General features: G+C 40.4%; 1 long non-coding RNA gene across 2 annotated transcripts; it reads right to left on the bottom strand.

Moving 5' to 3' along the window:
• Positions 1-22,017: 22,017 nt before the first annotated feature.
• On the bottom strand, positions 22,018-26,652 carry LOC149971367 (uncharacterized). Of its 2 annotated transcripts, none has more exons than XR_016492413.1 (4): positions 26,460-26,652; positions 26,127-26,229; positions 23,231-23,396; positions 22,018-23,087 (listed from the first exon to the last, which is right to left on the bottom strand). It is a non-coding gene; the product is annotated as an uncharacterized LOC149971367 (long non-coding RNA). The 2 variants fall into 2 exon arrangements; XR_016492412.1 differs by having other exon boundaries at positions 22,356-23,087; positions 26,127-26,259; positions 26,460-26,605.
• Positions 26,653-72,089: the final 45,437 nt, after the last annotated feature.

Genomic DNA, 72,089 nt, shown 5'->3' on the forward strand with positions numbered 1-72,089 from the left:
CAAAGGGCTTTTAAATCGTGAAAATTATATTTTTGAGGGGAAACATCGAACTCCAATCTTTAATTTCACACTGGAGCTCCCTTCCCCTGAGGTGACTGTCTCCCATCTCTCTATCTCTCTCTCTGCCTCTATCTCATTTTATATCTCTCTCTCTATTCTTTGGCCTCCATTCTTCAAATGACCAGTGATGCAAAGTACTTATGTAAAAATACTTTAAAGTACTACTTTAGTAGTTTTTGGGGTATGTGTACTTTACTATTTATATTTTTTGAAAAGTTATACATTTACACCACTACATTCCTAAAGAAAATATGTACTTTTGACTGCGATACATTTTCCCTGATTCCAAAAAGTACTTGTTACATTTAGATTTGTATTTTTTATTGAACCTTTATTCAACTTGGCGAGTCAGTTAAGAACAAATTCTTATTTACAATGAAGGCCTACCCCAGCAAAATCCGGACGACGCTGGGCCAATTGTGCGCCGCCCTATGGGACCAATCACGTCCGGATGTGATGCAGCCTGGATGCTCAGGCAGGACAGCCATATAGTCCAATTCATGCACCTATTAATATAGTGTGTTGTCAACCGTACTGCCTCTGATCTTGCGGATTCACTAAACACAAACACTGCATTTTTAAATAATGTCTGAGTTTTGGAGTGTGCCCCTGACTGTCCGTAAATTGTGCCCTCAGGTATGTTTCATATAAGGAATTTGATGAATAGCATTTACTCTTACTTTTACTCAAATATGACAATTTTGTATTTTTTCCACCACTGTATTGAAGTACATTTAAAACCAGGTACTTTTAGACTTTAGACTACTAAAGTATTATTTTACTGGGTGACTTTCACTTTTAATCTAGTCATTTTCTATTAAAGTATCTTTACTTTTACTCAAGTATGACAATTGAGGGCTTCCGGTGACGCAACTTAGGAAATGGCTAACTAGTTCTTCGTGCTGCACATCGGTTGGGTATTTCCCCCCCTAAATTCAAGTATTTACTCTGAGCATTATAATAACTTACGCAAAATAGAAAATAGGAAAATAGGAAAAGGTTGCGGAGCTACAACAACAGCCCGTAACAAGACAGCAGATGATATAATCATTGATGAACCCGAAATGGCTAATGCTAGCGCAAATAAGATAGCAGCAGCAAAAGAACCGTCATTTCGTGAGGTGATGAAGGAGGAATTGTGCGAGGCGCTCACAGGCTTACGAGAGGAACTTCGAGAAGATGTAAGAAAATAACTAAATTAGTTCAAGATGGACATTAACCAGAAACTGTAAGAAAACAAATTAGAACTTCACAGCATATCTACAAGAATGGGGGACGCAGAACAGCGCATTGGGGAAACGGACACATGGAACTCAGCAGTCAAGGAAATACTTGAACAGTCACTGAAAAGTGACAGAACTCAAAGGTTTCTCACATCGAAACAACATTAGACTTTATAACGTAGTAGAGGGCGCAGAAAAATACTCCATGCCCAACTTCGTGGAGGGTCTATTCAAGGGCATACTTGAAGACGACACTGACCTGGGAATCGAGAGAGCACACCGAGCTCTGGCCTCAAAACCCCCCAGCGGCGCCCCACCAAGATCCATAGTAGTACGGTTCCTAAAATTCTCAGTCAAAGAGAAAGTCTTACATGCAACCTGGAAAAAGCCTGTTAACTTCCAAGGCCAAAGAGTGTTTTTTGATCATGACTACGAGGGAGAGATACTGAAAAGAAGGAAAGAACACACCCCCATTAAGAAAGCACTTAAATAGAAGGGTATTCGCTTCCAAACACCATACCCGGCAAAAATGTGGGTATTTCTGGAAAATGGCCTGGTTACATACGAGCATGCAGACGAGGCGGCTGAGGACCTGAAGTCAAGCGGCTTCCCAGTGGAGTATACCGCCAGGAGAAAGGTGACATCACCAGTGGAAAGACTCGAGCAAGCTCTCCCATGGATCATTGTTGACGAGCAGGGTCATGGAGAAAGAGGGAAACCATCTCGGCGAGAGGACGTTCACATCCGAGAGAGACTCAGGCATTTCCAACAAAGGGGGGAGGGGACAGGCTTATCCCCTCAAACCCCAGAGGCAAGAGACTGTCCAAATACCAAAGTATTTTCCCACTTTGGTTTACTTTATTATCGTTCTCAAGAAAATGAGTTGTGTTTACTTGATAGCTACCTACACAAATAGCTAGCTAGAACAAAGTGTTAATAAGATAAATTCATTAAAAGGATTAAAAGCAATACAAATAAGTTCTCCAGTAGGCATCTAGGAACACTTTTTTTTCTTCTTACAAAATGGGTAGAAGGGGAGTTGCAATCTTAATTTTTAGTTTGTCAGAAATAAAAGACAAGGAGGGTAGATTTATACTTGCTAAATGTAAACTGGATAACAAGGAAGTTACATTATTTAATGTGTACGCACCCCAGGGAGTGACATGGTCTTCTACGGGAAGGTGTTTGATTTAATTGCCACAGAAACCACTGGCACTCTTATCTGTGGAGGGGACTTTAACACAATTCTAAACTCAAAATTGGAGAGCACAAACCAAAATAGAAAAATGAGCCTAGTTGCCAAAAAGATCAATAAGATACTGCAGGACTGCTCGATGTATGGCGTGACACCCACAAGACCGATAAGGAATATACTTTTTACTCAGCCCGCCACACTGAATACTCCAGGTTAGACTACTTTTTTTATGTACAGTGCAGATAGACACAGGCTTAAGGATTGTAGGATTGGGCAGAGCGACTTATCAGATCATAATGGAGTTTACCTAACTCTACACCTTGATAGCAAACCAAGAAAAACTATATGGAAACTTAATACAAGCATGCTCAATGATCCAGCATTCAAGGATTCAAAAAAGACAGAATTGAACATCAATCTGGAGAATAATGATAATGGGGAAGTATCTCCTGCTATATTTGTGGGATGCAGCTAAGGCGGTTATTAGAGGGAATATCATAGCCACATCATCTCAAGAAAAAGAGTAAAGCACAGAAACTGCTGAAATTACAGGAAACCCCAAGAAACTTAGAACGATCTCATAGTCAATACAAAGACCCTCTTATGTTACGAGAGATTCAAAAGGTAAAACAGGAAATTGACCAGATTTATAGAGAAGAAGTAGAGAAAAAGCTTAGGTTCCTGAAACAACGAGATTATGAAGCAGGCTCAAAGGCAACCAAATTACTAGCATGGAGACTCAGGAAACAACAACACAGAATACCATTTTCAAAATAAAAGACCCCAAAACAAAAAAGATCACATGCAAATTAGATGAAATACAGAATGCATTTGAATCATATTACACAAATCTGTACAAGCAACCAGAGAAGGCATATGCACAGACAATAAAGCACTTTTTGAACTCACTTGATCTGCCCTCAATTTGGACAGAGCAAAATGATAGACTAACTTTAGAAATATCCAACGAAGAAATGAATAAAGCAATATCTCAACAAAAAGTCAACAAGTCTCCAGGCACTGATGGCTTCCCTTCAGAATGGTTCAAGACCTTCAGAGAACAATTAGCACCTCTACTTAAGGCCTGTTTTAACTGGACTCTGTGGGAGGGGTGTCTCCCACCGTCATGGAGAGAGGCCATCATATCAGTAATCCCAAAAGAGGGTAAAGATAAGAAATAATGCTTGTTCATATAGACCTATCGCAATTCTTAACACAGATAATAAACTATATGCATCAATAATATCCAAAAGAATTGAGAACATAATCCCAGAATTGATTGACGGAGATCAAACTGGTTTCATACAAAATAGGCAGACACAGGACAATATAAGGAGAACACTACATGTCATGGACCACATTACTCAGAATAAGACAAGTGCAATATTAATCAGCCTAGATGAAGAAAAAGCATTTGATTCAGTGGGATGGGATTACCTATTCCAAGTTATGGGAAGATTTGGTTTCAACAAAAGTGATACAGTGCATCAAAACACTGTATTCATGTCCGACCGCTAGAATAAAGATAAATGGACATTTGACACGAACGATAAAATTAGAGCGAGGGGCAAGACAAGGCTGTAATCTTTCACCCACGCTCTTCTCCTTGTACCTCCAACCATTAGCACAGGCAATAAGACAGGACCCAACCTTAGAGGGAATAACAATAAGAGGCAGTGAACAGAAGATATTGATGTATACTGATGACATTCTGTTATTCCTTAAAGACCCAGGCTCAAGTGTATCTAGATTGATGGATGTTTTACAAACATTTGGAACATATTCAGGGTATGTGCTTAACGTACACAAGACCCAAGCCCTAGTATATAATTATGCCCCACAGGAAGAGCTGAAGAGCAGGTATAACTTCACCTGGACCTCTTCATCCATTAAATATCTGGGAGTAAATTTACCAAAAGATACACCTAAACTTTATTGCATGAATTAAGATCACATTAACAAGAAAATATATGATGACCTAGACAGGTCGAATTCACTTCCCTTATATCTTAGTAGTAGAATTGAAACAATCAAACTTAACATCCTGCCAAGGTTACTGTATTTGTTCCAATCACTGCCCATAGAAATCCCGCCTAAACAGTTTAGGGAATGGGATAAACGGATATCAAGGTTTATCTGGAACAGTTAGAGACCAAGAACTAGATATACAACATTACAGTTACCAAAAAACTGTGTGGGTATGGCCTTACCAAACCTAAAATATTATTATGTGTCAGCCCAATTGAGACCTCTGGTGTGTTGGTGCAATTCAGAATACGAATCCAAATGGAAAGACATCGAGACTACTTTGACAGAGATACCCATACAGTCAGTTTTGGGAAATAAGGACATGGTAAAATAAATATACAATAGACAAAATCAGTGGATTAATTTATCTCTGAAGACATGGTTTAGGGTAGTTAAGCAAAATAATTTAGACAGAGAGATCAAACTGCTGAGTTGGCCCGCATATGACCCCAGCTTCATCCCTGCAACTCAAGACAGCAGGTTTAAACAATGGACGCAGAAAGACATCACATCATTCAGTACAATTATAAGGAATGGGAACCTAGATAACTTCCAGGACCGAAGTAAAAAACATGGCTTGGATAAACAAGATTTTTACAGATACCTACAAGTTCGACACTATTTCTTAAGGGAGCTAAAAGTGACTGACCCTCGAGCACCTCCAAAATTAATCCAAGTATTCACTAATGCATACAACTTGGGGAGTAACAAAAAAACTATTTAAAATCTCTACTTGGGTATTCAATCCTCAAAGAAACATTCTACAAACTATATTAAAAAGAAATGGGAGGAGGAACTTAACATTGAAATAACTGATGAAACATGGTTGAACATATTAGAGACTCAACTAAGCTCCACCAACTCAAGGTTATGGAGAGAATTCTGTTGGAAGAATGTTATACATTTCTTCATAACACCTAAACTGAAATCCCACAGTGACACAATGGATAGACATTGTAGAAGAAATACACCACATGACCTTTGCTTTAAGAACTCAACAGGAGAGAGGTCAAGAATATTGGGAAAATTGGTTTCGTACTTGGAAAAGGTTTAACTCAAAGATGTCAATGTAACTAATGTGATGATATGATGATGAAGGTATGAAGTGCACTGTAACTGCCAGATCTTTTTTTGTTGTTCTTTTATTTGACTTTAGTGGAACTTTCTTTGTGTTTCTACAATAAAAGCAAAGTATAAAAAAGAAAATAAAAAGTATGACAATTGAATACTTTTTCCACCGATGCAAATGACAAAAATGCTGTTTCAGATTCAGCAGAGAAAATAGCTCATTTGTATACAGTGTCACAATGAAAGCATTCTTTAACATTCAGTATTGCTCCTCGGCTATTTTTCTGGTACATTACACCTCCCGATGTTCGCTTTAAGCCATTAGAGATGACATTTCTGTGCAAATGTCTCACTCAGTTCAGCATTTTCACACTTTTATGTGAGCAAAAGGGAAATTATACTATTAAAGCATCTGATAGTCTAGCTAGTAAGTATATAAACAGCAAAACCATGGGAAATTAAATCATTCAGACCAGGTTATTTATGGTTGTGTACAAAATTCCTTCTGTGATATGTTAATGTTGGATCTGCCATTTTCTCTGTATTCTCTGCTCTCTACCTATCTTCTCTATCACCCTCATGTCACTCTCATCTGTCTATACATGTATATGTACAGCGTATCTCCCTCGGCCCTCGCTCTCCCTCCCTCACTCACTCTTTTTTCTTTCTCCGTGCCATGCTCTAGTCTAGAAGGTTAACCATAATCCTGACAAACAGTGATTGCTTAGTCTGCTTTATAGATTATACAGTGCCTTCAGAAAGTATTCATGCCCCTTGACTTCTTCCACATTTTTGACCCGTTTCAGGAAACTAGGTGTATGTCGAGGGTCACTACTTCACAGGAGAGCCGTTTGAACGTAAACATATTTTATTTTTCAAAATGCGTTTTATGGCGGTAATGCCTTCTCAAACGTGAGCTTCATGTTCCTTAATAACAAACTTGCATGGCATCTGTAAATACAAATACAATTGTTAAATTACGAGCCTAGGTGGTTTAGCCAGGGAAAAAGGTGGCAACCTTTCCACTAGCCATGATTGGCTGATATAATACGTGGGCTGGACATGATGAGAGAGTTTGGGTTGGTCTGCCATATCGCATGCTTCTGTCTATGTGAGCTGGTCAGTATGTCTAGGTAATCCTGTCTAACGCGGCTTTTAAAATGTTTTGTTGTGTATTACAACTGCATAAGTGTTGCTCTCCACTTTCTGGAGGACTCAGTTTTGAAATAATTGAACCTGTTGAGTGTAGGGGGCAGTATTTTGATGTTTGGATGAAAAACATACCCAAATGAAACTGCCTATTTCTCAGGCCCAGAATCTAGAATATGCATGTAATTGTCAGATTAGGATAGAAAACACTCTAACGTTTCCAAAACTGTCAAAATATTGTCTGTGAGTATAACAGAACTGATATTGCAGGAGAAAACCTGAGGAAAATCCATTGCCTGCCTTTGTTCCATTTAAAGGGATATCAACCAGTCAACCACTATCAACCACTATGTCTAAACAGTCTTTAGACACAGTTTCAGGCTTTTCTTTTGAAAAATGAGCGAGAAAGATCACATCGCGTCATTGTATGGCTGGGTGCCAGCAACGTTTTGCATGCGCAACAGCTTGGAACAGACATTTTCTCTCTCTCATCAATTGAAGAAGCTACAGTCCCGGTTGAAATATTATTGATTATATATTGTAAAAACAACCTAAGGTTTGATTATAAAAAAATGTTTGACATGTTTCTACGAACTTTACGGATACTATTGGGAATTTTTGTCTGCCTGGTCATGACCACTCGAGCCTGTGGATTTCTGAACATAACGCTCCAACCAAATGGAGGTATTTTGGATCTAAAAATAATCTTTATGGAACAAAAGGAACATTATTGTGTAAATGGTGCAAACATATTGTGCAAACATCCGAAGATCATCAAAGGTAAGCGATTCATTTTATTGCTTTTCTGACTTTCGTGACCAATATACTTGGCTGCTAGCTGTTTGTAATGTTTCGTGTACTGAGAGAGATGTCCTTACATAAACGCTTGGTATGCTTTTGCCGAAATGCTTTTTTGAAATCTGACACGCCAGGTGGATTAACAACAAGCTAAGCTGTGTTTTGCTATATTGCACTTGTGATTTCATGAAAATTAAATATTTTTTTGTAATTTAATTTGAATTTGGCGCTCTGCAATTCAGCGGACGTTGACGAAAATAATCCCGGTAACGGGATGGGTGCATCAAGAAGTTAAATTTGAGTATGATAGCCAAGGAGATGGAGAAAACACCTGTCTCCGGATTACATCTTCAAAATAAGGGCAACCATGGCATCCGACAGGAGACACGTTCAACCATGAATGATGTATACGGGTAAGATAGTTTACCTAGCTACATTTTCAGATATTATACATTTCTAATTTTTACAGGAAGAGCCATTTGCTTGGCTAGCTACAGCCTAATATTAGAATATGGTTGGTTAGTTACCTGCAGATTCATGCAGGGGAGTAACATCATGAGTTGTGATTATGCTTAATTGTTTACCTAGCTAGCTACATGTCTAAACAAAATACTCCACTATGCAAGTAACCATTTTGGGTGCGTCTGGCTGTCTACTCCGATTTCAGAGCACTCTCGTCTGAGTGTGCCAGAGAGAGCAGAGTAACGGATGAATTTACGAACGCTCAACACCCATTGAATATGGCCAGTGTCAGTAAATGAGGCAAAAAAGCGTAATTAAATTGTTGCCAGCAGCACAGTTACAGTTACCAACGCTCTGGATAACATGAAAATAGCCTATCCAGCTCTGCTAGTGCGAGTAAAATGGTCAGTGTGGTCTTCTCTAAATCCAAATCAAATCAAATTTTATTGGTCACATACACATGGTTAGCAGATGTTATTGCGAGTGTAGCGAAATGCTTGTGCACCTAGTTCCGACAGTGCAGCAATATCTAACATGTAATCTAACAATCCCACAACAACTACCTAATACACACAAATCTAAGTAAAGGAATGGAATAAGACTATATACATTTAAAAATATGGATGACCAATGACAGAGCGGTATAGGCAAGATGCAATAGATGGTATTAAATACAGCAAATACAGTTGAAGTCGGAAGTTTACATACACATTAGCCAAATACATTTAAACTCAGTTTTCACAATTCCTGACATTTAATCCTAGTAAAAATTCCCTGTTTTAGGTCAGTTAGGATCACCACTTTGCTTTTAGAATGTGAAGTGTCAAAGTAATAGTAGAGAGAGTGATTTATTTCAGCTTTTTTTTCTTTCATCACATTCCCAGTGGGTCAGAAATGTACATACACTGAATTAGTATTTGGTAGCATTGCCTTTAAAGTGTTTAACTTAGGTCAAACATTTTGGGTAGCCTTCCACAAGCTTCCCATATTAAGATGGGTGAATCTTGGCCCATTCCTCCTGACAGAGCTGGTGTAATTGAGTCAGGTTTTTTGGCCTCCTTGCTCGCACACACTTTTTCAGTCCTGCCCACAAATGTTCTATATGATTGAGGTCATGGCTTTGTGATGGCCACTCCAATACCTTGACTTTGTTGTCCTTAAGCCATTTTGCCAGAACTTTGGGAGTATGCTTGGGGTCATTGTCCATTTGGAAGACCCATTTGCAACCAAACTGATGTCTTGAGATGTTGCTTCAATATATCCACATAATTTTCTACCTCATGATGCCATCTATTTTGTGAAGTGCACCAGTCCCTCCTGCAGCAAAGCACCCACACAACATGAGGCTGCCAACCCCATGCTTCACGGTTGGGATGTTGTTCTTCTGCTTGCAAGCCTCCCCCTTTTTCCTTCAAACATAATGATAGTCATTATGGCCGAACAGTTCTATTTTTGTTTCATCAGACCAGAGGACATTTCTCCAAAAAGTACGATCTTTGTCCTCATGTGCAGTTGTAAAACCATACTGGCTTTTTTATGGCGGTTTTGGAGCAGTGGCTTCTTCCTTGCTAAGCTGCATTTAAGGTTATGTCGATATAGGACCTGTTTTACTGTGGATATAAATACTTTTGTACCTGTTTCCTCCAGCATCTTCACAAGGTCCTTTGACCAATATGCCTATGACAAGCGTACCCATAACTTAATGCAGGCACCACCATGCTTGAAAATGTGAAGAGTGGTAATCAGTGATGTGTTGTGTTGGATTTGCTCCAAACATAATGCTAGGTAAAGTTTAAACATTTTTTTGCAGTTTTAGTTTTAGGACTCCTGTATCTTTGTAGTGAATGGGTGTTAATACACCATCCAACATGTAATTAATAGCTCATTGGGATATTCAATGTCTGCTTTATTTTTTTTTACCCATAGACCAATAGGTGCCCATCATTGTGAGGCATTGGACAACCTCAATGGTCTTTGTGGTTGAATCTGTGTTTGAAATTCACTAGGACCATACAGATAATTGTATGTGTGGGTACAGATATGAGTTAGTCATTCAAAAATCATGTTAAACACTATTATTACACACAGAGTAAATCCTTTCAACTTATTATGCGACTTATTAAGCAAATGTTTAGTCCTGAACTTATTTAGACTTGCCATAACAAAGTGGTTGAACACTTATTGTCAAGGCTCAGGAGAAGACCCAGGTGCAGACAGTTTCGAAGTAACAAAAGTTTATTAATCAAACAGGGGAGCAGGCAAACAACAGGTCAAGCACACGCAGAGGTCAGAAGTCCAGAGCAGAGCCCTAAAGGTACAGAATGGCAGGCAGGCTCAGGGTCAGGGCAGGTAGAGGTCAGCAATCCAGGGTAGTATGGCAAGGTACAGAACGACAAGCAGGCTCAGGGTCAGGGCAGGCAGAATGGTCAAAACCAGGAAAGCTAAGAAACAGGAACTAGAGACAGACAGCCTGGTAGGCTTGATGAAACAAAATGAACTGGCAACAGACAGAGAACACAGGTATAAGTACACTGGGCATGAAAGGGAAGATGCGCGACACCTGGAGGGGGGTGTAGACAAGCACAAAGACAGGTGAAACAGATCAGGGTGTGACTCTTTTTTACTGAAGACATTTCAGCTTTCATTTTTTAAATTAAATTGTAAAAATCACTATAAACATAATTCCACTTTGACATTATCTTGTCTGGCGCAGGCGTTCCGCTAGCAATCCACCTCGACAACATCCGGTGAAATTGCAGAGCGCCAAATTCACAATACAGAAATAGTCATAATAAACATTCATGTAAATACAAATGTTATACATCAGCTTAAAGATGAACTTCTTGTTAATCCAGCTGCTTCGTCAGATTTGTTTGATAAACAAAACAAACATTTATTGTGTTGCTGGGACTCTTGTGACTGCAACCAGATGAAGATCTTCAAAGGTAAGTGAATAATTTTATCGCTATTTCTGACTTTCGTGACTCCTCTACTTGGTTGGAAAATGTTTGTATGCTTTTGTAAGCGGGGCGCTGTCCTCAGATAATCGCATGGTATGCTTTCGCCGTAAAGCCTTTTTGAAATCCTTTTTGAAACCCCTCTTTATATCCCAAAAACTCAGTTTTGTTGGCGTGTTTTGTTCAGTAATCCACTGGCTCAAAGGCGGTCAAAACATGCAGATGAATACATCCTAATAGTACCGGTAATGTTTCTCAAAACATGTCAAACAATGTTTAGAATTAATCCTCAGGTTGTCAATTGTCGAAATAATCGATAATATTTCATTTAGAAAGGAAAAACAACAAAGGGCGGTCACTCGCGCAAAACCAGTACTGCCTGATTCTACAGTCCACTGATAGAAAGGTCTCATTCTTCTTAATTTTTCAGAAAACAAGCCTGAAACAATGTCTAAAGACTGTTGACATCTAGTGGAAGCCATAGGACCTGCAGGACCTCTGGTCCTAACCCATTAGATACTCAATAGGCATTCAATTGAAAACTACCCACATCGAAAAAATCATATCAGTTCTGTTATACTCACAGGCATTACTTGAACAGTTTTAGAAACTTTAGAGTGTTTTCTATCCAAATCTACAAATTATACGTAGATCCAAGCTTTTGGGCCTGAGTAACAGGCAGTTTACTTTGGGCACGCTTCTCATCCAGACGTCGAAATACTGCCCCCAAGCCATAAGAAGATTTATGGGGTATTGTGTGTAGGCCAGTGACACAAAATGTATTTTTAATACATTTAAAATTCAGGCTGTAACACAACAAAATGTGGAAAAGGTCAAGGGGTGTGAATACTTTCTGAAGGCGCTGAAAGGGGGAAATCCAACAGCCAGCCATAGGTTTTGTAAAAACCTATAAGCAATCACATCTAGTGAAGAGCCCCTGTGTTAAAGGGTATGATCTTGGGCAATCTATCACTGCTAATGGTATGGATCAGCCTGATTGTTTCACCAGGCCATTGGAAGAGATGCAACGTGCTCTCTGAAAATGGTCATTACGATGCACATAGAGAAAAAGGGGAGTAGGTGAGAGGGTTTAAAGGCTGCCATTATTGCTGAGGTGGAGGAAGTGTCTGTAAAGACAACGGGATACCTTAGGCTGATTGTGGCTTGCTGGGACTAAGCAAACATACATGCTGTATGGATGTACAGCAGCACCTCCTTTGCAGAGACCTGCATAGCCCATCACTCCCAATGATAATGTCTGAGAGGGGCTTTGCCTTTAGCCCTGCAATTACTGTGGGATAAAAGAACAAGGCGGAGTGACACATTGTTTTTTTCTAGGGCTCTTTTTACATGTAGCGAAAGCACACCTTTAACATCAAACAAACACACCCACCTGGCTATTTACCTGCTCATTATAACCTTTGTGGTTGAATAGATAGGCAACACAATTATTATTGAGATACACAAATATTTGTAGAAAACCCAGAAAATCTAAAAGGTTTGTTGTTTGTATGCATTTAGGCACACTTCAAGCTAACAACCAATCATTTCCCCTTTACTGTAGCTTGCTTATAATTTGATGCACTAGCATTGGTTCCACTGGTGCATCTCGATGAAATATGTATGTGAATAAATGGTGCTTTGATCACATTCCTCCACTCCCTGTTGGCAAGCCCTCGAGTGCAATCATCCTTTTCAGCGGTGTGTGTACAAACAGACACAAAGCCTGGCATAATGGACTTTAAGCCCAGAGATAAGAGACTGAAATCACACTTTAGTGCCTTTTGCTCCATCCCCAACCAATAAGTCTCTATGCTTTTAAAAATGTATCTATAACTCCAATGACAGCAAGGTCGTGACCTCCTCTTCCCTTCCTATGCACTATACATACAGGATAAAGTGGACATGAATAAAGCATAAAGACAATGTTGGGCGGGGGCGGGGGGTGATGATGGTGGGAGCACCAGTGGAAAGGGCAGTAGATAAGAGACCTACTGAAACAATGGTGCTCTGTGATTAGGACCTCAAAACAGCAAAGCTGAACTTTATAAATGTTTTATCATCACTGAATGGCTTGCAGTGTCCTCTTGAGCATGGCAGGAGGGGCTCATATTGGGAAGGCCTTTGTTGTGTCCTCCTTTATCGCCAAAATACCCTAATTCAGTGTAGGCCTACAGCCATGACAGTTTGAGGCAGAGAAACACAATTCAATATTCAACATCTTCTAGAGCATCTTCTATCATTCATGCTCTTTGAGCACACAGCTACATAATGACAGGAACGTTTGTCTCGTGGGCTGCTGTATCTGTGAGAATTAGTAGCTATTGTCTCCTTTAATGATAACCATAGGGTCAGGATAAAGCATGTGATTATAGCAGGATTGGTGAATTGATTTCAATAAACAAACATGAGCCTGCGAGAGTGCAGGTGTTGATTGGATTGTGTTAGCATCCATATTTCATCATTACCACCATGCCATGCTTCACTATAGTAATACCAAGAGCAATAATCCCATCTCAACATACTTTCGATGCTGCCCACAGGAAAAATTACTACAGTTTACTATAGAATACTACAGTACCTACTATGGAATTAAACTGAGGTATACTGTAGAATACTATTACACACTGTAGTATCCCTCAATCATGTGTAATGCTTACTATATCATGTTGTAATATACTGTAGAATAATAGTAAATACTGCAGTATTGTTTGCAAAACAAACACTGTAGTAAATACTTCAGTAATGTCAACAAAAACACTACAGTTTTTTAACTATAGAAATACTACAGTATTTCATTTACATACACACTGCCCATCCCCCTCGCACATAGCTCAATTTTGTGACACCCATGAGTGAGTATAGACCATGTACTGTGTTCCTTACAGGTTGTAGAAACAGTAGCAGAAACTCTGAACCTGTCCTTTCAGACCCCAGTCTTACCTGTCTACAGGTCAAGGAGAAAGACCCCACTTTTATGTCAAAGATAATAAAACAAAAACGCTACAATAAACACTACAGTAATGTCCACAAAAACACAGTAATTATTACAGTAATTATTACAGTATATACTACAGTTTTTTTACTACATTATTTATACTATAATAAACTATAAATACAATAGTAAAGTCTACAAAAACACAAGTGAATACTTTAGTATTCATACTATAGTATACTAGTATTTTTTGTGTGTGTGTGATATAAGGTAGGTGACTGTGCCATATTGCCTCTCACGATTCTCGACTATATTGCTTTCCCACCAACCTGTAGCACTTATTTCCTCTTCCAGTGAAATAACACAGTCTGAAGGTAATGTCTCTGTTACAGGATGTTGCTGATGGAAAAACACTTCACTGTCACTATGATACTGCAGAAATAAATAACATTGTAGGTAAGTAGGTATTCCGAGTTTTGCACCAAATGTGAACAATCAACAAAGACATTCCCTGCCATCTGTCATTATCGACTGGTGTATGGTACTTCAAGTTAGTCTGTAAAAAAATGCACAACTTTTCTTTCTGACATACAGTAAATTATTATACATCATCATGACTTTGTTTGACAGAAGAATGACAGTCTCCATAGCAAAGATAGTTCCACACTTACAGTGGCTAGCGAAAGTTTTCACCCCCCTTGGCATTTTTCCTATTTTGTTGCCTTACAACCTGGAATTAAAATACATTTTTGGGGCGTTTGTATTATTTGATTTACAAAACATGCCTACCACTTTGAAGATGCAAAATATATTTTATTGTGAAACAAACAACAAATAAACAAAAAAACGGAAAACTTGAGCATGCATAACTATTCAACCCCCCCAAAGTTAAAACTTTGTCGAGCCACCGATTGCAGCAATTACAGTTGCAAGTCTCTTGGGGTATGTCGCTATAAGCTTGGCACATTTAGCCACTGGGATTTTTGCCCAATCTTATAGGCAAAATTTTTCAGCTCCTTCAAGTTGGATGGGTTATGCGGTGTACAGCAATCTTTAAGTCATACCACAGATTCTCAATTGGATTGAGATCTGGGATTTGACTAGGCCATTCCAAGACATGCAAATGTTTCCACTTAAACCATGTTAGTGTTGCTGTAGCAGTATGCTTGGGGTCATTGCCCTGCTGGAAGGTGAACCTCCGTCCCAGTCTCAAATCTCTGGAAGACTGAAATAGGTTTCCCTCAAGAATTTCTCTGTATTCAGTGCCAGCCATCATTCCTTCAATTCTTACCAGTTTCCCTGTCCCTGCCGATGAAAAACATCCCCACAGCATGATGCTGCCACCACCGTGCTTCACTGTGGGGATGGTATTCTCGGGGTGATGGGAGGTGTTGGGTTTGTGCCAGACATAGTGTTTGCCTTGATGGTCAAAAAGCTCAATTTTAGTCTCAACTGACCAGAGTCCCTTCTTCCATATGTTTGGGGAGTCTCCCACATGCCTTTTGGCGAACACCAAATGTGTTTGCTTATTTGTTTCGTTGAGCAATGGCTTTTTTCTGTCCACTCTTCCATAAAGCCCAGCTCTGTGGAGTATATGGCTTAAAGTGGTCCTATGGACAGACACTCCAATCTCCCTGTGGAGCTTTGCAGCTCATTCAGGGTTATCTTTGGTCTCTTTGTTGCCTCTCTGATTAATTCCCTCCTTGCCTGGTCCGTGAGTTTTGGTGGGTGGTCCTTTCTTGGCAGGTTTGTTGTGGTGCCATATTCTATACATATTTTTATAATGTTAAAAGTTTCAGATATTTTTTATAACCCAGCCCTGATCTGTACTTCTCCCCACTTTGTCCCTGACCTGTTTGGAGAGCTCCTTGGTCTTCATGGTGCCGCTTGCTTGGTGGTGCCCCTTACTTAGTGGTGTTGCAGACCCTAGGGCCTTTCAGAACAGGTATATACAGTGCCTTGCGAAAGTATTCGGCCCCCTTGAACTTTGCGACCTTTTGCCACATTTCAGGCTTCAAACATAAAGATATAAAACTGTATTTTTTTGTGAAGAATCAACAACAAGTGGGACACAATCATGAAGTGGAACGACATTTATTGGATATTTCAAACTTTTTTAACAAATCAAAAACTGAAAAATTGAGCGTGCAAAATTATTCAGCCCCTTTACTTTCAGTGCAGCAAACTCTCTCCAGAAGTTCAGTGAGGATCTCTGAATGATCCAATGTTGACCTAAATGACTAATGATGATAAATACAATCCACCTGTGTGTAATCAAGTCTCCGTATAAATGCACCTGCACTGTGATAGTCTCAGAGGTCCGTTAAAAGCGCAGAGATCATCATGAAGAACAAGGAACACACCAGGCAGGTCCGAGATACTGTTGTGAAGAAGTTTAAAGCCGGATTTGGATACAAAAAGATTTCCCAAGCTTTAAACATCCCAAGGAGCACTGTGCAAGCGATAATATTGAAATGGAAGGAGTATCAGACCACTGCAAATCTACCAAGACCTGGCCGTCCCTCTAAACTTTCAGCTCATACAAGGAGAAGACTGATCAGAGATGCAGCCAAGAGGCCCATGATCACTCTGGATGAACTGCAGAGATCTACAGCTGAGGTGGGAGACTCTGTCCATAGGACAACAATCAGTCGTATATTGCACAAATCTGGCCTTTATGGAAGAGTGGCAAGAAGAAAGCCATTTCATAAAGATATCCATAAAAAGTGTTATTTAAAGTTTGCCACAAGCCACCTGGGAGACACACCAAACATGTGGAAGAAGGTGCTCTGGTCAGATGAAACCAAAATTGAACTTTTTGGCAACAATGCAAAACGTTATGTTTGGTGTAAAAGCAACACAGCTCATCACCCTGAACACACCATACCCACTGTCAAACATGGTGGTGGCAGCATCATGGTTTGGGCCTGCTTTTCTTCAGCAGGGACAGGGAAGATGGTTAAAATTGATGGGAAGATGGATGGAGCCAAATACAGGACCATTCTGGAAGAAAACCTGATGGAGTCTGCAAAAGACCTGAGACTGGGACGGAGATTTGTCTTCCAACAAGACAATGATCCAAAACATAAAGCAAAATCTACAATGGAATGGTTCAAAAATAAACATATCCAGGTGTTAGAATGGCCAAGTCAAAGTCCAGACCTGAATCCAATCGAGAATCTGTGGAAAGAACTGAAAACTGCTGTTCACAAATGCTCTCCATCCAACCTCACTGAGCTCGAGCTGTTTTGCAAGGAGGAATGGGAAAAAATTTCAGTCTCTCGATGTGCAAAACTGATAGAGACATACCCCAAGTGACTTACAGCTGTAATCGCAGCAAAAGGTGGCGCTACAAAGTATTAACTTAAGGGGGCTGAATAATTTTGCACGCCCAATTTTTCAGTTTTTGATTTGTTAAAAAAAGTTTGAAATATCCAATAAATGTCGTTCCACTTCATGATTGTGTCCCACTTGTTGTTGATTCTTCACAAAAAAATACAGTTTTATATCTTTATGTTTGAAGCCTGAAATGTGGCAAAAGGTCGCAAAGTTCAAGGGGGCCGAATACTTTCGCAAGGTACTGTATATACTGAGATCATGTGGCAGGTATATTGCACACAGGTGGACTTTATTTAACTAATTATGTGACTTCTGAAGGTAATTGGTTGCACCAAATCTTATGCAGGGTCTTCATTGCAAAAGGGGTGAATACATACTTTATGCATGCACCACTTTTCAAATGTTTATTATTAAGTCGTTTTTTTCATTTCACCTCACCAATTTGGACTATTTTATGTATGTCTGTTACATACAATCCAAATAAAAATCTATTTAAAAACAGGTTGTATTGCAAGAAATTAGGAAAAACTCCAAGGGGGATGAATACTTTTGCAAGGCACTGTAAACGTGTAATGGACCTAGAGACATAAAGTATAATATGCCAGCTAGGTCAGGCAACACACACAATAGATTGTTTTCCTTGTTGTGTGACAACATTGTAGTCATAGAAATACTAATAAAGCAATGGGACTCCCTAAATCTCCCTAAATCTTTCCCGGATTATTACCAATCCCACAAGGTATGACTCCAAACATCCAGAAAAGGCTACTCTTCTTTATGTTATCCTCACAAATAATCTTGATAGGTATCAGTCTGGTGTTTTCTGTAATGACCTTAGTGATCACTGCTTTACAGCCTGTGTTCGTAATGGCTGCTCAGTGAAACACCCTGTCCTGATTTGTCATAGACGCTTTCTAAAAAAACTTTAATGAGCAAGCCTTCCTTCATGAACTGGCCTCTGTAAAATGGTATATAATTAGCTTGATCCCTGTGATCCCTTGATCTGTCGAAGATGCTTGGACCTTCTTTTTTGACATTTTCAGTGGTATTGTTAACAAACACACGCTCATAAATAAAATGAGAATTCAAAACAGGTTCCGCCCCTGGTTTGAGAGTGATCTTACAGAGTTATGCCACCTCAATAATTAAATTTGGTGAATGGTTCGGCACACGCATACTCAGGCAAATGACAAATAAGTGCACTAAAGCTATCCGGAAGGCCAAAGTTAGTTACTTTAAGGAGCAGTTCTCTCTCTGTGCGTCTAACCCCAAGAAGTTCTGGAAAATGGTAAAAGACCTGGAGAATAAACACTCCTCCTCACAGCTGCCCATGTCCCTTAATGTTGATGATGTGGTTGTTACTGACAAGAATCACATGGCTGAGCTCTTTAATCACCACTTAATTAAGTCAGGATTCCTATTTGACTCAGCCATGCCTCCTTGCCCGTCCAACATTATCTCACCTCCCACCCCTTCTAATGCGACTTATCCCTGATGCTTCTTCCTCTTTTCCCCCTGCCCCACTACAAAGTTTCTCCCTGCAGGCAGTCACTGAGTCCGAGGTGCTAAAGGAGCTCCATAAACTTGACCCCAAACAATCTTGGTCAGATGGTTTAGACGCTTTCTTCTTTAAGATTGCTGCCCCTATCATTGCAAAGCCTATCTCCAACCATTTTAACCTGTCTCTCCTTTTTGGAGAGGTTCCCATTGCTTGGAAGGCAGCCACGGTTCTTCCTTCATTTAAAGGGGGAGATCAAGCTGATCCAGCTGTTATAGGCCTATTTCTATGTTGCCCTGTTTATCAAAAGTGTTAGAAAAACTTGTCTAAAATCAACACACTCGAAAGGAGTCTTCATGATGTCTATAGTATTCGCTGGGGTATACAATCGGTTTTCCTCTCAGTTTATGGATGTGTCGCTGCAACCTTAAAGGTCCTCAATGATGTCACCATTGCCCTTGATTCTAAGCGATATTGTGCTGCTATTTTTATTGACTTGGCCAAAGCTTCTGATGCGGTAGACCATTCCATTCTTGTGGGCCGGCTAAGGAGTATTGGTATCTCTGAGGGGTCTTTGGCCTGGTTTTGTAACTACCTCTCTTAAAGAGTGCAGTATATAAAGTCAGAAAATCTGCTGTCTCAGCCACTGCCTGTCACCAAGGGAGTGCCTCAAGGCTCGATCCTAGGCCCCACCCTCTTCTCAATTTACATCAACAACATAGCTCAGGCAGTAGGAAGCTCTCTCATCCATTTATATGCAGATGATACAGTCTTATACACAGCTGGGCCCTCCCTGGATTTTGTGTTAAATGCTCTACAACAAAGCTTTCTTAGTGTCCAACAAGCTTTCTCTACCCTTAACCTTGTTCTTAAAACCTCCAAAACAAAGGTAATGTGGTTTGGTAAGAAGAATGCCCCTCTCCCCACAGGTGTGATTACTACCTCTGAGGGTTTAGAGCTTGATGTAGTCATCTCATACAAGTACTTGGGAGTATGGCTAGATGGTACACTGTCCTTCTCTCAGCACATATCAAAGCTGCAGGCTAAAGTTAAATCTAGACTTGTTTTCCTCTATTGTAATCACTCCTCTTTCACCCCAGCTGCCAAACTAACTCTGATTCAGATGACCATCCTACCCATGCTAGACAAAATGTATAGATTGGCAGGTAAGGATGCTCTCGAGTGGCTAGATGTCCTTTACCATTCGGCCATAAGATTTGCCACCAATGCTCCGTATAGGACACATCACTGCACTCTATACTCCTCTGTAAACTGGTCATCTCTGTATACCTGTCGCAAGACCCACTGGTTGATACTTATTTATAAAACCCTCTTAGGCTTCACTCCCCCTATTTGAGAGAGCTACTGCAGCCCTCATCCTTCACATGCAACACCCGTTCTGCCAGTCACATTCTGTTAAATGTCCCCAAAGCACACACATTCCTGGGTCGCTCCTGCTTTCAGTTCGCTGCAGCTAGCGACTGGAACGAGCTGCAACAAACATTCAAACCGGACAGTTTTATCTCAATCTCCTCATTCAAAGACTCAATATTGGACACTCTTACTGACAGTTGTGGCTGCTTTGTCTCTACCTTCTTGCTATTTGTGCTGTTGTCTGTGCCTAATAATTTTTGCACCGTGTTTTGTGCTGCTACCAAGTTGTGTTGTCATGTGTTGCTGCCTTGCTATGTTGATGTCTTAGGTCTCTCTGTTGTGTTGTCTCTCTTGTCGTGATGTGTGTTTTGTCCTATATTTATGTATATTGTTTTACATTTATTTTTAATCCCTTTTGCCTTTTGATAGGCCATCATTGTAAATAAGAATTTGTTCTTAACTGACTTGCCAAGTTAAATAAAGGTTACATTTAAAACATTTTTTTGTGACTATCCTATTTGTAAAATCTGATGAACAGCAAGGTCTGTGACATAGTGATTGAGAGACTGTGAACCTGCGTATTGCCTGTTGTATAACCTGTGATTTCTACAGTAATGAGTGAGGATGTTATCCCCTCCTCCATCTGTTAGCTACAGCCTTGCACTCCACTACTCTGAGCTGCACTGCAGTGAATACATCCCTGGCCCATCCCATAGTAATTCCAAGCACATGCCTGTGTCACCTAGCACAGACGAACCAATCGGTGACCTGTCCATCTTCAACCTTACAGTAATGTGTCAGCCACACCCCCCCCCAGAATGGCTGTGACACACATATTGCAATCAGATGAACACACACACACACACACAAACATCTTGTAGGTGTTCATGGATCCATATGTGACAGGCTTTTAGTACTGCTGCAACAGGTTTGGTTGGATAAGGGTACAGCACTCGGCAGTCGGCAGTGAACAAGTGTGTGTGGGCAGGCAGGCTCTTGCACCAGCCTCATTGCTGCACTGTGAATCCACAGGGTGGTCAAGTGGCATTTGGGAATGAATGAGTTTGCCAGAGTACCAGTGGCACAGCAGTCGCATATTTACTTGTATATTATCGTAATAAGGTGGATGGATGGTAGAATCAAACACTGTTTTCCCAGCTGATTTGGGGTTGACAGAAAATCCCTCAGCAATAATGGAGGTCGTTTTTAACCTTCAGCAGAGAAAGAAAACAAATATGAAATGAGAATGTATGCATTCTTTGTAAGAGTGTGAATGTAAATTATTCATGGGAATGAGAAAGCATTCAATTTGGTATCGGGATGAATATTAAAAGGAAGACAGCCATCAATAGAAATGTTGATAGATGCCAGTTCTCTTTAATCCTTTGCCCTGTATTGTAGACTAGGCATATGCCCTTAACCAGAGGCATATCATGAATACTGCATAAATAAATGGCCTATTTAAAGTGTGTTTGTGTGTGTGTGTGTGTGTGTGTGCGCGCTGGGTTACTAATAGTACAGTAATATACACATTGTATATGACTCATATTTCCATATAGCAGTAATAGGAGAAGGATATTCCTTTTAAAGTGTGGAGGATATGGATATAGGATATAGGATATGTTTTGCTGACCACAAATGTTGTTGATAACACCTCATTCGAATGCTTTCTCTATGATTCTCCATGTACAGGGTTAAGGGGTTAGTATGTTACAGTATGTCTTCATTAAGTCTATTATTTGAGCCTACACTGACAGACACCTCAAGCTGTCCAATCTTCATTGACCTTATTTGTCGTCCATCCCCCCTCTCTCTCCTTCCCTAAATGTATACATTGTGGTGCATTTGTTGACAGGCTACAAGGCTTCAGAGCTAGCTCTGTTTATTTGAGAAAAATGACCTTTACAGAAAATCCACCCCAAAACTATACATAATTGGACAAAAACATTTTATTTCTGTTGTTTTGTCCATCTCGCTAGACGTTACTTGTTTTCAAAAGGTCCAATTGAAATTACAGCTTTTAGTATGCTGAAATGCATTCTATTCAGTTGTATTTCCTGTCTTTGACAACAAACATGAGCTGTCAGTGAATCTTGAAGGCCACAGAGACGTTCATCGAGAGAACTGTAGTTAAAGCCTGCCCGACAAGCCCATCTCTGTGTGGACGGTCTAATTTGTGCAGCTTCATACGGGGAATGATATGGGACACTTCTTTTAACTGAGGATATTGGAAAGATGTCAAGGAGAGCTTGTGAGTAGTCAATAAACATGATGTAAAAAGGTTTAATTTGCCATCTAGTCACTGCGACATCAGACTGGAAGACATACAGGGTGCTGAAGACAAGTTATAACCTGCATTTAATTAAGAGTCAAGGAGCAGTTGCACTTCCACTCATGTGCACGGCTATTACAAAAATACATACACATGCATAAGACCATGAAGTGTGGATGGTGTACTTTTGGTAGGGTATCTGACCCGAAAAGTTATTACTTTCTGTAACCACAGATAGCATTTCATAGTATCTATGCAACAATGTCTGTGGATTTATTTGACTGGTCTGCTTAACATATTAAATGCACATGGTACGAAGTTGCCCTTTGTTCTGAGTGGTCAGTCCATCTGACATCCTTCAGTCCCTGGTAGCCAGACAAGCCAAGTGTAGGAATAGATTTGTCGATTACCCCTTCCACCTCTCTTTCCCAACAACACCCCACCTTTTCGCCCCCTCCCTCTCTACCCCAGAGCCTTGGAACCAAAGAGCAGCCCAACTAATTCCAGCAGGCCCCAGCTGTAAATAGGGCTGGGAATGCCAAGCTTTCTTATCAGATTATCCCAGAAAGGGCCCTATCTGCCTCTGATTTACACCGATCGATTCTCCATTAAAAATGAACATTGCCTCAGATGTTCATTGGACAGAGTAGGAGCCTGCTGCAATGCGTGCTGCGTTGGCTGTTTGCCGTGGCATGAGGGGGCGATCATCAATTGTGACTGGAGCACAGCCTGCAGAAAATGGGAAGGGATAATTGAAGGTAAATTACTTATTTCCGCTGTCAAGTGTATTGCTTCGGAGGTTATTGGTTACAGAAATTAGGCAAAAGACAAAATACCTAAAGTGACAGACCTCTGAAAGAGAGTATACTTGCCTTACTGGTAGCATTGAAGTATCTTGAAAGCAGCAGGCACATATTGTATTTTGTGTGTCATGCCGTTTTCCCCTCAAAATATCGACATTGCACTGTGACTTCCTGGTTAACTCTTTTGAACCTCCTCTTTGGCCGCTGTGGAGGCTGTTCTTGTTGGTGAGTCATACTTTGAAAGGAGAAAAAAAAAACGGTTATACCTTTTTGGGTCGCTGTGGGACTTTGATATACAGTATGCTTTGGGTCAGAGGAATAATCTCTCCTCTGGAATTGGAAGTGATGAGGAAGAGGAAGCCATTATACAAGGCGCAGATCCACAGCACACACTTCGTTCATCGTCTCTAATTAAAGACTAGTCTCAAGTGAGTTAATTTGGTTTTTGACAAAACAGGTCAAACATCAAATTGCAGCCGATTATTTCAGTGCAATGTTCGGAAAGACAATCATTACGGTCTTGCATTCACACAACAGTACATTTGCATTGCTTAAAGAAGGGGGAACAGCACATCATTTGAATACCTGCGTCAGGTTATGGTTAAGGTTTGAATATCAGTCGTAGTTTCAACGTGCACCTCATTACACCTTGCCACCTCTGTCATTCACCTCTTCAACATGATTTCACATTTCGATACCCGTCAAACATACAGTACGATCTTCAATGGAAATTATATATATTTTTTCAAGATAAGACACAATTGTATTTCAAATTCAAAGTACCTATTAGTTCTCCTCAGACTGGTTCAATTGTAGAAGTGACTGACTGACTGATAGCAACTAAAGCCCTTGTGGATGGGAAGAAACTGATGCAGTGCTGAGGTACTTGGGTTGAATCCAGACACCTAGTGAAAAACAGGTCTCTGACCCCATTTTCATGCGTTTCGATACTGCAGTTAGCCCTGTTTTGGAGTTGGCATCGGTTATTACCTCTATGACTTGCCAATGGACCAGCCAATGAGCTTCACATCCATGTCATTCAGTGCATAGTTAGAGTTAAACTCTTGTCATTCAGTGTTATATAAGTCCTGTAGAAATAGGTCTGATTATACAAGACTTTACGAAAGCCATATGATTTAAAAATCCCCAGAGCACTTTAAGAGGAAATATCTACCTGAACCTGAGAACAGTTATTTTTGATGTTGTCACATGAGACACAGACCGACTGCTGATTGACACCTGCTTTCATTTCTGCTGTATGATGAAATTGAGGAGATACAGTTGAAACAAAATGTTTAGCCAATCAGACATTCCTGGATGTCCTAGCTCTTTGGAATCGCTGAAACACGTTTTCAAAGATAATCAACAGCAGGGCCTTTTTTTTCTCCCACATAAATCACCATTCAACCATGTGTAACGTTTAGACAAATTAAAATTCCCTCTAGATGTGCGAGATCGTCAGACAGTAGAATTGTACTCGGCTTTGGATTGTTCCATATACAGTATGCTATTCTTATGGAGCTGTTAAAAAAACCTAGAGTCTCTTATATGACCCAGTGTACACTAGGCCTATCATAAATCAGAAGGACTTGCTGTCATATCGCAATACAGATTTATTGGCGTCGTGAGCCATTACACAATAGATAGTCTGAGCCTGCACATTATTGGCCCGTACATGTACCCGAGGAGCAGGGTCAATGGTGAAATGGTGAAACCCTGCAGGGATTTATACCATGTAAGAGGTTGCAGTCAGTAGCAGCAATAGTGTTATCTGTCTGTTAACCTGGAAACAAACCCATTTGATTGGTGCCCCTTGCTCTGTGCTGATGTCAACATGTATCAACATGCTATGTTGTGCTGCCTGTTATACCAGCGAGACAGCTTGACCTCCTCTGTCTGTGCAGCTCGTCAGCTGTGTGACAATGTAACTTCTGTTAACAAGATGCCTTAGAGTAGCTGAGCAAGCACTGGTGTGCCTCTGTGGTCTATGGAGATCTGGGATGCACTTCACATCAACATCCCCTTTCATGTACCCTGTGCACCCTGGATGCATAGTACATATTCATGTTACCTATAGGGAATGTGTTGCACAATAATTATGTCAGGAGAGATGCCTATGCCATATACTGTACCTGAGCTATGATATAGCATATGCGCTGACTGACGTACCAACACACAACCAAATGTCAGTCTGAAAGTGGAATTTAAGCTGGGAGGCCTTATTTTAGAGTCTAACTTTGAATGTTAAAAAAAAGTGACAGAAACTCTGTTACTGGCAACCGCTGCCTTTGGTTCCAATAAATCAGTGACATGCATACATTTCCATACATTTGGGCTGGTGATGATGTGAGGGACGTCATGCATGGCCTCTGGGGTACCTCTTATTTATTAGCATCAGCAGTGGGGAAGCAGACTGTCACAGGCAACCTCCCTCGCTTCGCCTCTCCCCACCATCTCATCACAGATTGTTGATGATCTGCTCTCCGCAGCTTCTTATATGAGCCTGGGTACAATTGGCAATTGATTACCCAATTGAACCTGACCACACGCTATGCCCACTGTTTGAAATCGGAGAAGCCTGTATCCTTTAGGCATCGATCGGACAGTCTGGTGTGCAGTGCTACAATGCCAGAGCACCCAGTTGAAGGACTCACACACTCCCATGCACAGCGTTGGAATTTCTGCTCAGCGAGGCTGCAAAAGTCAGGCCACTATTTAGACTGGGAGATTGGTGATTCATTGACAATTATGTAAATAATTAGAATGGAGTATTTACTGAGTGTCTTGCCATTAATATCGCAAGACTAGCACTGCTGATTTGACTTGGTCTTTATGAGATTTTAATGTAAACCTTTTTTTGTACGGTGCCTTGAGGGTGGCCTTCAAGTGAATAGATCAATGGATTTATTAATGAATCAACATGAGCAGTGATATTAACCACAGCGAGTAAGGGAAGAGCACTCACTTGTATCTTGCAGACTCCAGAGTTTTATTTCTAATTATGCGATGAAGGTAACTTTCAATGTTCCACGCTGACTCTGCAGACCCCATTAATAACAGCCTTCCTTCTGATCAACAGACGAGGAGAGGGAATTTCTCTGGATTAGAGAGAATCGCACAGAATGCATGGCCCATCATTACATGGCCCATATATCCATAGAAGCAGGTGCAAGAGCGCGCACACACACACACACACCCACCCACACACACACACAAAAATGCAAGCAATACAAAAACATTGAACTGAGAACACATCTTTTTTTAAATCGTAAAATATACATGAATGTGGTAGGCCTACCTTTTCATTGTAGAATTCTTGGAGAAGTGTAGATGCCTTTTAAAAGTATCTTCTAAGAGTGTTGTGGGTGCTCAGTTGCCACGGTGTGGGTTGTATAGCGCGAGTGATCTCAGAGAGTGGGATGAACAAGTGACAGCTCCACAGTTGAATCTGCAGCTCCGAGTGGCTGGCAGTTGAGAGTTTTGTTTTGTGTGGTGTTTCTCTTTCTCTCAGCTGACAAGCCTCTGATTGAACAAACCCATGTGGATTGGCAGGCGGTGGGCTGTGGGGAGTTAAAATAGGAGATTGAGACAGTAGGTGATTGATGGCTTGATTGTGGATGCTTCCTGTCTCTGAAAACAAAAAAAAGGTATTTTTAATGTGTTTTTTTTTTAAACCAATTTAAATAACTTCTTTATCCCTTCAAAAGTATTTGAAGTATTTTACATTATCTTTGTTCAGGCAGAACTATTTATGGTACAAACTATGTATAGGCCTATAGTGCAAATATACTGTAGATGACATTGTTATCAGAATATCTCAGGGTAAATTAAATGGGTACGTTTTATAGACTAATAGAATAATGTTCCTTGTCTGTCCAAAAGCTGTTAACCCAGTGTCAACCCAGTGTTAACCCAGCAGCCAATTTATTTGGTGTGGAGTATGTCACGTTCTGACCTTAGTTCTTTCGTTATGTCTTTGTTTTAGTATGGTCAGGGCGTGAGTTGGGTGGGTAGTCTATGTTCGTTTTTCTATGTTGTGTTTTTGAGTTTGGCCTGGTATGGTTCTCAATCAGAGGCAGGTGTCGTTAGTTGTCGCTGATTGAGAATCATACTTAGGTAGGCTTTTCCCACCTGTGTTTCGTGAGTGATTGTTTTCTGTTGAGTGTTTCGTGTGCGGGTTCGTTTGTTCACTTTGTTGTTTTTGTTCAGTGTTCTATTACTTTATAAAAAATATGGATACTTACCACGCTGCGCATTGGTCCTGACCTTCTTCCACCGCCAACGGCCGTTACAGAGCAACAACATCTGAGACGGTTTGGTCTCATCTGTCGGTATTTACCTCCAGTGTAAGTGATGTAGAAGAATGGGATCCAGGGTTGTATTTACAAAACTATACAAATGGGCAACAAAAAAAATACTTGAGAAAATGACTTAACTTAATGAATTAACAAAAATAATCAACTTTGTCAATACCAATATATAACTTGAGCGGCGCGCGCTCATTGGAGCCAGTTAACAGTGGTGGTGACTGCATGTTAGCTTTTCAAACGAAGAGAAGAAAAAAAAAGAGGAAACCTTTCTTATTACATCATGTGATTGCCAGCCTCTGTTTTTTTTTGTTGTTCTTTTACATGATTTAAGACTGTGTTTGATGGGACCCACCCTGCAATAGCATAGTTCAGTTACGAAGCAACGTTCACAGAAAACAATTCCGTTTTATGTGGGGAGAAATGGAGGGAAATGTTCCACATGACGAGAGTACTGTTCATTCTTAAAAAAAATAAAAAAATAATTAAAAGCCACGACATTTTAGTGAGGATACTGTGTACAGGGCTGCGTATTGAAATACTTAAATTGGTGAGAGTAAGTAACATTGTTTTGTCAGCACATCAAATAGGTATTCAAAATGACTGTGGAGCAATTGAGGTTCAAAAATAAGATTGTAATATGCACATTTTCTTGGCACTGTCCAATGGCTGGTGAGGGTTAAATAAACACGTTTCGATGGTTGCAGCTTTCAATAGATACCTCTCCAAGCTAGAGACTTAGGGCCAAACAACCTTCAAGCTGGACTGAGATGAAGTGATTCTCCGGGATGGGTTGTTTTTCATAGGCCCATGCAGCCAGACAGTCAGGACCAGGTAGCCAGGAGCAGGGATCTGCTCAAGAGGCTTGGAAACAGAAAGGCAGTCGCGTTCCAGAAAGGAAATGGGCAAGCCCTCTCGTCGCCAGGGAACACACCGACGTGGGGAGACTGTGGAGAAACCCCTGTAAAATCACTGAATACATCTGCTTCAGTTTGTTAAACAGAGCGATGGTGTGCAAATCTCTCTCTGTGCCTGTGGTGAGTGCATATTGTGTGTTCCTGAGAGATCAACCATTATTGCGATATAAATGGTATATTTGGAGGTGGCGTGAAGAAGCAGAATCAGTAGTTATAATTATGTTAAATTCACCGTATTCACCCCTGTGGGTGGAATGTAGTATATGCACATATGAATGCCTACGTAGTCCTACATTAGTGTGGGTGTGAAGCAGTGTGAGGATGTCTGTATGCTCCCTGGAGGCAGCTGTCCACCTTGGGTGTAGTAGGGCAACACAGTGTGGGACACAGGGAAGTAATGAATGACACAGGCAGCACAGATGGGATATTAGGGGTTGAGGCGGCGGTAATAACGCTGTCTCCTAATAGCTTGTTCTGGTTGTTTTCCCCAATTAGCCACTGCCTGAGACAGGTTATCCTGTAGACTTGTATGGTCATGTGGTGTCAGCAGATAACAGAAAGGGCTGTTGGGGGACGGTGGTAGGGGTTGAGAGCCGGATGTGACGGCCAGTACCCGGCAAGGCGGGAGGTTGGAGGGAGTTAGCAGGGGGTTGGCGGAGCTCTTTTTCTGCATTAATGAGAATCGCAGGTGAATTGTGCTGGCTCGGCCTGCATGCTGATGACTCTTGAGGACACCTCGCCTTTGTTTCGGAAGCTTAATTGAAATCGGCATGGCACATGCCATCGCGGAGGGGAGGAGGTAGGGGCAAGCTGCCATCGCACACCCAGGCCTTGACACACTGTCATCCGTCACTCAAACGGCAGACTGAGCAATTTCAACAGTTGTGCCGTGGCTTAAATGCCTCTGTCAATGCTGTAGGTGTGTTTGTGCCTGTGATTGTCATGGGGCTGCAAAACAAAGTAATATAAAATTATTAATCAGATCCCTCTGTGTGAACAAGCTATAAGTATGTGTGTGACCGGTGTAGATTGCCTCTGTGTTGTGTTTTGTTCAGCTTATATATAACCACAGGATCAGGGTTGGTGTTGATCTTCTTTTCTCCCATAAAGAAACTACAGTAACAACATCCATGGATGAAATGTTGGTCTGCCCTTATGCACCAACTCCTCAGTAGAAAGGGTTAAAAGAGTAACAATAATTTGACAATAATGCAATGTAGTGCAAGGTTGAGTGTGAAATGAACGAATCATGTGCAATGTGGCCTATTGGCTTAGGTTTGCCAACTCTCTCAATGACAGCCAGGTGTTACGTACAGCAATGACGTGCATTTGCAAACAACGCCAACCACGGACAGTAAATATCAGCAACACAACTTGACAAACGAAAAACACATGACCTACCTGGTGAAGAAACTAACGACATCCATAAAGTGAAACGTTGTGCTGCCCTTATGCACCAGCCCCTCTGTAAAGTACAAATGAGCAACGAAGGGGGACATGAATAGCCATGCTAGTCCGATGACAAAATAAACGTACAGCAAGTACCTCGCATGTGCAGCATTCCTAAATCAACAGAAAGCTAATAACTAAAACAATATATTGGCGGGAGGCTAATGTAACAAAATGTAAGTGACCATATAAACAAAATATCTTTGTTTTAAAATATGGAATTGATTCTGATTTTCACGGGCCAATTTTATTGTAATCTATCTGTTCCCTATGGTACAGTGGAAAGGGAAGAGGAATGGGGGTGCAGGGGTGTACACTAACATCAGGCATGGGAAGTATTTAGATTTTGTGGAGTTATATTACATGAAATTCAACACTTGTTACATGAAGACTTTGCTGCTGTTTATGCTTCCATTGGGCTGGCACCCTACAAGGTTATGATCATTCTCTTACGCTCATCTGTACTAGGTTTGCTTGAGGAGAGTAATTAGCAGCAGGATCTCAGACAGTTAATCCAAAGATTTGTATAACCGACCCAAGATGGACCAGAGCCTGTCGATTCCAATGGGAGCAAATTAATCATAGTGGGTAGAACAAGCAAGTAGGTGGGCAGAGCCAAGCACGAGCTAGTGAGATCCCATTGCATCGTTCTAGCAGTCATTTGCATATTTCCGTTAGGGAACGCCTACTCTGTAAAGTACGCGTGTGCAATAGCTCTATTCGCCCTTGCGTTCCTTCTAAACAACGCATTTTTTTTTTTACAGACATCGCTTTAGAGGTACCAATACTGTCATTATGGTTAAAAATAGATATGCTCTCATTCCAAATTCAATTACACCTATAACATGCCAGCAGTTAAGCCCATGATACCAACCTTGATGAATATGAACCACTGCCATACTCTGTGGTCTAGCTGGCCAGCTGATGAACGCAAGGGCTTATCAATTATTAACAACCAAGGCTCAGTGGCGCCGGAGATCCCAAATGCCCTAAGGCTTTTTGTTGTTGTTTGTTGTTGATAGCATGCAACCAAGAGCCACGTCTATTATAAACAAAAATCATTAGCCGCTTCATGCTTCACCAGCCTTGTCAGTCAGATGTATTTAACAGGAGGGAAAGGGGCCAGGTTGATGTTAACATGGCTCTACTGTAGTGTGTCCTAGATCCTTCCTCACTCAATGGCCCTGTGAGCTCAAACTGCAAGTTTGAGGAGTAAGGATTTGTTTAAAAGGCTGGAGAAGTAAGAATGAGTGTTTGCGAGATGGATGCCGTCAACCAAACCTCTCTGTAACTCACACAAGTGTTTACAGAGGAAAGGTAGAGCACTCCACTCCGCTTTTCTAGGGAGAGCTTTGAGAGGGGATGTCTTCTGTTGTGTTTCAGTATATCTTCTGTTGTGCTTCAGAGTGAACAAAAGCTTTGCCATTTAAACCAAAAGTTTTGAAACACAAGTTAATGATTTAAAGGTGGTCCTCCACTTATATTTGTTCTCTCAGAGTGGTTTAATGTGAATAGTATAAATGCTTTATAAAATTGTGTCCTCACAAGTTCACCACGGTTTCCCTACGACACTCATCCATCCTCTCCCCTCTCTCCGTTCCCAAAGAGGCTGTGACAGACTTAGGAAACACCAGCTGAGGGACATGATGCCATTGGTCACAAATGTATAGTGGAACAATCACACAACCAGATCCTCTCTATCTCAGACTCAGAGGATGAAAGTGGGTTCCCTGCCTGCTAATGCCCCTCTTCTCTGACTGTTATTCTTAAACTACACAACCACACATCTGCCTGCCTGTTCCCCACAAAATAAATACAGACTTGACGTCTACTGTTTTTTTTTTTTATGGTTCCATGTGGTCCCTTGTCTGTTTCCAGAATATATATGTGTAATCCCTGTGATAACGAGCACTTCCTCACTTTGGTGTGTCTGGCTAGATTCATCATGCTCATTATCAGACAGCTCAGGCCTTTGTGGACGTGCTGTCCTCTAGCAGGTTCTCGAAGGACATATAGGCATGCAGAGCTAATCATATAATGAATCTCACGTGTTCATCTAGGTTCCTGTGAAGGGCACTGCATGGCTACTAGGATTCTCTCGCCACCATTATGTGTGGAATTGAAGAAGGGGGATCTTCACTGCCTGTTTTCATGACCTGCTTTTCATTACAATCCTAGTCGTTTTTTTATTTTTATGAGTAGCTTTGTATTCACACAGTACAGTCTGTCAACCATAAACTTCAATCCTCAATATTATTTTACCCCCCCCAGAATAAAACGTTTCAGGTGTCTATATATTTTTTGTGCATGCCAAATAAAGTGTGAGAGTTGTTAACTCAATGGTGTAGTTCTGTCGCCCAATGGTTTCTATTATTGAAACTGCTGGCCCCGTCAATACGAGCTGTGGGCTTCAGTGAGTGACAGATCCGCATGGATTTTCCAATTCAGGCGCAGATGATTGGAATTAGCTACTACTGAGTCCTTCGTCAGCGACAGTTCTGCTTTCTTAATTATCTCTCCCTCAACAGATAACCTGTCAGGCCCCTCACAATTACCAGAGAGATTTTGGAAACCTTCCAGTCAATTCAGGGGATCTTTGATGATATATTGCCAGCAGGAGTTGGCTTTGTTATTAAAGGATAAACTCCACCCTCCTCCCCTCCTCATGATGGCCACTGCAGGAAGTAATGTGTCAAATAGACAACATTAATAGACAGGCACTCTGTCATGTCATCACTGTGCTTTGTTGTCATGTACTATCAGTGTGTCCATGTCGGAACTGATACCTGGAGAGTGGAGATGAGTAAGCGCGGTAGGATGTAGCTTGTAGCAGGGACATTGGCTTGTATCTATGGTAACACAGTGATATGGATTGACAGAAAAGAAAGGTTTCTCATCAACAGAGAAAGAACCTGCTTTGATGTCACTGTTTACACCCATGAATAGGGTTTCAAGCCTCACTTCATTATTGGTTGGCCATGTCGGAACACACTGATTTTTGTCTTCCTCTCAAGAGCATACTAGTACTATTACCATGCTACTGCTGCCTCCCACAGCACCCCCTGTCGCCCACTAGAATTCAACCTAATTGACTTCCTTTTTAGGTTTAGGTCTGTTACTCTTATTGATTTGTATATTAAAATGAATCCCAGGTTTGCCCCTGAAGTCTCCCCTCTACATCTTTAATGTGAATGAGCTGCTTGTTTTCATCTATAATATTCCACTCACAGCTGTAAGTGTAAATGAACCATTTGATATGCCCGCTTCTCAACGGCAAAATGAAGGCGCTATCACAGAATTACTCAAGGCCATGTATTTGTGATTATTCTGGCCATTTTGCATTGGCTGTAGTAGAGCATTCACTATTGCTAATGTTTGGCCTTAAAGTCGGTCCTAAAGACACACAGGGTTAACTACATAGAGGAGAGGACTCTTGAATGCAAAGAGTATAGTTGCAGATGATACATTATTCATATTTTCAAAATGCTTATTTTATCTGGAGAAAACAATACTGCTGAAAGGAAACCGAACATACAGTATTTCAACTGAATAGCAATTTTGTATTGCGGACAGGGATGCAGGAGCCTCTTTCTGAAAAATCATTATTGTACAAGCTATTCTTTGCTTTCAGCTCATGCATTGCAAATATGCTTGGATGAGTTTTCTATAGAGGCTTCACTCTTCTCTCCCTTTTGGTGGAACATTCAATACAATACAATACAGTGCATTCTGTGACTGCCTGCTTTCATTTCTCCTTTTGATTCTTGTATCATTAGCCGTAGCATATCATTTAAAAAAAAATAGCCTTATGGTACATGAAACATCTCCTTAACATCCCATCCCCACCACGATTGATGCTTTTCCAGGGCTGTTATGGATAATGGGGGAAAAAAGCCTCATCAACTAATTGACCAACCTATCCGCCAGCCCTTTCATTAGAATTAAGGTATGTCCTATTTACTTTCAAGAGGTTAACATAATTAATAAACCATCCAGACATGGAAGTTATCCAATGTAGGGCTAAAATGGGCTGTGATGAGTCATTAAGAAAATGTCATTAAGAAAATGGAAGTAGAAATTGGCCGTAATTTGTTGGATGCAGGTAAAACATTGTTTTGCCCTGAAAAGATGTTGGCGGACTCTGTGCTCTGTTTATCTGTCTGCAGCACTTGGTTAGGCAGTGTTTCTCTGTTCCATATTCTGTCAGTGGAGGGTGCCGCCATATCTTTTTTTTTTTATCCCTATGTAATGACTGGACAATGACAGCATAGTCCAGGGTGGCTCACTGCTTTTTATATGTCTGGATAAAAAAATAAATACATTCATAGCGACAGGTTCAGTGAGGCATGACCTGTCAATCTCCAATGACCTGCAGAGCTGCTGCTGCACTGCTTGGCTTGGGTTCATAATAACGAAAAATATCACTGGAAGTAAACATATCAAAATAATTAGAAAACAACATTAATGGCTTTGTGTCAATAACATGGTAATTCTTTGGTAATTTTTTTAAAACCACCTGTGAAATGGCTCATGGCTCCCCAAAACAACACCAACTGTGTTTTCCTTTGAATCAATTCAAAAGAGTCCTGAGATTGTGAAATTAAAAGCAATTTGTTTGGTTCATGACTTTATGTGCCATCAGAGATAAAGTCATTCTAAGAATCTGTGTTCATGACATATACTGTAGCTGCACTTCATACTGTTCATTCTCTAGACCGCAAAATAATCAACAAAATCATGCTAGTTACTGAGTTTGATTTCCGATTTCCTGTCTCCATATGCTGCAGATGGTGTGGATGGTACTGTAGCTGCCCTGCCTGTGCCTTGTTTTGTTTCCCCAGCGACGGAGCCATCAGCAGATGGAGTGCCATTCAGGTGAGCGCGGTGCTGCTATGCCATATGTGGATCACCTTGTTCACCATCTCCACATCATTACATTTCACCGGCCTTTGTTTTCCTAGTCACTGAGTACTGCAGGACCTTTTTTTCAGTGTGTAGAAGTTCACAGCAAAACCTAACTAAAAGGTCATGTATTTTATTAATCCATGGCTGTAAGGGAAAGTGCAATCCTAATGCATTCTATCTCTGAGGCATATATCCCAACCAACTGTGGACTGGAATGTAAATTCCTTGACAAATATGGAACTTAGCATATCAACAGGCTCTTTATTGCGCATTTAAATTTAGTCTGAGCTTGAAGAAACTAAAGGACATACCCTGCTCCTTTACAGGCCAGAGAGGCGTACAATCAGGTGGCAATTAAGATGTCTCTTTTAAGTCTGCCATACAACTCTATTGTTGAATACGATAGAGAGCACTATCGTCTCTATTTCACGTAATTACCCAGTCTCTGCCATTGTTCTAATTAGTATGCCATGTTTAGCAAAAGGTATGGGACTAGGAAAGAGTCACTTCAAGGCTGCTAATCGCAACAGTCAAGATTGTATAGGTCCTTTCACCTTCTGCCTGTTCAGCTAATCAGCATAAATTAATCCGGGGGCGAACGGCGCCAGGTTGCAATTGTATATTAAAATCAGTGTTCCGTTGCAGAGGACACTCAAAGATAAGAATGACTCAGGGCAAGAGCAGGGTCACCGAGACAGTGAGGGGTCTTGTCTCATTTACATTTTGTTTTGCAGCGGCCAGCGAAGGTGCATGGCAGTGGCATCTTGGTTCAAGGATTTTTATGTTTGCATCTGTGACTTTTTGACAGTATCAGGATGTTTGTGTGCTTTTAGTACAGAGTTTATTTCATCTGAAGTGGTGCAAATATACACGGTGTACAACGCATTAAGAACACCTTCCGAATGGCTGCCGGAGGAGGTGGCTGCCGGAGGAGATGGCTGCCGGAGGAGATGGTCCCCTAACCAATTGTGCTATTGTGTGTGTTTTTTCCCATTATTTGAAACTTACTGTATTTTGTTCATAATGTTTTTGCCACTGTCTTATGACCAAAAAGAGATTCTATATATCAGGATAGCGATTACTCACCCTATACTGGAAGAATATTTTTTTTTCTGTAACAAAGGATTTACTCCAGACACCTGACAAGGCGGTCATTCGCAGGAGAAAGAAACAGAGATATCGGGGACGCAGGTCTGGTTGTCTTGTAAGGAGCCGACGGCGAGTGGGTAATCTGCCTTTACCATCGGTCCTATTAGCCAACGTGCAATCATAAAATAGACAAACTACGAGCACGTTTATCCTACCAACGGGACATTAAACACTGTAATATCTTATGTCGGCATGAATAACATACAGCTGGAGGGTTTAAATTTTTTTGGGCAGGATAGAACAGCGGCCTCTGGTAAGACAAGGGGTGACGGTCCATGTATATTTGTAAACAACAGCTGGTGCACAAAATCTAAGGAAGTCAATGTTTTGCTCACCTGAGGTAGAGTATCTCATGATAAGATGTAGACCACAATAATAACCAAGAGTTTTCATCTATATTCTTCGTAGCTGTCTATTTACCACCACAAACCGTTGCTGGCATTAAGACCGCACTCAATGAGCTGTATACAGCCATAAGCAAACAGTAAAACGCTCATCCAGAGGTGGTGCTCCTAGTGGCCGGGGACTTTAATGCAGGGAAACTTAAATCAGTTTGACCTAAATTCTACCAGCATGTTATATGTGCAACCAGAGTGAAAAAAAGTCTAGACCATCTTTACTCCACACACAGAGATGCGTACAAACCTCTCCCTCATCTTCCATTTGGCAAATATGACCATGATTTTACAGTGTCCTCGTTATTCCTGCTTACAAGCAAAAATTAAAGCAGGAAGCACCAGTGACTGGTCAATAAAAAAGTGGTCAGATGACGCTGATGCTAAGCTACAGGGCTGTTTTGCTAGCACAGACTGGAATATGTTCCGAGATTCTTCCGATGGCATTGAGGAGTACATCACTTCATCAATAAGTGCATCGATGACGTCATCCCCACAGGGACTGCACGTAAATACCCCAACCAGAAGCCATGGATTACAGGCTTATTATTGAGTCATACAACACTGGCTCTGATGCTCGTCGGATGTGGCAGGGCTTGCAAACTATTACAGACTATTACAGGGGAGCACAGCCTTGAGTTACCCAGTGACACGAGCCTACCAGACGAGCTAAATAACTTCAATGCTGTATCACAATTCCAGTGGGTGAGAAGTTTACATACAGTAAGATGGCTCTGCCTTTATGCAGCTTGGAAATTTCCAGAAAATGATGTCATGGCTTTAGCAGCTTAGGATAGGTTAATTGATTTATTTTGAGTCAACTGGAGGTGTACCTGTGGATGTATTTCAAGGCCTACCTTCAAACTCAGTGTGTCTTTTTTTGACATCATGGGGAAAAATAAATCAGCCAAGACCTTAGAATAAAAATGTAGACCTCCAGAAGTCTGGTTCATCCTTGGGAGCAATTTCCAAATTCCTGAAGGTACCACGTTCATCTGTACAAGCAATAGTAAGCAAGAATAAACTCCATGGGACCACGCAGCCGTCATACCGCTCAGGAAGGAGACTCGTTCTGTCTCCAGGAGATTAACATACTTTGGTGCGAAACGTGCAAATGAATCCCAGAATAACAGCAAAGGACCTTATGAAGATGCTGGAGGAAACAGGTACAAAAGTATCTATATCCACAGTAAAACAAGTCCTATAACGACAAAACCTGAAATGCCACTCACCAAGGAAGAAGCCACTGCTCTAAAACCGCCATAAAAAAGCCAGACTACTGTTTGCAACTCCACATGGGGACTAAGATCGTACTTTTTGGAGAAATGTCCTCTGGTCTGATGAAACAAAAATAGAACTGTTCGGCCATAATGACCATCATCAGGTTTGGAGGAAAAAGGGGAAGCTTACAAGCCGAAGAACACCATCCAATGCTGCAGGAGGGACTGATGCACTTCACAAAATAGATGGCATCATGAGGGAGGGAAATTATGTGGATATATTGAAGCAACATCTCAAGACATCAGTCAGGAAGTTAATGCTTGATCGCAAATGGGTCTTCCAAATGGACAATGACCCCAAGCATACTTCCAAAGTTGTGACAAAATGGATTAAGTACAACAAAGTCAAGGTATCTGAGTGGCCACCCCCCCCCCCCCCCCCCCCCGTAGCATTGAATGGAATGCAAGGGAAGCCAGCAAGCAAGTTGAAAATATATGCACCACCACTTTTCCGCTTTTTATTTTTTATAATTTTTTAAAACAAGTTATTGTTTTCATTTCACTTCACCAATTTGGAATATTTTGTGTATGTCCATTACATGAAATCCAAATAAAAATCAGTTTAAATTGCAGGTTGTAATGAAACAAAATAGGAACAACGCCAAGGGGGATGAATACTTTTGCAAGGCACTGTACTTGTCACGAACGTCGTCTTCGTGGAAATGACCGGACCAAGGTGCAGCATGGTGAACGTACATTTTTCTTGATTTTTAAATGTTGCCAACAAAACAAGAAACAACAAAAACGAACGTGAAGCTTACTAGGTCTATACAGGCCACTAACAAAGACAACTACCCACAAATACAAAAGGAAAAAAGGCTGCCTAAGTATGATTCCCAATCAGAGACAACGATAGACCTGCTGTCCCTGATTGAGAACCATACCCGTCCAAAACATAGAAACACAGAACATAGAGTTTCCCACCTGTGTTTTGTGGGTAGTTGTTTTCTGAATAGTTTATGCACCTTACAGAACTGTTTCAGTTTTCTCTCTTGTTTATTTTGTTTGAGTGTTTTGTGATTAAATAAAATCATGAACACTTACCACGCTGCGCTTTGGTCCGATCCTCATTACGACGAGAGCCGTGGCAGTATTTAATTCTCCGTACGGGCAAATTATTATAACTTCGATTCTGATTCAACCATTCATTCATATATTGTTGTGCCCCTTGCCTGAGAGGATGGAAGTTCAATAGGTAGCTAGATGTAGAGGGCTAATGTTAACTAGCTAACGTTGACCATGAATGGAAGTTAGGCTAGCGAGCAAGAATTTTAGCCAGGTAGCCTAGGACAACAAAAAATGAGTGTGTACTGTATGACAGTGATAGACTGTTTTGTCAACATGGAAGAGAGGAGGATGGCGTTGGCATTTCTCTGCAAGTAGTCTTGAGTCAACATATTTTTCTACTTCCATGAATCCACACATGTACACACACACACACACACGCGCACACAGAAATCAGAATCATGGACAGCCACATCATATTTAGCTTACGTTGATTGGACTAAATTGTTCTTGGTATCTTTTAGTTGTCACTGTATTAGACTAAGCAGAGGTGATTTGATGATGTTGAAATGGTGCTGGAAAAATGGAGACAGCTTCTCCATTTGCGACTTGCGGTAACTCTCTGTGGTTATAAATCAATAGTTGTTAAGTGGTCCGAAAATGTCGGAAACATTAACTTGCTTGACCACGCTGTAGGTCATGTAACTGTCTGTTACATGCAATTTGTTTTGTGGACTAAACCGGACAGAGGTTGCTCTCCGATTCTGTTGTCTTGGCCTTTAGGCCTATATATCATGGTCGGAAGGAATATAAACTAACAGGTTATAGAGCAAACAACACAATTATCACTACACATAGTTTGTAATATTACTTTTTTTACTCATGCACCACTACTGAGCGTTGCCGTTCTTGACACAAACCGGTGCGCCTGGCACCGACTACCATACCCTGTTCAAAGGCACTTAAATCTTTTGTCTTGCCTGTCCCGGTGTTCTTAATGTTTTGTTTCCATTCAATAAAATACATTAAAAAAAAACGACTTTCTGCACATCTCTGCTACTTTCACATTTTTGCTATACCAGTGCTATCTCCTGCAAAAAACAATATGTTTACACATATGCAGTACCTTTAGCAATAATAGTAAGAATAATAATAAACCTCAATGAGGAAAAAAAAACAATGATGACAGGTGTGTAATAACAATAAGTAGTGTCCACTGATTTAATTGCTGTCTTTCTGCATTGTGAAAGGGAAAACCTAGATATTCACAAAGTTTGTGATGAATGACAGGTTGTTTCTTCATGCAAAATAGATTTGGGGTTTAAAATTCAATTAAGCTGCTTTATGTTAGGGGTTCAGTGAAGACGGGTCATTTTTTACCCTTAGGACAAGAGGAGTACACAGAATGTGTTAGTCACGGAATTGTACAATTGTTGTGACATCCCAGGGTTATTTGTAGAGCAGTCTCGATCAGATATACAAACACTGTGGCTACTCTGAACTGGACATGACAGTGTACAAAGCATTGAGAACACCTTCCTAATATTCAGTTGCACCCCCTTTTGCTCTCAGAACAGTCTCAATTTGTCGGGGCATGGACCCTACAAGGTGAAAGCGTCCCACAGGGATGCTAGACCATGTTGACTCCAATGCGCTCCACAGTTGTGTCAAGTTGGCTGGATGTCCTTTGGGTGGTGGACCATTCTTGATACCTGCGGGAAACTGTTGAGTGAAAAACACAGCAGCATTGCAGTTCTTGACACAAATCGGTGTGCCTGGCACCTACTACCGTACCCCCGTTCAAAGGCACTTAAATCTTTTGCCTTGCCCATTCATCCTCTGAATGGCACACATACTGCACACAAAAAAATAAAATCCTTCTTTAACCTGGCTCCTCCCCTTCATCTACACTGATTTGAAGTGGATTTAACAAGTGACATCAATAAGGGGTCATAGCTTTCACCTGGATTCACCTGGTCTGTCTATGTCATGGAAAGCGTTCTTTAATGTCTTGTGTAGTTAAACAAAACTCTCACCCTGTTTAATAACCAACAGTAACATTTTAAATTTGAATCCAAGTTATTTGCCTCCAGAGATGCCTGGATATGCCACCCACATTCCAGTCTATTTAGTCTGTATGGTACGGAAGAGTTAAAATTGTAGAATAGCAGTCTGAAAGTTCAAATAAATGTCTTTGGCTGGAACACGATCCCAGCTCCTCACCCCTTCTTTTTCCATCTTTGGAAAACTGACAGTTTGAGCTGTTTTCCTTGGAAGAGGTCCTGGTGGAACAACATTCTGTGCACTTTCGACAGGAAACACCAGCAGCTGACTGTTATTAAGGAAATTATGAAGAGTTTCAAATGAACAGTCCTGTATTGTCAGGTACAATTACACATTGAATACAACTTTCTTGCAGGGTGGGGGGGGGGGGGGGGGGGGTGAAATGTAGTCCCATGTTAGATGCTTTTGCTGCACAGGATTTACTTACTGTAATGGTTCAGGAAGTTCAACTGGCAAGAGCATGTATGAGGCTGTCAGAGTGGACCTATAAAAAGTCTCATGATATAAACGAGGACAATGAGCCTTTTGATGCATTCGAAGGGAGCATATGTGGGTCAGTCATGAATAAACTGACTTTCACTACTAACCCTATTGATTTGCTGTATAGAGCCTGTATCAGATTGTCTAGAGATGTTCTTAATGCTTTGTTTAACCTGTTTAACTAAATGTACAGACTTGGACATACACTAGACCTGGTTTGAATCTGGATGTGACCAGAAACTGTTTTCAGTGATTCTAGGCTCGGTTGCTCCTGATTACAATACTTGGGGCCTTGTTTGCTCACACTGTTTTAACATAGAACGTTTGCAATTACAGCTACAAGGCTTTTAGAGGCCCTTTATTCATTATGCTAAGTTAATTTTACTGGTACCTCTTAATTGTTAAGGTGGCCGCTAAATTCTTCAGAATAATCCATTCATGTTTTTTTTGAGAAAATAGTATTTTCTCTCTCTTGGATCCAGATCCGCTCAGGGTCATTGGAGCCTCACCATGTCATGAAAAGAGAGCAGTGGGGAGAGTCTAGTGAGGAGAGGCACCAGGATGTAATGGAGAATGATTTATTGAATAGTGCTGCCTTGCAGTTGGCCCAGGGCCGGTCTCCTAATCGAGCACCTGGTGCTGCTTGGGAAAGTTAATATGATATAAATTGATACCCTGGCAATGGTGGGCAGCACTACGGAGGCAGTAGAGGGCTAGGCCAGACTCCCAATAGAGAGGGGGCCAGATGCTCCGGCAGGCAGGGGAACCAGCGAGGGAGGAATGGCAAAGAGGTGACAGGTAGGCCCCAATGTGAGACCTCTGAGGTGGGCCAGGGTCTGATGGCCACAGCTGCTAAGCCTAGAATTCCAGCCACTGGTGAAAAAACAGCCAGTTTGGAAGAAAAACACACATGAAAAAGCCCAGCAATAGAAGCTAGCATCCATAGAGGTCAAATTTTTTTTTTTTAAAGAAGACATATATGGTCTGTCACTTGGTGCGGTTGGAGCACAAATTTTCACCTGAGTGCTTTTCACATAAGTGCCTTCATAACGGATGACAGATTTCATAATGCACAGATTTCAAACTTGGAACTGGATTTTTTTTAAAGCCTGCCGTGGAGACAGTGGGGATTTGAGTTGATTTGTCTTTACCACAGACCATTCTCTGCATTGCTCTTTTTTGTCATGTCTTACACAGAAACAGTCAGTGAAAGGGTCTGCCTGTTGTCTGCATGTTGAGAGAAAGATGGTGAGAGAGAGAGTGTGTGTGAGAAAGAAAGGAGAGGGAAAGAAAGAGTCCATTCTTGGTGCCCACCCCCCACCCCGGGGACGGCTATGTCTTGACAGCTCACTCCTACAAACAAGGCTGTCTGCCACATCTACTCTAACCACCCATTCCTCCTATCCCCTGCAGTCCAACAAATCAGGTGTTGAATATACAAAGCCCTATATTTGCTGACAATTTGACTGGAGATCGAAGAGAAACGACAGCCTAGTAAAAAGTCAAACAGATCTCTCTTCCGATACCTTAATATTTAGCCAAATCTAAAATCCAAGGAACACAGCTCAGCCTGTGTCTGATAATCTTCTCAGGGTATTCCTTGGTGCATGTCTGAATATGATTCTGGTTCAATAATGATGTGTGTTGGCTTCTGAACAAAGACCTGCAGATTCCCCATACCGTATCCAAATAACTCGTCTTGCATTGCACACATTATTATTTCAGATTTCATGCATTTGCATATGACTTCAAAGCAATGCCTGTCCTATGTTTAAGTAGTTTCTGGGTCCTCTTCAGAATTCTGAGAATAATATCACTTAAACACATTACTAGAAAATAACTGAAACTGCAGGCACAACAAATAAACAAGAGGAAATAAAACAATTAATGAAATCTATAGAACGGAAACGATAACTCCTAGAATAAGAAACCAATTGACTATTTTTGAGATGCGATTAAAAAAAAAGTTTAAATAAATGACAGTGTATTTTTTTGCCTTAACAGTAGATTAAATGTACATGTTTTAAACAGAGGGGTGTGGGAGGACACGTTTGTGTGTGCCGGTGGATGCGTTTGTGTGAATGGGTGCATGTATGTGAGTGTATGTGTGTGTATGCATGAGTGTGTGCGTGTCTGCGTGTGTGGGTGTGTGTGTGTGTGGGAGAGAAGGAGAGGGAGAATGTGCATGTGTGTGCCATGTACGTAAAGAAGGTGAAAACGCAATGCAAATAGGGATGCCAAGATGCCAACACCACGAATACAAGATTTAACCAAGAAAAAACAACAACATTAATGAAAACAATAACACTTTAGATACAGTACAAGTCCACTGCCTAAGCCAACACGAAACAAAGGATACCTTGCTTTTTTTTTTGGGGGGGGGGGTATTTTTTAAAATTTGTTATTTTTCTACTATTATTGACAATAACTTGTACCAATTATAATGTCTTATGAAATGCTGATTGTTGGTCTGTTTATTTTAATTATTAGATTTTTAGTGGTTGGGGGGGTTGTATACAGTGCCTTCAGAAAGTATTCACACCCCTTGACTTTTTCCACATTTGTTGTGTTACAGCCTGATTTGTGTCACTGTCTTACACACAATACCCCATAATGTCAAAGAGGAATTGTGTTTTTTGAAAGTTGACTAATTCATTAAAAATGAAAAGCTGGAATGTCTTGAGTCAGTAAGTATTCAAACCCTTTGTTAGTTGCATGGACTCACTCCGTGTGCAGCAATAGTGTATGACATGATTTTTGAAGGACTACCTCATCTCTGTACTCCACACATACAATTATCTGAAAGGTCGAGCAGGGAATTTCAGACACAGATTCAACCACAAAGACCAGGAAGGTTTTCAAATGCCTATTGGTAGATGGGTAAAATAAAACATTTAGACATTGAATATCCCTTTGAGCATGGTGAAGTTATTAATTGCACTTTGGATGATGTATCACTCGGGGCTCCCAAGTGGCGCAGCGGTCTAAGGCACTGCATCTCAGTGCTTGAGGCGTCAGTACAGGCACCCTGGTTTGAATCCACGCTGTATCACAACCGACCGTGATAGTGAGTCCCATAGTCCGGGGCACAATTGGCCCAGCGTCTTCCGGTTTCGGCCGGTGTAGGCTGTCATTGTAAATAAGAATTTGTTTTTACCTGACTTGCCTAGTTAAATAAAGGTTACACATCAATACACCCAGCCAACTCAGTTGCCGGAGAGGCAGGAAACCCCTCAGGGATTTCACCATAAGGCCAATGGTGACTTTAAAACAGTTACAGAGTTTAATGGCTGTGATAGAAAGAAAACTGAGGATGGATCAACAACATTGTTCTTACTCCACAATATTAACCTAAATGACAGCGTGAAAAGAAGGAAGCCTGTACAGAATAAAAATATTCCAAAACATGTATCCTGTTTGCAATAAGGCACTAAATTAAAACGGCCCAAAAAAATGTGGCAAATATATCAGGGGTTTGAATGTAATCAAGATATATTAGTGTTTTATTTGTTAGAAATTTAAATACATTTTATTTTAGGGAGTATTTTTTTTTGTAAATAATTGACAATTAAATACATTTTAATCCCACCTTGAAACACATCAAAATATGGGAAAAGGCCAAGGGGTGTGAATACTTTCTGAAGGCACTTTTTTTTGTGTGATCTAAAACAAAGAAATAAAAATGATGAACAAGTATTGGAATTCTAGTAACGTAAAACAGAGTTTTAGTGCATGGCTTATTTCATACTCAAATTTTAGAAAACATAAATAGATTATTTTCATATTCTAAGATAAATACAACTATGTTCCATTTGATTGCCTTTTAGACACAACATACCTAATATATCCATGGGGTTCAACCCAGACACCTGGGAAACGTGTCAGATAATTCTGTATTCCTTAGTAATACTTCAAATTGATCTGGCACTGCTTGTGGACAGCTGTGTGTGAAATATGTTTTGGGTTAAAAGCCATTTGAAAATAGAAAAGGTGAGTTTGAGGATATGATGTTGTAGGAAAGTTTTCAGGTAAATTCAAATAGTATAATTTTACAAACTTACAGTCCTATTCATATGAGTCATTAGGTTTTAATAATGTCCTTTTAATTGAATTACCTTAAGCTCTCAGCCGTTTAAATGAAAGCAGAAGGATTTTTATCATATCCAAATACATTCCTCTGGCTGGTTAATGTCACCTTTCTGTTTAAAGGTTGTAGATTATATGTGAGGAAACTTCCAAAATGTCAGTCGTTAGTAATAGGTTTGAACTTCACTAAGAGTTCAGTTGAAAGTAAAAACACAGTAATTCTGCTGTGGTTAAAAAAAAATGTCTCTGTGTGCATATAATCTCGAGTTTTGTAGAAAACTGTAGGCTCACACCGCAAATACGTACATTCAGTTCAACCACAAATTGATGAGGTCCCTATCAGGGATAGTATCCCCATTTTTATTTAAGTTCGCAAAGGCAGAGGTAAATCAATGTCTCTCACCACATCCCACAAACAGTAATGCTGATTCATTTCTAAGTGTATATCTCATACTGTATACAGAGAATTTTGCTTTACAGCTTCCAAAAGCACTAGAGCATTAAGTGATGAATAAAATGCCCAGTACCCATGATCCACAGTCCTCTCTTCCACTTGCGTTGTCTGATGAGTTCTGACAGTGGAGCCACCATGAACCATCACAGTCACGGCTATGAGTGCACTTCTTTGTAACCAGTTCCATTCAAGGAGAGGTAAACTCCAGATCCAGGCCTTTGAAGCCATGTTCAACCACATAACTATTAACATTAAAATTTCCATTGCAATTATACATTCGACAAAACAGAGAGAGAAATATATTACCCCCCAAAGAGGCTTTTGTAGTGAAGTGGACAACACAAGGGAAAATAGAAGAATGTGAAAGTATCCCCATTCCAAGACGTCATGGCCCAATTTCCCTATGAATAGCAGAAATCTGTGTCAAATTAGTTTTTAAAGGCTGGTGCCATCCTTTCAACCAATTAGACTCTCACCACTGAGGAGGCGTTGTAAAGATACATCGAAATTACAGTGCCTTTAGACACTGTTCAATATGAAACCATAACACATGAATATATTAAAATATAAACCTGATTTGACACAGTGCTGTAGGTTATAGTAGTTAGTGTGCTTATTGCAGGGTCTTGTGCAAATCCTTACACATCTTCTCTAATAAAGTGAGATGCACTCCATTTACTCGGTCTATCTGTTATACTCCACGTCCAGAGGCCCTTCAAGTTAGACACACACTCCTTATGTGCAGGACTGTTGGCTGTTAGAAATAAAATCCCAAATTCAGCATTACTTTGATTTGTAATCCTGCTGAAGCAACAAAAAATAGGAAAGGAAAATATAATGAAAATGTATAGTCTTAAAATGTAAATGTCACTACTGAGAGTAGAATTGATAAGATATACATGCTGTACTGAGTTTGATGAACTCCATTTTGTAAATCTTATGTATTGGTGTAAGATTAGTTAGTGGGCCATGGGTACATGCGTAGAAAGTGGGATACGCGCCACAATGGTAAAATGTAAACCAAATTGGACCCAACCGGTTTTTGGAGGTGGAATCCTTTTTGGTTCCAGGTAGAACTCTTTTGGGTTCCATGCAGAACCCTCTGTGGAAAGGGTTCTACATGGAACCAAAAAAAAGGTTATATACCTAGAACCACAAGTGGGTTTTCAAAGGTTTAGCCCCAAAAAACTTTTAGGTTCGAGAGCACCTTTTTTTCGAAGAGCGTACCTTTTTCCAGAACCCACTAGTGTCACTCTGCTGCCTTCCCAGACCAACAGTGTCTGCCACAGACAAATTACTTGCATAAAGACCGGAATCCTTTCCATGTAACTGAAATTCAGAAAATATTCTTAAATTAAGGCATAACATTAGCACAGTCTTTGTACGTTATATTCAGAGTGCAAATCATTCTGGTAGTCTCTTGTGCATGTGGAGAGGCACTTTTGAAAATAGACACGCTAGTGTAGTAAAGCGCAAATGGAGGGTTAAGCTCTTGCAATGTGTTGTTCCATTCTTCTGAAAATCAAGCTGTTGAGTACATTTATGCTCGGAAATCAATTGACCTTGGTAGATTTTCACTCAATTTCCCACTATGTACTGGAAAAGGCATCGCTTGTTGTAGATATAGAAGTCAAATACGGTCACCGTAACAGCCCTACTCAATACCCATAGGTACGCCTAATCCGGAAGCTGGAAATATGTTAATACATAGATTTTACTTTACTGTACAGCATAGATGCACTGACTGTACAGTGTTATTTTTGGTATGACATACAGTGGGGAGTACAAGTATTTGATACACTTCCGATTTTGCAGGTTTTCCTACTTACAAAGCATGTAGAGGTCTAATTTTTTATCATAGGTACACTTCAACTGTGAGAGACGGAATCTAAAACAAAAATCCAGAAAATCCAGCGTATGTCCAGGCCCGTCTGAAGTTTACCAATGACCATCTGGATGATACAGAGGAGGAATGGGAGAAGGTCATGTGGTCTGATAAGACAAAAATAGAGCTTTTTGGTCTAAACTCCACTCGCTGTGTTTGGAGGAAGAAGGATGAGTACAACCCGAAGAACACCATCCCAACCATGAAGCATGGAGGTGGAAACATCATTCTTTGGGGATGCTTTTCTGCAAAGGGGACAGGATGACTGCACCGTATTGAGGGGAGGATGGATGGGGCCATGTATCGTGAGATCTTGGCCAACAACCTCCTTCCCTCAGTAAGAGCATTGAAGATGGGTCGTGGCTGGGTCTTCCAGCATGACAACGACCCGAAACACACAGCCAGGGCAAATAATGAGTGGCTCCGTAAGAAGCATCTCAAGGCCCTGGAGTGGCCTAGCCAGTCTCCAGACCTGAACCCAATAGAAAATCTTTGGAGGGAGCTGAAAGTACGTATTGCTCATTGACAGCCCTGAAACCTGAAGGATCTGGAGAAGGTCTGTATGGAGGAGTGGGCCAAAATCCCTGCTGCAGTGTGTGCAAACCTTGTCAGGAACTACAGGAAAAGTATGATCTCTGTAATTGCAAACAAAGGTTTCTGGACCAAATATTAAGTTCTGCTTTTCTGATGTATCAAATACTTATGTCATGCAATAAAATGCCAATTATTTACTTAAAAATCATACAATGTGATTTTCTGGATTTTTGTTTTAAATTCCGTCTCTCACAGTTGAAGTGTACCTGCAAAATCGGCAGTGTATCAAATTCTTGTTCTCCCCACTGTACACTACTGTCCAAAAGTTTGTGGTCACTTAGAAATGTCCTTGTTTTTGTAAGAAAAGGAAACATTTTGTCCATTAAAACCAGTTGCAGCGAGCAAACCCGGATCCGGGATCCTATTTATAGACCTAAGCTCATTACCATAACGCAACGTTAACTATTCATGAAAATCACAAATGAAATGAAATAAATATGCTAGCTCTCAAGCTTAGCATTTTGTTAACAACACTGTTATCTCAGATTTTCAAAATATGCTTTTCAACCATAGCAAAACAAGCATTTGTGTAAGAGTATTGATACCTAGCATAGCATTTAGCGTAGCATTTAGCGTAGCATTTAGCGTAGCATTTAGCATAGCATTCAGCATGCAACATTTTCACAAAAACAAGAAAAGCCTTCAAATAAAATAATTTACCTTTGAAGAACTTCAGATGTTTTCAATGAGGACACTCTCAGTTAGATAGCAAATGTTCAGTTTTTCCAAAAAGATTCTTTGTGTATTAGAAATCGCTCCTTTTTGTACATCACGTTTGGCTACCAAAAAAACCTGTATCCCGGAGTGTATTTATCCCTGCAAGCTCATTAGCATAACGCAACGTTAACTATTCATGACAATCGCAAATTAAATGAAATAAATATGCTAGCTCTCAAGCTTAGCCTTTTGTTAACAACACTGTCATCTCAGATTTTCAAAATATGCATCTCAACCATAGGAAAACAATCATTTGTGTAACAGTAGCTAGCTAGCGTAGCATTTAGCGTTAGCATTAGCGTTAGCATTCAGCAGACAACATTTTCATAAAAACCAGAAAAGCATTCAAATAAAATAATTTACCTTTGAAGAACTTCAGATGTTTTCAACGAGGAGACTGTTAGATAGCAAATGTTCAGTTTTTCCTGAAAGATTATTTGTTTAGGAGAAATCGCTCCGTTTGGTGCATCAAGTTTGGCTACCAAAAAAAACGAGTCATCAATACGCCAAACTTTTTTCCAAATTAACTCCATAATATCGACTGAAACATGGCAAACGTTGTTTAGAACCAATCCTCAAGGTGTTTTTCACATATCTCTTCGATGATATATCCTTCGTGGAAGTGTGCTTTCTGTCCTGAATCCCAGGAGAAAATGCCAGCAACTGAAGATTTACGCACCAATTTAGACAAAGGACACCGGGCGGACCCCTGGAAAATGTAGTCTCTTATGGCCAATCTTCCAATGATATGCCTACAAATACGTCACAATGCTGCAGACATCTTGAAGAAACGACAGAAAGCGCAGGCTCGTTCCTGCTGCATTCACAGCCATATAAGGAGACATTGGAAAACAGAGCTTCAGAAATTCTGCTCATTTCCTGTTTGAAGTTTCATCTTGGTTTCGCCTGTAGCATGAGTTCTGTGGCACTCACAGATAATATCTTTGCAGTTTTGGAAACGTTAGACTGTTTTCTTTCCAAAGCTGTCAGTTATATGCATAGTCGAGCATCTTTTTGTGACAAAATATTGCGCTTAAAACGGGCACGTTCTTTTATCCAATAATGAAATAGCGCCCCCATAGATTCAACAGGTTAAAATAATATCAAATTGTTCAGAAATACAGTGTAGACATTGTTAATGATGTAAATTACTATTGCAGCTGGAAACGGCAGCTTTTTTTGTGGAATATCTACATAGGCGTACAGAGGCCCATTATCAGCAACCATCACTCCTGTAATCCAATGGCACGTTTGTATTAGCTAATCCAAGTCTATCATTTTAAAATGCTAATTGATCATTAGAAAACCCTTTTGCAATTGTGTTAGCACAGCTGAAAACTGTTGTCTTGATTAAACAAGCAATAAAACTGGCCTTCTTTAGACTTGTTGAGTATCTGGGGCATCAGTATTTGTGTGTTTGATTACAGGCTCAAAATGGCCAGAAACAAAGTACTTTCATCTGAAACCCGTCAGTCTATACTTGCTCTAAGAAATTAATGCTGTTTCTTGTGAGAAAATGCCAAGAAACTGAAGTACAATGCTGTGTACTACTCCCTTCACAGAACAGCACAAACTGGCTCTAACCAGAATAAAAAGATGAGTGGGAACAACTGATCATGAGGACAAGTACATTAGTGTCTAGTTTAAAAATAAGGAGTGTTACTGTTGTTTCAACAGTAAAGAAATGCATATACACTACGGTTCACACGTCCTCAACTGGCAGCTTCATTGAATAGTACCCGCAAAACACCAGTCTCAACATCAACAGTGAAGAGGCGACTCCGGGATGCTGGCCTTCTAGGCAGAGTTCTTCTGTCCAGTGTCTGTGTTCTTTTGCCCATCTTAATCTTTTATTTTTATTGGCCAGTCTGAGATATGGCTTTTTCTTTGCAACTCTGTTGTGTCATCAGCAAACTTAATGATGGTGTTGGAGTTGCGCCTGGCCGTGCAGTCATGAGTGAACAGGGAATACAGGAGGAGACTGAACATGCACCCCTGAGGGGCCCCCATGTTGAGGATCAGTGTGGTAGATGTGTTGTTACCTACCCATACCACCTGGTGGCGTCCCTTCAGGAAGTCTAGGATCCAGTTGCAGAGGGAGATGTTTAGTCCCAGGGTCATCGCTCAGTGATGAGCTTTGAGGGCACAATTGTGTTGAACGCTGAGCTGTAGTCAATGAATGGCATTCTCACATAGGTGTTCCTTTTGTCCAGGTGGGAAAGGGCAGTGTGGAGTGGAATAGAGATTGCATCATCTGTGGATCTGTTGGTGTGGTATTCAAATTGGAGTGGGTCTAGGGTTTCTGAGATAATGGTGTTGATGTGAGCCATGACCAGCCTTTCAAAGAATTTATGGCTACAGACGTGAGTGCTACGGGTCGGTAGTCATTTAGGCAGGTTACCTTTGTTCTTGGGCACAGTGACTATGGTGGTCTGCTTGAAACATGTTTGGTATTACAGACTGAGACAGGGAGAGTTTGAAAATGTCAGCGAAGACACTTGCCAGTTGGTCAGCGCACGCTTGGAGTACACGTCCTGGTATTCCGTCTGGCCCAGAGGCCCAGTGAATGTTGACCTGTTTAAAGGCCTTACATCGGCTGCGGAGAGCGTGATCACACAGTCATCCAGACCAGCTGATGTTCTCATGCATATTTCAGTGATACTTGCCTCGAAGCGAGCATAGAAGTTATTTAGCTCGTCTTGTAGGCTCGCGTCACTGGGCAGCTCTCGGTTGTGCTTCCCTTTGTAGTCTGTAATGGTTTGCAAGCCCTGCCACATCCGACGAGCATCGGAGCTGGTGTAGTATGATTGGATCTTAGTCCTGTATTGATGCTTTGCCTGTTTGATGGTTTGTCGGTGGCATAGTTGGATTTCTTGTAAGCATCCGGGTTAGAGTCCCGCTCCTTGAAAGCGGCAGCTCTGCCCTTTAGCTCAGTGTGAATGTAATACAAAGCTTTATGTTGAAGTGTGTACGTACAATCACTGTGGGGACGATGTCCTTGATGCACATATTGATAAAGCCAGTGACTGATGTGGTGTACTCCTCAATGCCATTGGAAAAATCCCAGAACATATTCCAGTCTTTGCTATCAAAACAGTCCCGTAGTTTAACGTCAGCTTCATCTGACCACCTTTTTATTGAGCGAGTCACTGGTGCTTCCTGCTTTCATTTTTTGCTTGTATGCAGGAATCTGGAGGATATAGTTATGGTCAGATTTGCCAAATGGAAGATGAGGGAGAGGTTTGTATGCATCTCTGTGTGTGGAGTAAAGGTGGTCGAGAACTTTTTTTGCATTAAAGTGCATTAAAGTCACAATTTTTGCATTAAAGTCACCGACCACCAGGAGCACCACCTCTGGGTGAATGTTTTCCAGGTTGCTTATGGCGGATGCAGCTTATTGAGTGCAGTTTTAGTGCCAACTTCGCTCTGTGGTGGTATGTAGACAGCTACAAAAAAAATCAGATGCCTACTCTCTAGGTATATAGTGTGGTCTACAGCTTATCATGAGATACTCTACCTCAGGCGAGCAAACTTTGAGACTTCCTTAGATATCGTGCACAGCTGTTGTTTACATAAATGCATAGGCCCCTGCCCCGTGTCGTACCTGAGGCTGCTGTTCTGTCTTGCCGATAGAATGTATAACCCTCCAGCTGTATGTCCTTATTAATGTCGTCGTTCAGCCACGACTCAGTGACACATAAGATGTTACAGTTTTTAATGTCCGGTTGGTAGGATATACGTGCTTTCAGTTCATCCCAGTTATTTTCCATCGATTGAACCTTGGCTAGCACTCGTCACCTGATCCTTGCAAGGCACTCAAATCTTTTGCCTCAAAATATCTGTTTCCTTCTCCTGCGAATCATAGGGATTGGGGCCTGGTCGTGTGTCTACAATATGTCCCTCGCGTCCGACTCATTGAATAAGAACTCCTTGTCCAATTTGAGGTGAGTAATCCAAGTTCTGATGTCCAGATGCTCTTTTCGGTCGTAAGAGACGGTAAAAGCAAGAACGCGAAAATACAAACAAAAGAGCATGATTGGTTGAGAGCCGATAAGACGGTAGCCCTACCCTCCGGCGTCATCAAGTTTTGCAGTTGGGGAATAAATTGTGTGTGATGCTTTAGCAGTTGTGGCTTTGTTGCAGGCAGCAGAGCACTCCAAGAATGGTTTAGTCAAGTGACTGTGCAGGGTGGCCTTGTGATGCATGGATGAACAGTTAGCCTCTTGCATACCCTGTATGACAGTGATGGAGAGCAGGTACAGTACCCAACCCGACTTCAAAGTGAACAGCAGATTAGACAGGACCACCTTGACACCATAGCCCCCACTGGAATCCTCCCGCTGGAATCCTCACAGTGGGGGAAGCATATGCTGTTCTCCCAAAGTATGTATTTTGTGTGGTTTGATACCTTTTACTGTCATTCCTACTCACACAATTTCTTAAACTCTTTTAGATTTAACTTTAGGTAAGGATTTTATTCTACCTGTGTAGTAATGCTGTAATCACAGTAGTAACAACATTGCATTAACGCAATCTTACTAGTAGCATGATTGACATGCTCCACATATCAGCCTCAATATGACTTAATTTTAAATAGGTAATATTGCTAGTTTTTAGTATATATCCTTGCGGCCCATGGTGCTGTACATAAAGGACCTTTATTCTGCTCTCTATTTGTAGACAGATTCCTCTGAGTCTCTAGGTAACCCGATTATGGGGTGTGCGCGTGAGATCTTAAACTGGTTACTAGCATATCCATGCGATGCTGATGATGCTATATAAAGACATCACTCAATGTTTTGTCATAGAGGAAATCAAATCAAGCAGCCATTGATTCTTGCTACGGTTCCCCAATATCGTATTGAGTAAATCAAATAATGAGTTGTACATTTACCGTCTCATGACTAGTGGTATGCACTGCAGTATGCCGCAATAAATCAAACACCAGTCATTGGTCGTTGTGGAAAAGTGACTTGATTTGAATTCTATGGTGAGTCACAACTGCTAAAAACTTGTGGAACTTAAATGTCTCTTCCAAATGAGCATTGCATTTGAACCTAATTAGTTATTTAATTCTTGCTCCTACCTGAGACGCAGATGTCTCAACTAGGCACCTGGAAATGCAAATGCGCTACGCTAAATGCTAAATGTACTTGTTAAAACTCAAACGTTCATTAAAACACATGCATGGTATTGAATTGAAGCTACACTCGTTGTGAATCTAGCCAACAAGTCAGATTTTTAAAATGCTTTTCGGCGAAAGCATGAGAAGCTATTATCTGATAGCATGCAACACCCCGAAATACCTGAAGGCAACGTAAACAAAAGAATTAGCGTAGCCGGCGCTACACAAATAGCAGAAATAAAATATAAAACATTCATTACCTTTGACGAGCTTCTTTGTTGGCACTCCTATATGCCCCATAAACATCACTATTGGGTCGTTTTTTCGATTAAATCGGTCCATATATACCCAAAATATCCATCTATGGAAACTGTGTGATTCAGAAAAAAACACAGTTTCAAAACGCAGCGTAATTTTTTTTTAAATTAAAAAAGTTGACGATAAACTTTCACAAAACACTTCGAAATACTTTTGTAATCCAACTTTAGGTATTAGTAAACGTTAATAATCTATCAAATTTAACACGGGGCGATGTGTATTCAATAGCTCCACGTCTTCAAATCATGTTTGGGAAATCTCTCTTCCAAGACGTCCTGTCGGAGACCGGATGGAATGGAATCTCTCTCCTTTGTTTGACCAAGAAATAACTCTCAGGAAAATGACAAGACTGGCGACATCGTGTGGAAGCTGTAGGAATTGCAATCTCGGCCCTATTTAATTTGGTGTCCCTTAAACAATACATGCAAGTGGCGCATGGATATTTTTTTCAGTTTTCAGTGACCAGTTTTTCTTGCGCTTTTCGATGAAACACACGCTCTGTTATAGTCACAGCCGTGATTTGACCAGTTTTAGAAACTTCAGAGTGTTTTCTATCCACACATACTAATCATATGCATATACTATATTCCTGGCATGAGTAGCAGGACGCTGAAATGTTGCGCGATTTTTAACAGAATGTTCGAAAAAGGAAGGGGTAGAAGGATGTGTTTATGTTGTCTGAAATGAAATGAATACTTTTGAATATACTCAGTAAGATGCATATATTGATGAAAGGTTGCATAGGCCTTAGGTGAACCCTCTTTGCTTTGGAGTTACAGTATTCTTGGGAATATCAGTTGACTTCATATTCAGTCATAGTATTTATATATCTTTGGAATGTACTGAATCTTCCAATTAATACAGTTCACCATTAGGAATGCTTGGAAATATACATTCCTTTGACTACAAATCAACCAGCTGAATTCTGGAAAATGAATTTGACACAACACATAAACAGTGGGATAGAATGACAAGGCCTTTCCAATTTTGACTTCCCTGTGGCGCAAGCTGACTGTTGCCTAGGCAAACTAATTCCGTTTGTGTCAATTTCTCTTCTTTTTGGTATTGATTTCCAAGTCCGCTCCACATTGTGTCAATGTCTCTAGACATTGTTCTTTTTTGGCATTAGACACGGAGAAACAGCTGCAGTTATCAATCAGTACCACAACCAAGGGAAATACATGAAACAGTAGAAATTGTGAAGGCCCTGATAAATAGCACCATTGTCCCAATCAACCTTGATAAGTCATCTTATTTTCAATATCCCTTTGAAAATATAGATCTTTAGTTTGAGGCAGTGTATGGAAGCTGTACAAGTACTTCTTATGGAAGAAACAGGGTGTTTTACTTCACTCCCTCTGTTTCAGGCTATCATTAACTTGTATAGCTGTGCAGGTGTCTATAACTGTATTATCTCTTAACAAGAGGCCTGGGACACCTCACATTAGCAGAAGGCAGATGTGGTCTTGGTCTTGTCTCACTAATGAACAGCCCATCTGCAAGTGGAGTTGGTTTACCTCTCATTGGCCAAAGGCTTGTGGGTTAGTGATGGGCAACCACATTACCTGTTTAATCTGTTTGGGAAATGTGTGACCTGTCACAGCCATCCATACATTTTACACTACTGACATCCCACCCCTCACTAAACCCATTCTATCAAATATTTTATCAGAAAGCCATCTGTTTGCCAGATGCACAAACAATGACTCCCGTATCATTGACCCATTGCACTATTCCTTTTTCTTTATATGAAATGTATTTTGATGTATTTATTTCGGACCATGGAGTCCCGTTGGAACAACTGCAATCTTCCCCTCCCTTTAAAGCCTCAATAATATGCTTGTATACTGCGCATATTAATGAGCTTCATTCCACTGTGGCCTCTCTGTGTGCCAGGAATGGGAAATGCAGGCAGGAATCTAATAAGGCCTGATTGTCAACGTGGCGCTGTTTGTTGCTTTGACTGCAATTAGACTCTCAGGCCCCTGTCTCGATGCTGATGGGGGAAAATGAGCAGGGTAGTGGCAGCAGCAAATCATTATGACACAAAGGAATGAAGGTCAAGCGGTTTTAAGGGAAAAGACAATTAAAGTGCTGAGGCGTTGTCTATGAAAAGGTTATATCACAGCTTTCTGGCTCACCCTTGAGACTTTTACAATGCTCAGAGAATATTGCGCTATTTATCAGAAGATTTTAACAATGTCAGAGAGACTATGTGTAGATGTGGTGTGTATAGATTACGTAAAAATGTTATCATTTTGTTGTCGTATATAGAATGGTATAGACATTTATGACAATCACAGTTGATCCAATGTGTTGTACACTGAGTATATTAAACATTATGGACACCTTCCTAATATTGAGTCCCCCCGGCCCATGTTGACTCCAATGCTTCCCACTGTTGTGTGACGTTGGCTGGGTGTCCTTGGGGTGGTGGACCATTTTTGATACACACGGGAAACTGTTGAGCATGAAAAACCCAGCAACGTTGCAGTTCTTGACACAAGAATTGTCCTGGCACCTGGCACCTACTACCATACCCTCTGAATGGCACACATACCCAATGCATGACTACATTGTCTCAAAGCTTAAAATCTTTAACCTGTCTCCTCCCCTTCATCTACACTGATTAAAGTGGATATAACAAGAGATTTCAATAAGGGATCATAGCTTTCACCTGGATTCACCTGGTCAGTCTATGTCATGGAAAGAGCAGGTGTCCATAATGTTTTGTATACTTACAAATCCTCTTTGGAGTAAATAAAGATTGCTTCAGGTCCTTTATACTCCATACAAAGTAGAATTATAACTGTGTAAACAACATTGACCTACCTGTACACCCACAGCAAGACCCAAGAAGCAAAAAACACATTGGCTTCATTTAAGTGTCATCAGCATTTGGAAATGACTTGCAGACACACATTTTCCCAGAACATATACATTCTCATCCCTGGATGCTTTGAGTAATGATACATAATACATTCCTTTAACAATATCTGTTAAAGCCACCATCACTTCAGAGAACCTTCAAAAACCTACCGTAAGTGCTTGCCTGAACAATGAAAATACAGTGGCTTGCGAAAGTATTCACCCCCATTGGCATTTTTCCTATTTTGTTGCCTTACATCCTGGAATTAAAATTGATTTTTTTTTTTGGGGGGGGGTGTATCATTTGATTTACACAACATGCCTACCACTTTGAAGATGCAAAATATGTTTCATTGTGAAACAGGAAGTAAGACAAAAAAAGCAAAAAACTTGAGCGTGCATAACTATTCACCCCCCCCCCCCCCCCCCCCCAAAGTCAATGCTTTGTAGAGTCACCTTTTGCAGCAATTACAGCTGCAAGTCTCTTGGAGTATGTCTCCATAAGCTTGGCACATTTAGCCACTGGGATTTTTGCCTTTTCTTCAAGGCAAAACTGCTCCAGCTTCTCCAAGTTGGATGGGTTCTGCTGGTGTGCAGCAATCTTTAAGTCATACCACAGATTCTCAACTGGATTGAGGTCTGGGCTTTGACAAGGCCATTCCAAGACATTTAAATGTTTCCCCTTAAACCACTCAAGAGTTGCTTTAGCAGTATGCTTAGGGTCATTGTCCTGCTAGAAAGTGAACCTCCTTCCCAGTCTCAAATCTCTGGAAGACTGGGAAACAGGTTTCCCTCAAGAATTTCCCTGTATTTAGAGCCATCCATCATACCTTCAATTCTGACCAGTTTCCCAGTCCCTGCCGATGGAAAAACATGGTGATGGTGATCTCTGGGTGATGAGAGGTGTTGGGTTTGCTCCAGACATAGCGATTTCCTTGATGTCCAAAAAGCTCAATTTTAGTCTCATCTGACCAGAGTACCTTCTTCCATATGTTTGGGGAGTCTCCCACATGCCTTTTGGTGAACACCAATGTTTTTTTTTAATTAAGCAATGTCTTTTTCTGGCCACTGTTCCATAAAGCCCTGCTCTGTGAGGTGTACGGCTTAAAATGGTCCTATCGACAGATACTGTAATCTCCACTGTGGAGCTTTGCAGCTCCTTCAGGGTTATCTTTGGTCTCTTTGTTGCCTCTGATTAATGCCCTCCTTGCCTGGTCCGTGAGTTTTGGCAGGGTTGCTGTGATGCCACATTCTTTCCATTTTTTTAATAATGGATTTAATGGTGCTCTGTGGGATGTTCAAAGTTTTGGATATTTTTTTAATAACCCAACCCTGATCTGTACTTCACAACTTTGTCCCTGACCCGTTTGGAGAGCTCCTTGGTCTTCATAGTTCCACTTGCATGGTGGTGCCCCTTGCTTAGTGGTGTTGCGGACACTGGGCCCTTTCAGTACAGGGGTATATATATACTGAGATCATGTGACAGATCATGTGACACATAAATAAAGTCCACCTGTGTGCAATCCAACTTAATTATGTGACTTCTGAAGGTAATTGGTTGCACCAGATCTTTTTAGGGGCTTCATAGCAAAGGGGGTGAATAAATATCCACGCACCACTTTTCCATATTCAGTCATTTTTTTTTCATTTCACTTCACCAAGTTGGACTATTTTGTGTATGTCCAATACATGAAATCCCCCAAAAATCGATTTAAATTACAGGTTGTAATGCAACAAAATATAAAAAAACGCCAAGGGGGATGAATACTTTTGCAAGGCACTGTACTGACATTTAGTGTGACATTCAAAAAATAGTGTAACATCACCCTAAACATATCAAAGGTGAACCTAAATGGCTGTATGCATAATCATGATGAATGCTTTACGAATGAAAGAGATATAGATATAGATATAGATAACGTAAACCACTGTACGTGAAGCATTTTTTTTCCTCTCCGATATGTGTACCCTCTCTTTACTTGTTCCTGGAAGACCTTAAAGTGGACCGCTGCTTTGATGATGATTTCCCACCACTGATGGGCAGCCGCTCTTTCATTGTCTGTGTCTCCTGCTCTCCTCTGTCTTTTAAACAGAAAGGTATTTTACTTTTGTTCCAGGCACTGCATGGGACTCATGTACAGCTGGTGGATAAAGAAACAGGGAGTGCTCACCCTCTGTGGCTACCTTTGGCTTTATGCCGCAGGCAGCAGAGACAATGGCCTTGTCAGGATATTCCTCCAGGAGTGCTGGTGCTTTTATACTCTTCTCCAAAGCCCCCCCAAATCAAAAGGAACCTAATTCCACAGCCAAAGAGAGATCTTCTAGATTGCAGTCTCTCAGAGGCAGACCCTCGTCATGATGGTGTGACGGAGAGGGATGTCTGCTCAGTTTTGTCTTTCAATTAATACACCTGAAAACCTTTTGTGTTTTCTTACCTTGGGAAGTTCTCTTCGGGAATAGACACTTAGTATTTTATCGTTCTAATATCTGAGAAAATGGATGTTATTCGTGAAAAGCTCGGCAATCTAACTGTTTAGATTGATTAAAAGCGAAACTTAACCCTGAGTTGAAGGCATGAACTGAAATTACATTATCTGGATTTTGTGGCACACTGATATTTAACGTGAGTGCATATTGTCTAAAATATTTGTATCCCTAGAGCATCCAATTGACACAGAGGTTCTCCAAGAGACACAGTACCTCAAAGGTTTCAGTATCAGCAGTTTTTCCCAGTAAGCCCAACACGTGATGCAAGAGATGTGCATTTCTCACTTGAGAGAGGGAGATTAAATACCCCATACCTAGAGGGAGTTGTTCTCTCTGCCAATAATTCATGGATGAAATGCAAAACATTTATTTGATTTGTATCGTGGTCTAGTTGATCATTTTCCAGAGGCCTCTTAGTCTTATCAGCAATATAGATTTTCCCCCACTTTTTTTTTCATGAGATTATCTTGTTTCCAAATGTTGTCCACGGGTAGAAATAATTGCATGAGATTCTGATTATAAATTATACAGACTTTCCTTAGATGGATAGCCACAGATGACTAGCACTAGTTCTCTCATTGATGATGTCTGTTCCGCAACCAGTCTGAGCCTGCAGACAGAGACATCATTTAAAAAGCGAAAGTCTTATCAGTAATTGCTTTTAGTATTTTAGTAAGCAATATCCCATTTTGTACTGCTACCAGACAAGACAACTCAACACTGGAACTGCTTTTGACAATTCGCTGTTATTAAATTCCTCTCTTATAATACCATGTCTGGGAATGGTAATACAATTGTATAATTGTTGAAGCATGATATTATAATGACAACAAATATTTTTTTGTACATTACAAGATGAGATATTACGGCATTTCCTCATCTTTCTCTTTCTGCCGGATGTAGTTTGGGTAAATGCACTTGAAAGAAGGAAGACAAATGATCCTCAATGCAGTGTTGCAGTGCAGTGCTGTTGCTAAGCCCAGGGGCTAACACTGGAGAAAGGCCAGCTTGCCAATAATCATTCTCCCACAAATGCACATGCACGCGCACATGCACAAACGCACACACATAAAAAGACTCAACTTTTTATTTTTAGAGGGTGCGTTAATTGAAGTGCTGTAAGTAAGATATAATCATCTTCATCTTTTATATCATGCTACAGTACATACACCCACTACAAAAATATACAGTACATAGTAAATTGCAGAAAAACGTATAGACAAACAAAACATATACAGTACCAGTCAAAAGTTTGGAAAGTTGGACATTCAAGGGTTTTTCTTTATTTGTACTATTTTCAACAGGACAATGACCCAACACACGTCCAGGCTGTGTAAGGGCTATTTGGCCAAGAAGGAGAGTGATGTAGTGCTGCATCAGATGACCTGGCCTCCACAATCACCCATCCTCAACCCAATTGAGATGGTTTGGGATGAGTTGGACCGCGGAGTGAAGGAAAAGCAGCCAACAAGTGCTCAGCATGTGGGAACTCCTTCAAGACTGTTGGAAAAGCATTCCAGGTGAAGCTGGTTGAGAGAATGCCAAGAGTGTGCATAGCTGTCATCAAGGCAAAGAATGGCTACTTTGAAGAATCTAAAATATCAAACATATTTTGATTTGTTTAACACTTTTTTGGTTACTACATGATTCCATATGTGTTTTCATAGTGATGTCTTCACTATTATTCCACAATGTAGAAAATAGTAAAAAAATAATTAAAAACCCTTGAATGAGTAGGTGTGTCCAAATGTTTGACTGGTACTGTATGTAGCTCTACATATTAATGTAAGAATTAGGTCAAAATACATTTTTATTAAGCGTTTAGCGACACATATTGATGTTGAAAGTCTAATTTTAATAAATTACTTTACTTTACATAACTGACTTTAATTAATTCAAAAAGCACCTCAATGAGTGTGTTTCATGTAAAATATAGCCCAAAATACTCAGAGAATGATCAAACGCCCCAAAAACATTTGTTCTTAAAATATGAAAGCAGATGTCACTTCTAACACCTAGGCTGGGTTTCAATTGCTTCAGAGCAAAGCAAAAGTTAACTATAGATATGTCTACACCTACCATGGGTTCCATTCAAACTCAATATGTTTTGGTCCTAATACAACATGAACTGCATTGCAGAACCATGCTATGTACTGATTGAATTCCAGTCTTTTAGTTATTGGGTCAAAAACCTATTTGGAAATGTATGCTATCATAGAACATTTTAAGAAATGTCTATTAGAGTACACTGAGTGTACAAAACATTTCCATGACACAAACTGACCAGGTGAATCCAGATTGAATAGACTTGAATGTGGGTGGCATAGCCAGGCATCTCTGGATGCAAATAGCTTGGATTCAAATTTAAAATGTTACCGTTGGTTATTAAACTGGGTGAGAGTATTGTGTGTGTGTGTGTACAGTATATATGTTTATATATATATATATATATATAGTATATATGTACATATATATATATATATATATGAAGCTGGTATATATACACTCTACAAAACATTAAGAACTCTTTCCATGACAGACCAGGTGAAAGCTATGATCCCTTATTTTTTTAATTGAACTAGGCAAGTCAGAGAAAAATGTCTTATTTTCAATGACAGATTAGGAACAGTAAGTTAACTGCCTTGATCAGGGGCAGAACGGAAGATTTTTAACCTGTCATCTCGGGGATTTGATCTTGCAACCTTTCGGTTACAAGTCCAACACTAAACACTAGGCTACCTGCTGCCCCGATGTATCTTGTTATTGATGTCACTTGTTATTGTTAATGACGTCACTTGTTAAATCCACTTCAATCACTGTCGATGAACGGGAAGAGACAGGTTAAATAATGTTTTTTTAAGCTTTGAGACAGTTGAGACATGGGTTGTGTGTGTGTGCCATTCAGAGAGTGAATGAGCAAGACAAAAAAATGGAAGTTCCTTTGAGCAGGGTATGGTTGTAGGTGCCAGGCGCACCGGTTTGAGAGTGTCAAGACCTGCAACGCTGCTGTGTTTTTTACTCTCGACAGTTTCCCATGTGTATCAAGACTGGTCCACCACCCAAAGTACATCCAGCCAACTTGACACAACTGGGAAGCATTGGAGTCAATATCAGCCAGCATATCCCTGTAGAACCTTTCCCCGATGAATTGTGGCTGTTCTGAGGGCAAAAGGGGGTGTAAACTCAATATTAGGAAGGTTTCCTAATGTTTTGTACACTCAGTGTACATGTACTGTACGTTGCAGTCACAGAGACTGGTGTCTGTTCAGCCATCAATAAACCACCTATTACCTAAATCTAAAATAATGTTCGAACATATACGATGAAGCATAGGCCTACACCAGCAGGTAACTATTTGGTGCCAGTTAAAAACATATATACAGTGCCTCGCGAAAGTATTCGGCCCCCTTAAACTTTGCGACCTTTTGCCACATTTCAGGCTTCAAACATAAAGATATAAAACTGTATTTTTTTGTGAAGAATCAACAACAAGTGGGACACAATTATGAAGTGGAACGACATTTATTGGATATTTAAAACTTTTTTAACAAATCAAAAACTGAAAAATTGGGCGTGCAAAATTATTCAGCCCCTTTACTTTAAGTGCAGAAAACTCTCTCCAGAAGTTCAGTGAGGATCTCTGAATGATCCAATGTTGACCTAAATTACTAATGATGATAAATACAATCCACCTGTGTGTAATCAAGTCTCCGTATAAATGCACCTGCACTGTGATAGTCTCAGAGGTCCGTTAAAAGCGCAGAGAGCATCATGAAGAACAAGGAACACACCAGGCAGGTCCGAGATACTGTTGTGAAGAAGTTTAAAGCCGGATTTGGATACAAAAAGATTTCCCAAGCTTTAAACAAGACAACAAGACAATGATCCAAAACATAAAGCAAAATCTACAATGGAATGGTTCAAAAATAAACATATCCAGGTGTTAGAATGGCCATGTCAAAGTCCAGACCTGAATCCAATCGAGAATCTGTGGAAAGAACTGAAAACTGCTGTTCACAAATGCTCTCCATCCAACCTCACTGAGCTCAAGCTGTTTTGCAAGGAGGAATGGGAAAAAATGTCAGTCTCTCGATGTGCAAAACTGATAGAGACATACCCCAAGTGACTTACAGCTGTAATCGCAGCAAAAGGTGGCGCTCCAAAGTATTAACTTAAGGGGGCTGAATAATTTTGCACGCCCAATTTTTCAGTTTTTGATTTGTTAAAAAAGTTTGAAATATCCAATAAATGTCGTTCCACTTCATGATTGTGTCCCACTTGTTGTTGATTCTTCACTAAAAAATACAGTTTTATATCTTTATGTTTGAAGCCTGAAATGTGGCAAAAGGTCGCAAAGTTCAAGGGGGCCGAATACTTTCGCAAGGCACTGTATATATTTTTTAAGTGTTTGTTTTTTAAAAACTTTTTGTGAAGTTCTGTCAATAGCAGCCCTTGTCGTCATGTTAAATTAGTTTTGCACGAGACATTTAACTCTGCTGTAATGCAAGTCATATGCCAATTGACCTGTATGTTTTGAAGTTGATTAAATTAAGCCCTTATTGGTTTAGATTTTCTTTTTCTCCAGAGAATATGTGGAAACATGTGGAAAAAGATGTCAGAGTTAAAACAGGCAAACATTTAGTGTTTCAACCTGTACAAATGTCTTTACTTGATAATATAACACATTATGTAATGTTACATATCCTATATGTCATCAATGTGGATCTTTACACAGTCGCCATCACAATATGGGAATTTTTCTGAAATGATAAACCTACTGAAGTCACCTTATTAAATGTCACAATGCATGTCGAATTACTTTTGTCATCTAGCAACAGAGGGAGAGGGAGAGGGAGAGAGGCAGGCAAAGCATGAATGCCTATTTGTAATAGTGTAATGGCTGATGTCATATAATAAAGTTTATTGTTACATTTCCAACAGCAAACCATGAAGAATAAATAAAATGTAATAAAAAATGTAAGCCTCATTAAGTAATTTAAAAATATCAGGTGGTGGAAGATGTGAAACGGACTTTAGATTTTTAAAGGAACTAATTAGTTCACCGCAAATTATCAAAATTGTGGAATAAAATTACAATAGCTTTACATTGTCCAGTATATGTTGCACCTTGAGTATAGGAGAGTATGGAGTTTTGAGTTTCAATTGTATTCCTTGCGCCCGTAACACAGTTAATTCTATAACAAGGGGTGTTTCTAAGCTGGGGGAGTGGGTTCTACTAAGCTATTGAATTGTTTTAAGAAGTTCATACCATGCCATCAGTTACAGTAGCTATTTGATTTTGAATGTTAAGACCCCTTGATGTATTAAAAGGAAAATAGATTTTTGTCCATACAAACACATTGAATAACAGATCCACTAAATGGAACAACAGATGGTCAGTATATTTTAGCGATTTAAGAAAGATCAGGAAAGATTTGTTATACAGTATAAATATATTTTTTACATGTATTTAACCCCTTATTTTTGCTACTAAACAGTCTCTTTATTGTGACGAGTGCGCTGAGAGTCGGGAAGCAAGTCCAGGGAGTGAGTGTTTTAATAAATAAAATGAACATGAAACACAAACAATTCACCGACATGAGAACAGAGTTAATAACACCTGAGGAAAGAACCAAGGGGAGTGACAGATATAGGGAAGATAATCAAGGAGGTGATGGAGTCCAGTTGAATGCCATGAGGCGCAGGTGTGCGAGACGATGGTGACAGGTGTCCAGGATAATCAGCAGCCTGATGACCTAGAGGCCGGAGAGGGAGTTTACGTGACACTTATATACTGTACTTTCATATTTTTTTTTAAACTGATTCCAGGGGACCCTTCATATGAGTCTTGTGAGGTTTGTGAGCATTCAGGAGCAAAATAACTGGCATGTACATATTTGTGTGAGTCTCACCTTTGCACAGTGTCCATATTAGTGTGTAGCCCAAGCAGTTTGGAGACTACAGAGAAGTTGGCAGATCGGCTGAACCGACTTCAGACAAGTCCCACGAGACGCTACAATTGATTTTGTAAGAAGGCCAATTTTCAGGATGTCTCATGGTCTGAAAACACAGCTCTAGCTCTGTCACCTTTCACTGCAGATGCGGAAGTGTGACATAGGTGGAGGAAGTGGAATGAGACGCACCCAATGCAAAAGAACAGAAATCTCTAGCTTAAACTGCCATATTTTAATGGGGATTTTTGTATTATGCTAATTAGATTTCCGCTGGGGCGCGGACATCGACTTAAGGTTTTTAAAAGACAGACTTCACAAGAGGAGAGCTGGACCTCCAGGCAGAGTCAATGGGCCCCAGTTTGGCCATCTCTTGATCCTATCAGTGGGTTGGCTGAGAGCCTGTGGGAGGGAGCTTGTCTCTGTGCCATTCCCCCCTCTCTCACTTCATGTGTGTCCTCAGCTTGTCAGGAGCACCTACAGTACAGTGATGAGTGCAGGGAGGAGCATACACCTCTGGGTAAAACACGCCACTCTGCTGCATTCTGCTCCGCCCTGGTCTGCCTCTCATAGGCTTGGCATTTCAACTCACTTCTGGGGAGAGGGAGTGCAATTTCAATTTGCTGTTAGGGCTCCCTCCGGTTCCCCCTATTGAATTCTAACAGGGAGTTTTTCTTCAAATGCAATTAGCCAGGCTTTTTTAGGGCAGGGGACTATGTTAAGATCTAATTGGAAATCTTTCTGATCTTTATGAAAGAAAACAAATGCTCCATTATTTTCCCACAGTATCATTTTAATCAGCTCACATGAAAGGATAATATCTTTGTAGAATGAAATAATATCTTTCTGATGTAATATTCTTCCTTACAACTATATAAACTTTCAGTCTGGCTATTTGTCCACAAGTAATTTGAATATGCTCATGTATCCCAGGGGATTTGGCCAAACCCCCAAGTTACTGTAGCACTTGACAAATGCAATTTTACTAAATCACCCATTTCCCCATGGGCTATTTCTGATGTCCATAAAATCAAAGTAGGAAATACATGTTGGAAAAAATGTGTTCTGAAGACACTGAGCAAAAGTGAGCAACAGTATGTGTAACAGTATGCACAATCATTACAGATTTGAATGACACAAAAGAGAATACCTTAAATAAACCTATTGTCAGAAAAGTAAAAATTATTGATTTAAAAAACCCTATCGTCGATAACCACGCCCCCCCCCCCCCCCCCCCCTCCCATGGAAATTCATTTGAATAATAAAACAATTCCCATACAAATTCATATTTTTTTGCTAGAGAAATTGGTTTTTTGTATTGGATTTATCTCAATCCACAGCATCCACCTATGTCGCACTTCCGCATCTGGGGTGAAAGGTGACAGAGCTAGAGCGGTGTTTGTCAGACCATGAGACATCCAGAAAAAACGTTTTTCTCACAAAGTCGTCTGTAGCGTCCCGAACAGTTTGGCCTACCATGGCCTACGATATGCCTCAGCTGTGCGAATGTGAGACTCTCTCAAATAGGAACATGTCGGTTGTTTTGCTCTAGGACGCCCACAGGCCTCACAAGACTCATCTGAATTTCCCGGTACCAGTTAAAATAATGATGGAAGTACAGTATACGGAGACTGTTTAATGCCAAAAATATGGGCTTTAAATACAAGTAAAACAAAAAATAGCAAATGTTTTCTGATCTTTCTTATATCTCTCAGATATAGGAGAGACACTTCAGAACAAACTTTCTTTTGATATTATTTTTGGGGATTATCTGTTATTCAATGCCTTTGCATGGGCTAATTGCAGTAAGGCCCAAAATACTTTTAAAAATATATTTTTGGGATACTTCAAGGGGTCTTAAAATTCAAAGTCAAATAGCTAAATGATCCTTGGTATAACCTTATTAAAACAATTCCATATAGCTTAGTAGACCCCCCTACGTCTTGGATGAGACCCTCCACTCCCCAGGCTTATACAAGGCTAAGACTTTGATGGGTTTTAACCTTTTCACGTGAGATTTCTTTATGTGCGTAAAATCAGAAAGCACTTACTGTTGCAAAATGTGATTGTCACGCAACAGGACAGTTAACCCACGCTGCCCTCAAACTAAGGTACACTGCCTGCTAATTATCTATAGGCTATGTTTCAACTTGCCAATTTCAAATTATTTTCTAAAAAGTTTTATTTTCTAAGAAGTTTGAATTGAGGTGTGTTCCGCCTCCTCATTAATTCACATAAGAAGTACCCCATTTCATTTTTGCAGAATTTATGTTTGTGGCTTTACTGAGCCGGACAAACTTCTCTCTTCGACGAGAGCCCAAGCACCTCCCCAGTGTTTCCCCATATCAAGTATAAAGACATTGCGCAACTCTAGTCAGAACAGGCCTTGTACATTTTCTGGCTGGTGTCTGCATTGCCTTCATTGTTGTTTTCCATACAAATAATAACTTTGGACATGTGTGCGTTCCTATTTTCTGTATATCGTGTTGTCGTTTCTACTGTAGCATACCATATGCATGGTATGTCTGTATTGCATGCACAGATGAAGTTTACATATACCTTAGCCAAATATATTTAAACTCAGTTTTTCACCATTCCTGACATCTAATCCTAGTAAAAAGTCCCTGTTTTAGCTCAGTTCGGATCACCAGTTTATTTTAAGAAGGTGAAATGTCAGAATAATAGTAGAGAATGAATCATTTCAGTTTTTATTTCTTTCATCATATTCCCAGTGAGTCAGAAGTTTACATACACTCAATTAGTATTTGGTAGCTTTGACTTTAAATGGTTTACTTGGGTCAAATTTTTTCAGGTAGCCTTCCACAAGCTTCATACGATAAGTTGGGTGAATTTTGGCCCATTCCTCCTCACAGAACTGGTGTAACTGAGTCAGGTTTATAGGTCTCCTTGCTCACACATGCTTTTCCAGTTCTGCCCACAAATGTTCTAATGAATTGAGGTCTCTGCTTTGTGATGGCCACTCCAATACCTTGACTTTGTCCTTAAGCAATTGCTTCAATGCATCCACATAATTTTCCTCCCTCATGATGCCATCTATTTTGTGAAGTGCACCAGTCCCTCCTGCAGCAAAGCACCCCCACAACATGATGCTGCCACCCCCGTGCTTCACGGTTGGGATGATGTTCTTCGGCTTGCAAGCCTCCCCCTTTTTCCTCCAAACATAGCGATGGTCCAATGGGCAAACAGTTACATTGTAGTTTCATCGAACCAGAGGATATTTCTCCAAAAAGTACGAACTTTGTCCACATGTGCAGTTGTAAACTGTAGCCTGGCTTTTTATGGCAGTTTTGGAGCAGTGGCTTCTTCCTTGCCGAGCGGCCTTTCAGGTTATGTCGATGTAGGACTCGTTTTACTGTGGATATAGATACTTTTGCACCTGTTTCCCCCAGCATCTTCACATGGAGCTCTGCTGTTGTTCTGGGATTGATTTGTACTTTTCACACCAAAGTATGTTCATCTCTAGGAAACAGAATGCGTCTCCTTCCTGAGCGGTATGATGGCTGTGTGGTCCCATGGTGTTTATACTTGCATACTATTTCTTGTACAGATGAACGTGGTACCTTCAGGCGTTTGGAAATTGCTCCCAAGGATGAACCAGACTTGTGGAGGTCTACACTTTTTTTCTGGGGTCTTAACTGATTTCTTTTGATTTTCCCATGATGTCAAGCAAAGAGACACTGAGTTTGAAGGTAGGCCTTGAAATACATCCACAGGTACACCTCCAATTGACTCAAATTATGTAATTTAGCCTATCAGAAGCTTCTAAACCCATGACATAATTGTCTGGAATTTTCCAAGTTGTTTAAAGGCACAGTCAACTTTGTCTTTAAACAATTGTTGGAAAAATTACTTGTGTCATGCAGAAAGTGGATGTCCTAACCGACTTGCCAAAACTATAGTTTGTTTAACAAGACATTTGTGGAGTGGTTGAAAAATGAGTTTTATTGATTCCAACTTAAGTGTATTTAAACGTCTGACTTCAATTGTACCTTCCCCCATTTCTACCCCCCATGGACTTGATCTGTGAGGTGATAACATTTTATTTGCTTTGTGATTTTTCAAAAACGGTAAACGACTCATGTTCTCTGGTTCTTGTATACACTGTAACAAGTACATTGAAGATTTGTAGTATGCTGAATACTGGACATCTTTGACTTTGACTTTGTTTATTTACATATTATAGTACATATCATTATGGGATTAGGGAGTTTTCGCTTGTCAAATATAAACAAACATGGCTGCCATCATAAAGAATTCAGCTGCTGTTAGCTTAGCTGACACGCATCCCTTTTCTAAACAATATTACATTTCTTCCTTGTGCTCACCAGAGATGTGGTACATTGTAAACAAGTGTAGTTGTTTTGTCGCTAACTTATGTTTTGTTTTTAGTCAGTGCAAACTGTTGTTTAGACTGGTTTATGAAATGAGTTTGGCTGTGGACATGTTCCGTGTGATGTTTGGATGATGAAGTTAGCGTTTATCTTTTACAATAAATGGTGAAACTGTGAAGTTGTGAAGACCTTTATTTCCCATCAGTACAGAGCATTGTTTAGATGCTATTCAGACAACAATGCTGTTTATACGCATTTGTTGCATCGTACCTTCTGTTGCTACTGTTCCAATCACATGTTTGCAATGGTACGCCGCAGGGAAATATGTCATCTTACGTAGGATTCAATGGGTTAAAAGAAAATAATTGTATGAATGTTCCCAATATTTTAATTTTGAAATGCAAACACAAGCTTGATTACATATACACATTGCTTGGTTGTTTGATCATATTAATTCATTTATTTGTTTTTATAAAACTTTGGGAACTATGAAATCCCAATCGTACTCTGATGATTCAGTAGCTCCATACACTCTTTGAGTCACTGAGACAGATCTCTTTTTTAAGCAAACAGCATGGAGGGTATTCAGATGTGGGTCTCGAGGTCATGTGGCAAAGGTTGTGTTGACTTTCATTACGGGCCTTCATATAATAGGATTGTTGCCTCGCCTACTTTGAAATAGAAACGCCATGCAGATGGCAAATCTATGTTGATACGAGGTGTAATGTGGGCCTTATTCGTAAATCCACCTTTATTTTTAAAGAGTAACCAATTTCCAGACGTTACGAAAAAACTAAACGGTGGGGTTTAAGTTTCAAAGACAAAGTCTTAGCTGACATTGAGAGGGGAACCCAATCGCCAGCTGCATGCCTGTGTTTATTTAGCTATCCTTAGTAAGCCAGGCACAGGGAGCCAGACCATAAACGTCAAAAGGGGGCTGTGTTTCATCCCAGCCTCCTTGAGTACAGTAGTATATGGACATTACAGAGGTGACATTTATCATTGTGAGCGATGGATCCAATCCTAGCTTTTATGGACACCATGCTGGGTCCCGGTCACGCTCCAAATGCACCATGCTCTTAAATTACAGTTTGATTTAATCCAATGTTTCTTTCCTCTTGATGACATTGTGAACATGAATTTGGTTCCCGTTCCATATTTAAAATGAGTCTCGGGGGTCAACCACTCACCCCTTCAACCATATACCTATTAAAGAGCCGTTATGCTACTTTGAAGTTACTATCACTCTAAATGATCAGCACTACTAATGTTACAATGACATGTTCTATGCTGCTCCTGCCCTCCTGTAGCCATCAAACCAGAGCTCCTTTCCTTCCCTTACTAAGACAGCAATGCATAAATTAGATTTCCTCTGTGGCAATGAAACAATGAACAAAATCAGAGAAAAACAATAAGGCCCAAGGCAGTGGTTGATATCTTATTGATATAAAAGCCTTGTGCAAAATGCTATTCATTGTATGAAAGTCAAAGTGTCGTGTTCAATAAACTAACTGAAAACAGAAAGATGTTGAACTTGATGGTGGTAGTTGTGGAGTGTTTAGGGTGGATTTCCTTGTGTCCGATACATTTTGGTTCGAATGGTTTTCATAGTTGAGTGCCCGAACAGAAATGGAAAGAGGTCACGGGTTAGCAAGGCTTTAGTAAAGCCAAAGTAGACTTTACACTTCTCCTCTTATTATTTTACCTGCCAAGAGACAAACTATTCACACCATGATGATTCATTCCACTTGCATGTTTTGAGAATATTTTATTTTCTTGAAATGTAAATCTCCCATTGACACCAATATTTAACACACACACAAAAGTCAGAGTTATGTCCGATGTCAAAGGGGAACAATTTTTTGGGGTTTTGCACAGGCATCTGAGAGTGAATAATTCTTAACGCTGTTCTATTGTGACAGTTCGTTATTGTGTATGTAAAAGGGTGCGTATTCTGTTGCGTAACTGTGAGCTCACAGCACCTCACGTGAAGAGAGAAGCTTTGATTCAGTGTAATGTGGGGAGACTGTCTCTCATCACTTTTTCTCAAGTAGGTCACAAACTCTCCCTCTGAACACCCAGGAAATAATCCCAATCCCTCCTAGGAGTTTATAGAATATGAAGAAAATAGCATGTTCCA

This window comes from Oncorhynchus mykiss, chromosome 26, assembly GCF_057628025.1.
Source record: "Oncorhynchus mykiss isolate SJ-2025 chromosome 26, ASM5762802v1, whole genome shotgun sequence".
Classification (NCBI taxonomy): domain Eukaryota; kingdom Metazoa; phylum Chordata; class Actinopteri; order Salmoniformes; family Salmonidae; genus Oncorhynchus; species Oncorhynchus mykiss.